Genomic DNA, 72,089 nt, shown 5'->3' with positions numbered 1-72,089 from the left:
AATTAAGATGTTTTAAAGCTAAAGCAAAAAATAACACAAAACTACATACTGTACACTACAAGATAAGTAAACTAGATCACTTTTTAAATGTGTACTTTACATTTGATTTTATTGCCTTAATAAGGGCCTGGTTTGATACAATATTTGAATAAAAGTCACTACATTTCATCTGGTAATTTATAATCATCATTAGATCAGCTTTTAACAAGTCCACACTACATGGTTTTGCACATCTGTCCATTTACTTTTCACCAAAGAAAATACTCTCTCTGCAAATGCATTTCATGTTGTTATAGATATAATGCCCTACCAATTACTGGATATAGTGCAGTCAGCTCAGGCCCTTCCCTGAAAAGCTTCAGCCACTTTTCTCCTGGGGACAAGCTTGTGGTACTTAACTGTTGGAATAAGGGCTTAATTGCTAAATTGTCCCAGAAAAGATGGTCTTCATCTATGTCCCACAGACTCAGAGCAGTGATCACATTGAGTATGTCACTGAGAACAAAGGGGATGTTAAAGATAATTTAGACAGTGTAAACAAGTAGTTGTTTTCAGTATAGTCAAACCACTGTTCTAAGTACTTTACTGCTGTCTCCAAGAACACAATGAAGTCTCTCTTCAGTTTGTTAACAGAAGTGCTATCTAATGTGCTCATAAGTGCCATAAACTTTCCTCCAAAGAAACCACCTTCAGTTCTTGCCTGCAGTTTTTCCTCAAGAGACTATTACAGAAAATGTTTCCATGGCAGTAAGTCCCGTTCTTTCTAATGTACTTATATGTTCATTGAAATTCATAAGAACAACACAGAGAAAGTGCAAATAGTACTGGGGCAGTGTAGACAATGCATTCTTACCATGCTCATTAGCTGAAAAGTACTGCCATATCTGCCAGGGGTCTTCTCTTCTCCCTGGGAGAGGAAATAGGACTGCAGCACTGTGAGATTTTCGACTATTCTTTTAATGGCTGGCAATAATGGCAGCCACTTTGTTGGCACATGTCTTAACAAACTCTCTAATTCCATGCCACAAAACTCAAAGAAGTCTTTCAAGTCTCTGGTCCTTGTGGCAGAACCTGAGAAATGGCTGAAAAGTTTAATTACAAATACTTCCACGTTGTATGGTAGTTGTGCTGCAGCTTTTTTGGCTGCATTATGCATGATGTGGGCAATACAGTTGGTATTCTGAAGTGATGGGCACTTTTTTTTAATCTGCTATACACACCAGATTTATTCCCATAGTTCACACTGGCAATATCAGCCCCATATGCTGAAATACTGTTCCAGGGCAAGGAGTGCTTTTCCAAAATGTTTGAAATCTGCTGTGATAAAGCCTGGGCAGATTAATCAGGGTCTTCATAGAAGTCCAAAAGGCCATTCACCTCCCCTTCTTCTTTAGAAAAATACTTCATAACAAGCAGAAATAATTTTATGTTCCCCTTGTTGGAAGCTTCAGATGAAATTGCAAATGAAGTGCCTGGTTTTTGAAGGTCATGCAGGAGGCATCCCAATGAGTATGGTCCCAAAACATTTTCAATAATGGCTTCAGCCTTGGTTCTTCCACAAGATAGTTTTTTTTTTTTGCAATGTCTGAGTTGCTGTACAACTGGCTGGCCAACTTTACTGCACAGTCCAAACTGTTATAGGAAATATTATACTTAACTGCATGGAACACCTCCAAGGCTTCTGCTGCAATGATCCTAAGTTCTGGTCCCTCAAGGTTTGTGTTCCTTGCCCACTTTGTCATTAGGTGACTGGATTTTGCTTGAAGAATAGCTGTCTTATGTTGCTCAGTTGCCTCATGTCATGCAACATCCTTTCTTCCATCATGGGTCACTAGAAATTCCTTCTTGCAGTACCTGCAGAATGCTTTTACATCACTGCATTTCTCGATCCAGTCGAATTCCATTTTCCAAACATCTTGCGACTTGCACATTCTCTTGTTGATGGTTGACTGTGACAAAGTTGCATATTTAATAAAACTGTGTTAGTAGGGTGCAGTAACATATTGGTTCATGAATGAACTGGCTAGAAACACTGGCATGTGAAATAATTGGTTTGGAAAAGACTGCCACCTAATGATAATAAAAACATTGGCATATGAAATGTGAATCAGTTTCTAATGTTCTTTGACATAGATTCACTGAAGACCTGAGGAAGAACTGGCCTTGGCTCTAGATGATTGTCATTGTTAAATGACTTCCCGACAACCCCATGTACAAAAAGGAAAAATTGGTTTTAGATGGATGGAAATAAACACTGGCATTTGAACGAATTGGGTACAAACACTGGCATTTGAAAGAATTGGGTACAAACACTGGCATTTGAAAGAACTGGCTACAAACATTGGCATTTGTAAGAACTGGCTACAAACACTGGCAAGCAAAAGAACTGGCTACAAAGACTGGCATGTGAAATAACTGGATTGAAAGACATTTGCACCTAAGAATTATTAAAACATTGGCATATGAAATACCTGAGGAATGGAGCAGAAAAGAATTGTCATTACAAACCATTTAAAAAGGTAAAATAGTAAATAACGTAATGTAGGGGGACATTTTGGCCATTGAAAACTTGACATTAACACAGCTTGTAGAAAATTAAATGCATTATTTTTACCACTGAACATGGCCCCCACCCCTCCAGAAAATAATGTTAAACACATTTTCATTGTAACAAAAACCCACTCTAAAATGAATTAGAATGCACAGCTGATACCATAGATCCAATTTACCTTTTGAATACAGCAGTTAAGAAAAAAGAAATAAACATTTAGCATTAATTTACACAGCACAATGATATATTAATGAACTGGTTCAACAGCAGCACCAGCCGTAATCACGTTATAATGAAAGCAGTACATTGTAAATGTATTGAAAACATCACTAAAAGCAAAATACAAACTTTGCTATTTATAAAAACAAACTATCCTGAAACAATGACATGTTTTAGCACAATTCCAAATGCACTACATTAACTTCTGAACATGCATCCACCCAACCAAAAAACAAAGTAAGCAAACATGTTACCATTTAAAAGTGCTTCTTGCAAGAGCAGCTAAAATAAACTACAATGCACAGCAGACCCCATGGACCCCCTTTTACTTCCAAACACAGAAATTAAGAGAAATAAAAATAAACTTTAACAGTAATTTACCTAGCACAGCAATGCAATAAACTAGCCCATAAAAGCAGAACACCCGTATTCACATTATAGGCAAAGCAGGATATTTTAACCTTATTAAAGACAGCATAATCAATACAATGCACATATTGCCAGCTATAAATGGAAACTATCTTAAAACAGCTATGGCAAGTTGGCAACATGTACCTACTAGAATAATAAATGCACTACATTACCTATGAACTTTACCCCTCAAAAATTATACACATATGCACATTGACTTGCAAAAACACTAGGAAAAAATACTCAAACAGTATATCTTAACTTCTTGAAAACAGCAATAAAATGTGCACATTTCCACATGTAAAAGTACAAATTATCCTCAAACATTTTCTATCTGTAAATGGAAAGTACCCTGAAAAAGCCATGACAACAGAAATATATTACACTACATTTATCTGTGAAGACTGCCCTCCACCAAAAATAAACAAAACTTCTACTCACACATTTCGGCCTTTAAAAACTAATGCTTCCAAATCATACCAAAACACACACACACACACACACACACACACACACACACACACACACACACACACACACACACACACTTTTTATACCTTTAAAAACTACTAACTACTACTTGGAAATCTCAAAATAGCCACTGCACAGATTTAAATTCTGCTTAGTACAACCAATTTACCCCTGAACACTAAAAAATTTAATTTCAATAAAACACAATATTCCCATTTTAAATAACTAGAGCCACAAAATACTATTGACTGTTGTACTTACCACTATCACATTCTTCGTTGGGCTAGCTGGCTCACTGCCTGCTGGATTGGCTGGCTGGATGACTGGGTCCTTGCCTCATGGAGTGGCTGGCTGGCCAGCAGACTCTTTACTTGCTGGAGTGGCTGGTTGGCTGGTTAGCAGGCTCCCTACCTGCTGAAGTGGCTGGGTGGCTGGCTAGCAGTCCCACTACCTGCTGGAGTGACTGGCTGGATGGCCAGCAGGCTCCCTACCTGCTGAAATGGCTGGCTGGCTGGCTAGCAGGCTCCCTGCCTGCTTCAGTGGCAGGCTGGTTGGCTGGCTAGCACTAATAAAAACCTGGTCTATAGCTTAGACCTTTGTAGGGCTCTTCCTTGTTGAATCCCTGTCCCCTTCAAGACTTGCAGCCAATTGCTGCATGATTTACACCACCCAGACCTAACAGTGAACATCTCTTCCTGCATGTCTGGGTTGGTGACGTAACTGCATTGCCGTGGAAAAAATTGATGTATTTTTGGCTTTTCAATGCCACTTCAGCACAAATCAAAAAACAGGACTTTAAAGTCCCACTGCTTCACAGTGCAGGCAACAGGACTGACATAGCTCAACTCTTGAGTGCCCTGCTGACAAAGGGATGGGTGGTAACCATATATACTTTAAATTCAACAGGTCAGTTATTTAAAGGCAGTTACAGACAATACTGGGGGCATCCATGGGAGCTGACTGGAGGAAAATCTGGGGATGGAAAAACAACAAGCCAGTACCAAAGCTTAGAGGTTAGTCCCTTATTGGAATATTCCTGAAAGACCTGTGAGGGTCTACCACCTCAGCAGCCTGAGGAACATCATTTTTAGTTAACTGGTTTTATTTTTATAGGATCATAGGATGACAGGAAATTGCAAGGCTAATGGCCCTAGTGCCATTATAAGCCTAGCCATGTTCTACCATTATTTCCTAGATCAGCGCCTATTTCCCCTGTGCAAGAGAGACACAAGTGAAACTCCCAGGGTGAATTTATGGTTACCCATCCAATCATCCAGATTGTGTTTGAAGAGGGCCAATGAGTTGGTCTGTTTGACATGATGTGGGAGTCTGTTTCAATGGTGGGGTAACCTCTGGGAGACAAATCTGTCCATCCAGCAGGTTCTATTAATGTCACATACCAGGTAAAGATTTTTAGGGCAAGTAACCCATGTACCATTTGACTCATGGTGATGCAGCATTTCCAGTAAAGCAGGGTCAGAAATTGCCTTGTATGCAAGGCAGACATCACCTCTGAGTAGTCTGCATGAAACAGAATGTAGTTACAGTGATTTCAGATGATCCCCATAGGACAGATGCTGAACACCTTGAATTTACATTGTGAGAAACATTTGTGGTCTCTCCAGTTGCTGCAGCTGCTCGGAAAGGCACATGCCAAAAAAGGGGCATTGTACTCAATTATTGGCCCAATGAGGGAAGAGTACAGGGAGGTTATAACTTCTTTTTTTCTGGAGTCAATGCCTGTGCTTATGAGATAAGCCACATAGAATGCCCTTCTTACCACTGTGGAGACATGGTTATCGAACGTAAGGTTACTGTCAACCTATGTGTCAGGGTCTCTCACCACTGAGTGTGCACTTAAGGTGTTGCTGTTGATGTGGTAATTAAAAGGGACATCACCCTTACTGAAAGGGATGGTAATACCTTTTTTGCATTGAGTTTAAGGCCATGACTTTGACACCAATCATTTGTTTGTGTAAGACCCTCTTGTAGGATATTGATATCATTTGGAGATTCTATGACCGCTCCCAGTTTGCAGTAATCATCAAACTTTGTCAGTCACAGACCTTTAGTTTTTTCTTGTACTTCAGAGAAATAAATTACAAGCATTAGAGATCCCAGGACAAATCCCTATGAACACCACTGGTTACAGGTCTGCTATTGGAGGTGGCTCCCCTATTTTGACTAGATGAGTTCTATCAGTGAGCCAGTTAGTGACCCACCTAACAGTATAAACTGGGTGAGTTTGTCAATGATGCCTAAGTGAGGACATTGTCAAATTCCTTGGCTAAGTCTAGATAGGCTGTATGCACAGATTTCCCCTCATCCAGGGCCTTTGTGACTGTCTTGAAGAAATCCACCAGGTTTAACAGACATGATTTCAATTTTGAAAAATCCAAACTGATTAGGGCCAAGTGTTTGGAGATTATCTATATCTTTGTTGATAAGGTCCATGAAGATTAGCTCCATGGCCTTGCAGGTAAGGCTAGTCAGGCTAATAGGTCTATAGTTCCCAGGGTGAGTGGAAGCACCACCTTTGTGCAAGGGAATAACACTAGCCATTTTCCATTCAGCTGGAATGAAGCTGGTGCTTAGACTATGATTGAAAAGAGTACACAACGGTGTTGCTAATTCTTGTTGGAGCCCATGTAGGATGCAGCCTGAGATGTTATCAGGTCCCAGAGATGTTGTTTTTTGGCCTTAGGGCATTTATGACCTGCTCTTTAGAGATACAAGGTAGGGGACAGGTGATAGGGATGTATGGGGTACGTGTGGTTGGGACAGGAGAGTAAAGTTTTCAAAGAAAATGTTGGCCAACAGGTCAGCTATGTCCACAGGCTCGGTATATGTGGGTATCATTAACTACCAGGCTGGCACAAATCTAGGTCTTTCCTTTTAGGTTATGGATGTAACTAAAGAATGTCTTATGGTTGTCTTCAGTTGAGAAAGCTAATTTGGATTCATAGTCTGCTTAGGAGGACTTCACAAGAAGTCTTATTTGCTTGCTTAAGCTGAGGAAGGAGTGTTTCCAATTTAGAGGTCACTTCCTCTTAATCTTAGATAGCAATTTCTTCCTCTTATTATAAAGCCTGTTAATGGCAGTTGTCCAACAGACAGGTTTGCTCTTCCTTGAGGAGACTGTTTTTGTCTTATCAGGTACGGCCAAGTCAGTGCAGTTATACAGGTTAAAAAGCAAAACACCAGGACTTGGAGATGGCTGTAGAATCCAGTATAAAAATCTTTATTCAACACAAACACTTTCATGGGTAACCCCACTTCTTTAGATGTCTAATACATTTTAAAAACAGCTCTTAGTTTAAATACCCACCCTCTTAGGGCACATGATTAAAAGCAACCAATACATTATTCTAGTGTGAACAAGCACTTTCAGTTTAAAGCAACAGTCATCAAGGTACATGCCATTTAATGGACTAGAAGTCTGAAATGTATGTATACACTTCCAAAAGCCTATTTGTAAAATATCTAAATTATAATTCAAACTTCCATAACATTTCAGTTTACAATCACAAGCACAGATCTGCACATATTTACAATCCCCACTTCTATTCTCCAAAGCACAAAGCCTGTAACAAGAATTCAGTGATTTATCATAAAAACAATACCACAGCACATCTTACCTAAAAAGTTGCCTAGACTTTAACTTAGGACACAGAGGTATATATTCATTTAATCCATGACCTCTATCAGCCCTTATCTTACTATCCACTTAGATTCAAGCTCTTCAGTGGTGTTCTGTAGATTCCCCCCTCTTATACTCTCATATGTTCTCTCTATAACTAAACATTTAGACAAAAAAATGTGGGAGATGTAATTTTTGTAAATACATAGATAGTACTTCTAATTTTGAACATTCAGACCAGTTAAAGACATATCAGTTTGACATCAATGCCACCTGTGAAACAAAGCATTTAGTCTAGCTGGCCCACTGCACAGTGTGCCATAGTTTCTATGTAGGGAAGACAGACAGGTCTTTGAAGGAAAGAATACGTGAACACATTTATGCTATTCATAAAAAGAACAACGTGAATGCTTTGGCTAGGCACACTATTAATAATGATATGAAACGTCTTTAAATTTTTGTTATAGGGAGAACATATGACAGTATAAGTGGGGGGGGGGCTACGGAACATCACTGAAGTCAGAAGTGACTAACTTCATGACATCCATGCAGACAGGAACTGAATGTTTGACTTGTGAGTCCTACACTAAGGCACTGTATGAGCTCATCCATTCATGCATGAATCGTGCCATCCCAAATAGAACCAAGATGCTCTCCTTCAAAAAAAGAAAGCCAATCTGGTGGTCCCCTGCCATAAAAACACTTTAAAACAAAAGGAAGAAACTGTTGCAGAAAAGTTGAAAATCCCAGGATGCAAAAAACTCCCTTACCAGCCTCAGTAAGAAGTGGAGATCCCTCATAAAATCCTCCAAAGATTCCAAACACAACCACAAGGCCTTCTATAACTATGTCAAGAATCTAAATGGCAATGCTCAGATCTGGTCTGAGCTACAACAGAATGGCATTAAATATACTGATCCCAAGGATATTGCCAGTATCCTGGCAGATCAATTCAGTGCCAACTTCACCCCCCTCTCACCCCCTAAATGGCCCATATCAATACCGGAAGATTGCCAAATTCCAGTAATAATGGCCACACAGGTAAAAAACACACTCTCCAAAGCTAGGAATACAGAATCCATGGGACCAGATGACATCCCGTGCTGTGTGCTACATGAACTACAAAATGCATCGGCACAGCACCTAAGTGTCATGTTTAATCATACCCTCAGCTCAGGCTTCATGCCCACGGAGTGGCTCACAGCTACAGTTATCCCACTCCACAAGGGAGGATCCAACTTGGATCCCAGGAACTACCACCCCATCAGTCTGATGAGACTGATCTGCACGGCCATGGAATGTATTATCATGGAACTTATAAACAAAGATATTGGCAACCTTCAAACACTGGACCCCACCCAGTTTGTATTTGTGAAGGGCCAATCTTGTCTTCTGAACCTGATTGATTTCTTCGAATCAGTCTCCAGAGCCGTGGACAAGGGTAAGGTGGTCCACACAGCCTATCTGGACCTTGCCAAGGCCTTTGGCACCATCCCCCACTCTGGAATCATAGATAAACTTACTAAGCTGGGCATTAATCCCTACATCACTCGATGGGTTGCCAACTGGCTTACTGACAGAACCCACAGTGTAAAAGTAGCTGACTCCAAATCCAGCTCCAGACAAGTGACAAGTGGAGTACCTCAGGGTTTAGTCCTGGGACCGCTCTTGTTTGTCATCTACTTCTCTGAAATACAGGCCCACACTAAGGGAATCTGGCAAGCAAAGTTTGCAGATGACTGCAAACTGGGAGCCATTATTGAATCCCCAAATTATGTGGATGCTCTACAAAAGGGCCTTACAGAAACAGATGCTTGGTGCCAGAGCCATGGGCTCAACCTTAATGCCAAGAAATGTATAGTATCCCCTTTGGGAAAAAACATGTATCTGTGAATTACCACATAGGTGGCAGTACACTAAACACCGAAAGTGTGATAAGAGACTTAGGGACACAGGTGGACAGCAGTCTCACCTTCAATAACCACATCACCACAACAGTCAGGAAATCCTTCTATGTGGCACATCTCATCACTAAGGGCTTTTCATCCAGAAAAAAGGAGGTCATTGTCCCACTGTACTCATCCCTCATTAGACCCATTATAGAATACAATGCCCCATTTGGTATGTACCTCTCAAGACATCTGCAACAACTGGAAAGGCCGCAGAAATACCTCACTAAAAGAATCATAGGCCTAAAGCAGATGCCCTATGCTGACCTCCTTAAAAAACTCCAGTTATACTCTGTTGCATATCATCTACTCAGAGACCATCTCTGCTTAACATACAAGGCCATATCAAACCCAGAACTATTGGACATGCTACACTTAAAGAAATCCCAATCCTTCAGAGCCACACACTCCAGGGATCTAAACCTTGTCATCACAATAAACAAAACATGCTGGCGGGATAGGTTCCTGACCCATAGACTCCCCCAGACTCTAGAATAGACTGCCCATACATGTCAAGCAGAGCGCCTCTTTGGCCCTTTTCAAAAGGAACCTTGACAATTGAATGGGAGAAAGGAAATTCACCTCAGGGATTACATCAGTTGCCCTGCTAGACAGGGGTCCAGGGAAGTAAATTGTGTGGGAAGAAATAGCCAAGGAATTGTTATGGCTAGGCTTGTATAGGCCCTTGGGCCAATAGCCTAGTACCAACCTATGAAGAGCTTGAAGCTAAGTGGATAGTAAGACTAAGGGCTGATAGAGGTCATGGATTAAATGAATATATACCCTTGTGTCCTACGTTAAAGTCTAGGCAGCTTTTTAGGTAAGATGTGCTGTGGTATTCTTTGTATCATAAATCACTGACTTCTTGTTAAAGGCTTGTATGTGCTTTGGAGGATATAAGTGCAGAATGTAAATATGTGCGGATCTGTGCTTGTGATTGTAAACTGAAATGCTATGGAAGTTTGAATTATAATTTAGATATTTTACAAATAGGCTTTTAGAAGTGTATACATACATTTCAGACCTCTAGTCCAGTAAATGGCATGCACCTTGAAGAATGTTGCTTTAAACTGAAAGTGCTTGTTCACCATAGAATAATGTATCAGTTGCTTTTAATCATGTGCCCCAAGATGGTGTGTATTTAAACTAAGAGCTGTTTTTAAAATGTATTAGACAGCTGAAGAAGTGACGTTACCCACAAAAGCACTTCTGTCAAATAAACTTTTATACTGGATTCTACAGCCGTCTCCAAGTCCTGGTGTTTTACTTTTTATTCTGGATCTGTTTTGTGCAAGACAAGTGAGTTCTAAAACTTTGGTGGCAGTTTTGTGCAGTTATACAGGTGTTTGTATAAAGCATTGGTGTAGAACTCGGTATAGTTGCCAATTCCATCTGGGTGGAAGAGGTGCAGTGAAGCTATTTATACCATCCAATAATAAGTTATTATCTGCTTTAGAGAAGTTTTTTAGTTTACTTGCTGCTGGGGGGGGGGTGATAATTACATCAAATGAGACAGATTTGTGGTCAGATCTCACAAGAGAAGACCTTACAGTGGTCCCCCATATTGGTAAGCACCATATCCAGGATGTTGGCACCTCCCATGGGGATGCCAACCAGCTGGCCCAGGGCATTGGAGTTACCAAATTTGAAGAACCTTTGGGCAAGTGAGTTTGAACATGAGTAACTTACCCATTTGATAGATGGGAAGTTAAAGTCACCCAAAGCCATGGTGTTTGGCTGTATCTTGATAGACTCAAGTAGATCAAAATAGGTAGACTGGGTATCCTGATTCATGGAATGGGGGGGGGGAGTCCTGTAGTTGGCAATGACTTGAATAAGTATCCTACCAACAGTAGTATCTCCAGGGAATCATACAGTTTAACCAATCAGGAGGTGTTTTTATCTTTAATGAATATTGATACACCACCTCCATTAGTTTTCATGCCTTCAGTTTGTGGTCTGAATGTGTGGAAGGAGGTGTAACCCTGTATGGCTGGGGTGCTCTCTACAGCCTTGAACCAGTTCTCAGTGACTGCACAAATGTCTGCGTCTTCCAAGGTGAGGACTGCTTCCAGTGAGTTGCACTTTCATGTTAAGACTCCTAGCATTTAGCAATATAATGTTGAGATTGTTTTTAGATGGAGTTGCTACATTGGGAATTTTGTCCTTGAGACATTGCCTAAAAAGGTACTAGGCGGTTGCAAGTGCCTTAGCCAGTAGTTGAAATCCCAGGTGTGAAGGACGAAGACTATCTCTGGCAAAGCCTCAAGGTCTGTTGATCATGTCATCCCAGGCTGACAGATACTATATTGCCTTAGAATGACATCAGAAACTAAGGCAATTATTCAAGTCAATTTTTTTTCTGTTTGTATTGAGGCATCATCCTAGGTGAAGGTAAAATCCTACTTAAGGCTAAGGACATGCCAGCCTGAGACACGCAGTCTGAGAGCTCAGTCATGTCTCTCTTCATGTAGTCCGGAGAGGTACATCTGAAGTTGTTTCCACCTACATGGACTATGATGGAGTCATAATGGTATTTGTTGTTGAGAGACATGATTGCATGTGTGATATGGAGTATCCTGGCACATGACAGACAGCTAACTGTGACCTTTTTTTTATCCAGCCTGATGAGAGGGACATCTGTGTGTCTCACGATGGAATCACCTATAACTAATATGTTTGGTTTTGTGGTTTGCCTTAAGGGCTTTACAAATGAGACACTGGTGAATGAGCTATTATATGTATTGTGTTCTGTAGAGGAAGTATTATGTGTAGTGTGCTTGTGTTTTTGTTTAGGAGGTCTCTGAGGTTTAGGTATGTTTCTGGTGAGAACCTCCACATATGTAGGCATGTGTGATGTGGGTTTGGGTTGAGTAGGAGGTGAAGTGTGCATGCTGACAACCTGTTCATTGTCATATGTAGAGTGGTGTGTGAGAGAGCATAGATTCAAGATTCTTGATATAGTTGCATCTCTCACATGTTGAGTTTGTATGGAATAGGAGTTAGATTGTTGTCGTTGAACATGAGGCAGTTGCAACACTGCCTCAGGATGCTCATGTCGACCAATCTGGCTGGAGAAACTGGGGAAAATTGTCTATCCATACTAATATGTAAATGTATATGGTCAGAAGAACAGGTTGCACAGGAATGGTTAGTGGGTGAAAGGTGTGCTGGTACCTCTGAGGCTAGGCTTAGTGTTCCCCTTGACATTACAACAGGGGCGTGAAAAACCTGTGGAGGACCTCAAGCAAACTGCTAAGGTAAAATTTAACAAGCAAAACATTTGTGTCTATAACCATCAATGGTAACCACTGCTATATGGCAGTGTATGACGGTGTGCTACATGCAAACAACTGCAAACGTGGGGCATAAATAAAACAACAAATAACCCTTATAATTCAAACTTGCCAATAAGGATGGTCTCTCTGAGCTTTAGTCCAGCAACCCTAGATTAGATGAGACCCAGATAAAACTCTCCTCCCACAAGGGTGCAGAAGGGCCTTCACCAATGAAGATGGCTTGAATTTGATGCTCGGAAGTTACAAAACAGTCCCAGAAACAGCAAACCTGAAAGTGGGCTATGCTACAGCTGAACTAGTACAGTATACAATAAAATGTGGCAAAAAAACAGTTCAGACAATTCAGACAGACAGTAGAATGCAAATACAAATTAAAAGTGCAATATAAGAGCAAAAACAGGCACTTGTAGTTATTTGGAAGCAAAGGATGCCTCAGACCTTTTAGTATCTCTGTGAACAGCTGCTTTTAGTACTCAAGTGATATCGAACAATATAGGTTCAGCAAGTTGGAATCTAGCATATGCTATAAAATGTGGTAGTAATAGAAATACAAGGTGCATAAAATCACAGTCACAACAGCAAAAACAGTTTAAATAATGCAACAATTCACCAGCAATTCCCATCATAAAAGGCTGTAAACTACACTCTCTCGCCTCAAGAGTCTAGACCACAGACCTTCCTAATGTAAAACAACTGGTTTTAGAGTCCACATGCTTAACCCAGAACTAAGACACTTCAGAAAGCAGACACAATAGGCCTTCAACCAGCAATTTTCAATTTAGAAGGGTGTAGGCTATCCTCTCCTGCCAAATCTTTGTAATGTAAAATAACTGGTTTGGAACCCAAGTGCTTAAACTGGAACAAAGACACTTAGAACAGCAGGTGCAACAAGTCTTAACCCAGCAATTCCCAGATTAGAAGGTCAGAGGCTACCCTCTCCACACACAACAGTGTAGACCACAAACCTTCTTAATATAAAATAATTGTCCGGAAGCCCAAGTCCTTAAACCAATACTGAGATACTTAGAGTAACAATTATAATTTAATCAGGTGACTAACAGGAAGTAATAAATGCAGCAGAATAAATGCAATTGAACACTTTAAGAACAAGCAGCAAAAGCAAAATAAGGTATTAAAGTAGGAAGAGACAAATGCAGTAAAAGCAGCTGGATAAAGAGTAATTTTATTAGGCTACTAACAAGCAGTGATAAATGCAGCAGAATAAATGCATTTCAGCACTTTTAAGAACAAGCAGCAAAAGCATAACGGTGGCAACAGTAACAATGTTACTAATTTCCGTCCCATCTCTATCCTGTCTCCCATTTCTAAACTCCTAGAAAAGTGTGTCCAACTTCAACTCCTACCACATCTCTTAGATAATCACCCTCTAACTCCCACACAACATGGATTCAGACCAAATCATAGCACTATGACAGCCCTCCTCTCCTTCCTTGAAACTGTAAATAAAGCCCGTGACTCTGGCCTAATTGTTTCTACCCTACTACTTGACCTCTCTAAGGCCTTTGACACTATCTCACACAGCCTGCTTTTAACTAAGCTCTCAAAACTTAACCTATCTCCCTCCTCTTGGAATTGGTTCTCCAGCTACTAATCCAATAAATATCAAGCAGTAAAATGGAAAAAGGCCGCCTCCTCATTTCTTAATACCCCTACCGGAGTTCCCCAAGGCTCCATACTGGGTCCCCTTCTCTTCAATATATTTATAAATGATTTCTGCAAATCTATCCCATTCTCAAACATCATCCAATATGCAGATGATTCAACTATTATCTGCTCTGCCACATCTATCCCCACACTCATAAAACTTACACAAGATGCTTTTTCAACCACAGAGCAATGGATGAAAATAAACCATCTAGCACTCAATGCTTCTAAAACCAAATTAATGGTATTTACCCCTCTCTAAAGTCACTTCTTTCGATATAAACACATTCTCAATTACTAGTCAAAATAACTCACCTCTGGAACTGATGTCAGAGACCAAGTTACTTGGGGTCCAAATTGATAGCCAGCTCAAATTCAACTCCCACGTACAACTAAATATCAAAAAAACCCATCAAAAATTAGGTATGTTCTACCAACAAAATCACTACCTTACACCTGCCACTAAAATCACTCTCTCTACTTCCTTTCTTATCCCCTCCCTTCTCTAAGGAGCTCCACTCCTAAGTAATCTACAGTCCTCTCTAAAAAAACAACTTTCCTCTTGCTACAACAAAATCACCAAATTCGCTACCAGCCATAAGTCCTCCACCCACCACTGTTCCTCTCTCCAAAAACTAAACTGGCTAGAACTACCCAACCATCTCACCTACACTCAACTAACCCTTGCCCACAAGCTCATTCTGAACCCCTCCCTCTGTCCCTCCCTTTCTTCTGCCTTTAAAATGCACCTACCTGATAGAGTATTAAGGTCAAATAATCAAAATCTATTAGAAGTGTACAAACCAACTCATTCCCCAGGCAAAAACCTTCTATCGTATGGCCTAGCTCACCTCTGGAACTTCCTACCACCGTCCATTAGCACCACCTCTAACCATTTTACTTTCAAAAGATCTCTTCATTCACATCTAGTATCCCAGTGGGAATGCTCTTGCTCCCACCCCACATAACTAACACTGGCTATTTTTATCTTCCTTCTTTCCCCTGTTTACTCCAGCAACCTTCCTTATTATTTTCCCCTGGCACACACATTATTATTCCTATGGTATTTGCAAAGAATGTACTAGACTGCACCTCTTAAGATTATGCTTCCTAATATGTATTGACTGTCAGTATTACTTTGCAATATTCCTTTTGTTAGTCTGTATCATCTGTAAGTTTCATCACAAGTCTGTATTATTTCTAATGTTTGCTGTACTATTTGAAATTATTTGCTTGAATCTTTTACATTTGTATAATTATCATTAATAACCTGCTGTACCTAGATTGTTTTGGAGCTTTTCTCCCCAGGACTCCATTGAAAAACGGGTTCATTTTGGCCCAGTGGACTATCCTGGTAAACCAACTGCAATACATAAATAAAATACAGTAAAAGTAACTGGATAAAGTGTATTTTTTTTAATTAAATAGCAAGGGAGGAAACAGAAGATAATTCAAGATTAAGAAAAATAGGGGGTGTGCCTTCCCAAATGATCTCACTGTACTCAGTAGAATGAAATGATGTGATGGGACTGGGAGGAGTGTTCAATTTCAAATTTATAATAGAGGCGGGCAACTCAAAAGCCACCAAGTTTTAAGAATACAACAACAGTTCAGCAGGTAGGTAGGAAAAATAAAATGGAGAAGGAATCAGAACAGAAAAGGATTCCTTCAGCAAGTTCCCTAACCCTGAAATATGTTCACAAAACACAGCCTTTACAGAATACTGTTAAAACAACAACCTAAAAGCAGTACAGTAACAAAGAGATGGAATTTCTTTATCAAGAGCAAGCCAATAAATAAATGCAGCACATGAAATGTTAAATATCACTGAAATAGAGTAAGTGCAAAAAAAGTATATACTTATATTAGCTTTGTATTTACAGATGGTCTTAGAAGCACTTCAGTTCTTGTAGCCAGCCACAGGTGCAGCAAGTATTGTTTTAGTTAATCAGAAGTGCAGAAAACAGGTGAAAATAAGCACTTATCTTTTGTAGTCTCTCAGCAGGTATTTGGAAGACAGTAGAGCAAGGTCAGAAGGCCTAACTCACTGCAGCCAAAAAGTTTCTAGGGATGTGACCAAGGAGACCATTATGAAGCTTTACCCTATTTCTCAATTGCACCAAGGAACTCTTTAGTTAATTGGAAGACTTTCACTTAGATTAGCACTAGGCTAACTGCTCATTTTAAGCCTAGCAATTAACCCGTGCAAGAATCAAATGCTGCACCTTGTGTATGTAAGGCAAATATCTTAACCATTATGGCGACTTCCATCACTAAACATGAAGCCCATGAAATTTGATTCATAGATTAGTACTAGTCTAACTGCCCTTGTGGGCTATTTTAAGCCAAGCAAGTTACCCCATGTGAGAATTGTCGATCGTCCCTCTCTAACATAGATGGTGAACAGGCAGGGTAGTTCATTTATTTATTTATTTTACATTTGTTTGATGGGTTAGTCTGATTGGGCCAGTGGCTCCTTTTCAGCAGAGACCTAGGGGAATAGCCCCCCCCCCCCAAAAAAAAAGGAAGAAGCTATCAGAATGAACAAATAAAACAGATATACATAAACAGAACAGAAATGAAATGAAATACACATTAGTAAAAATTCATTATGTAAAAAACTGTAGTAAAAAAAGTAAAAAACAGGTATGCCAGTATGCAGTAAGACCTTGTACAATGAATAAATATAAATAAAAAATAAATAAATAAATACGCTTTATTACATAGAAACACATCAGGATGTATAACAGTATCATAAAATATAAATGAACTGATTAACAGACAGGCCTTACAGATATATATGCTTACATCTCAACAGCTTACTACAAAATGGCAGTCAGGCTCGCACATGCTCAGTATTTATACACTTGTGCAAGCACTTAGATAGCTTATTAAAGATACATACACACAAATTGATCTACATTCTCCTTCTTTAAAACATTGTCCTTAGTTGAAAATAACATTGGAGTTAGACATGCATTACTACAGACAATAGAAACACACACAATGTTCATGTCCAAGTTGCCATTTATCTATAACATGGTCTGGAGATGTGACCGAATCTTGTAACATAACAATCTGGATTGGGTTTAGCAACAGGGACAGTCTTCAGTGAACAATTCATATCAGGAACTTTTGGATTCATCTCAAGAACAGGAGTATTCTCTGTAACTTCCTCTGGAAGTAGAACACTGGACAACTCACTCTGAGATAAACATTCTTTCTCACAGGCTATGTGCTGTGGTGTAGGCTCTGTCACTGGCATCAAATGTTTCCAATTCCACCTAAACTCTAGTCTTTGTGATTCTACAACATAAGATCTCAGCGCCTAGTAAATATTCTTCATTACTCCAATCTGATCATAACCTTTGGACGTTTGCATCCTTATCACTTCTCTTTCTGGATTGAGAGGCTTGCTGGTCTTATCATAGAAGGTCTTCTGGGTTAAACGCTTCTTCAACAGATTGATTTTCATTGACCTGTTGTTGTTGACATATGGAGCCAAGAATTGACTACTGATTGGTAATGTGGTTCTGTTTTGTGTCAACAGAAGTCTCTGGTCAGGGGAACCAAGATGTTTATCATGAGAAATATTTCTAAAATTCATGAGATTCAGGAAAAGATCACTATTGTCTCATTTTGACTTAACTAGTAACTGTTTTGCACTTTGAACTACATGTTCTGCCAAACCATTTGACTGTGGATAAACTGGGCTACTCATCACATGATTAAAGTCCCCCTCCTCAGCAAATCTTTTGAACTGTTGGCTTGAAAACTGTGTGCCATTGTCAGAAATAACTGTGCAGACTACCATGGACTGCCAAATGATGCTTCATCTTAGTAATGACAGTATTGGATGCTAGATTAGGAAGCAGGTCAATCTCAAACCGATTTGAATAAGATTCTACTAACACCAAAGTAATGTAGACCATTCCGCTTGAAAACATCAGTGACTACTGTTGACCAAGGTAGTTCAGGAATCTGGTTTAGCTGAAGTGGTTCCAGCTGTTGATGTGGCTTAGTACTGTTACACAGAAAACAAGATAATAGCACTCTTTCAATATTTTGTGACATAGAAGGGCAAAATACTAGGCCTCTTACCCTTCTTTTGAAAGAGTCTGTCCCTGCATGAACATGATGCAAAATAGTAAAGTACTCTTGTTTAAAGGACTTTGGAACAATTATTTTTCATAATGATACCATTGTCAGACAAAATCTCATCTCTGTATGGAAAATAAGATTGCACTTCTTGAGGTAAACTAGATTGCTTTGATGGCCATCCTTGTTGAACAAAATGGTTGAGCCTATGTAAAACTGGATCCATGGCTGTATGATCTCTCAGCTGATCAAGACGTGTGGAAGAAAAATGTCTCACTTCTGTGACTTCAAAATCAAGGTTCTCATTCTCATATTGTTCAGTGGTGTTTCTGGGTGATCTGGGCAATGTATCAGCAAGATAAAGACATTTACCTTTCTTGTAGACAAGAGTGAAATTATACTTTTGCAATCTAAACATCATACATTGCAATCTGGCTGGAGCTGAAATCATAAGCTTTCTCAAGATAGTGACTAGAGGTTGGTGGTCAGTTTTGATCTGGATAGGTCTACCATAAACATAATCATGGAACTATGAACATGCAAACACAATTGCCAAAAGCTCTTTCTCAATCTGATCATACTGCATTTCAGTCTGGGTAAGAGTTATCAATGCAGAGGCAACAGGTTGACCCTCTTGTAGAATGACTGCACCTAGACCAAATTTCAAAGCATCACTGGAACGAGTAACTGGTTTGTGAACATCATAGTATCTGAGAGTTGGTGGACTGGCAATTCTCTCTTTCAGGACATCAAATGCTCTTTGGTGGTGTTCTAACCAAGACCAGGATGCATCTTTACATGTCAGCTCTCTGAGTGGTGCTGATATTTGACTCAAGTCTGGAATAAACTTGCCTAGGTAGTTGACCATGCCAAAGAAAATTTTTCAGGGCTTGAACATTATCTGAAGCTGGCAACCCAAGCATGGCTGTTCGCTTAGAAGGGTCTGGTCATAGGCCTAACTTGGTAAATAAATGACTAGCACAAGTAACTTCACATAGCCTGAACTTGCATGTCTGTGGAATGAGCTTTAGATTCACTTGACGTGCTCTTTTCAAAACTTTTTTGAGGTTTCTGTCATGCTCATCTTCACCATTACCTCCTACTAGTAAGTCTACTACTATAATAGCACAAGGATACACAGAAAAACTGGCTCCATTGCACATTGAAAGACTTCACTTGCAGAATTTATCCCAAATGGCATTCTCAAAAATCTGTACCTGCGAAACGGAGTACTGAAAGTAGTTAGCAAAGAGGATTTCTTGTCAAGCAAAATTTGCCAAAATGAACTCTTTGCATCTAAGACAGAATAAATAGTGGCATTTAGCATTATGAGCAGCAACTTCTCCAACTGTATGCATTGGATGATGAGGTCTTTATAGTGCTTTGTTCAAATCTCATGAATCAGTACCTATTCTGATGTCATCTAAGCTTTTCTTATGAGCTACCACCATATAAGATATCCACTCATTTGGTTCTTCAACTGGACATATCAAACATTTTTGCACCATTTTATCGAGTTTGGCTTTGACTCTGGTTTGCATAGCTATTGGAACTTTCCAGGCTGGTCTGTCAACTGGACTGACATCTGGATCTAACTTCAGGGAGTACAAAACTGAAGGCTTGCCTAGTCTGTCTTCGAAAAGATCAGCATAGGTAGAAAAAATATGTTGGGTGAAATTAGAGTAGTGGTCTTTCAAGCTAACATGATGGACTTTCTTATTAAATGAAAGTAGTCCCATTTGCAAACTGTCTCTGAGCCTTATAATGTCTGGACATACCTTTAGGCCACATAAAATAACAAATTGTAACTTCTTCCAGCAGAGTAACATGAAAGCACTACTGAGCCTTCAGTTTGAATTTCTTCACCTCCATAAGCAACAAGTTTCACACACCTTGCCAAATCAAGCCTTTCACCAACACATAGTCTAGCAAACGTTTCTTCTGACATAACATTGCACTTGGAACCTGTGGCAACTTTGAGGTCTATGGGTTTTCCATTTATCTGAACAGTACAAAATACTTCAATTTTTGCCCTTAATTCTACTGCATTGATTGTTTCATTAAGCACTGACACACCATCCACATAAAAAAGTAGGGTTGTAGCTTTCTAACTGATCAACTTGTTTCTTTGAATGTTCCCTTTTAATAAATAATGTGTGCCCTTTGATTTACAAAACCTTTTGAAATTACTCTACTTATTGCATTTGTGACATTGCTGACTAAAAGCTAAATATATTTCCCTTTTAGATTCATGATTTCCACCACAATTGTAACAGTTGGCAATAAAACTAGGTTGGGGCCCATTCTCTGAGTTTGATGGCTGCCTGTTTCTTTTAACCATGTGCTGCATACTATCAGCATGAGCTGTAGAAGTTACTGGAAGCATGCATCTCTCATTTGTAAGCATATTTGTGTGCTTTTCTGTGAGCTTGTATATCTGACAAATCTCAATGGCCTTATTCAAAGTTAAATCACTGTCATGAAACAAAATCTTTCTCACAGCATCATCTTTAATACCACAAACAAGTCTGCATTTTATCAATTCATCCCCTAAAATCACCAAATCTGCACATTTTAGCCTTGTTTCTGAAATCATTTATATATGCTGCAAAAGTTTCACCAGCCTTTTGATCCCTTGTGTAAAATAAGTGCCTTTCCATTTGTCTGGAGGTTACACATTTCTCTAAATTTACGTTTTAAGCACTCAGGGTCCTCCCTTGACTCAGCCAGTACAACAATATAATGGTTTTCCCCCTCTTCTGAAAAGGTAGCAGGTGCATACACAAATGAATGGTCCCTTTCAATGCCTTCTGACCCAGCTAAATTAAGCAGAATAAATGCCTTTGTACTGTCATCTTTATCAGAAAATGCAGCCTGTATGAAAATGTCATACTGTTGCTCAAACACTCTCCAGTTCTCTGCAATATTATTATCAAACGCAAATGCACTGGGTTTTCAAAAATCCATCTGCCATGCCAACAAAGTATGCACAAACAGCCTGAAAAATATGGCCCTTGTAATTATGTATGAACAAGCTGTGCTGTGTGCTTGTTATAACATTCAAATGCACAATAAACTCTCTGAAGTACTGTACTTTGAGAAATATGCTCTGTAATGGCTGTATCTTGCGAAGACTTCATACACTTCTGATAACTCGGCTATCTTTAATTATTACGAAAAATAGGTGCTTAGCGAAAATGGGTCTTTTCCTTTATTTTATTAGTTTTATGCAATTCGGACCTTATTTCAAACATTTTCCATAGTAATTTGAATGTTTTTATCAATATCAGACATTGTGGTTTATTTAAATATCATTTAGAGCATTCTTTCTGATTTGTTTCATATTTTGAGGATAAGAACTTATTTGAGCATGTTTTAACATCTAACATTTGTTTCTGACCTATTTTGCAAATTATACTTGCAGTAGGGATGATCCACTCCTATATATTCCTCCAATACCAACTGGATGGCTCTTGGACTTAAATTGGAGAAACTGGAACTCTTTCTGGTAACAAATCATTTCAGCCATGTCTTTTCTGGCACCATGTCACTCGTCCCTCTCTAACATGGATGACGAACAGGAAGGGTAGTTCGTTTAGATGCTTTATTACATAGAAACACATCAAGATGGATAGCAGCATCATAAAATATAAACAAACTGATTAACAGACAGACCTTACAGAGACATACATGCTTACATCTCAACAGCTTACTGCAAAATGTCAGTCAGGCTCGCACGTGCTCAGTATTTATACACTTGTGCAAGCCCTTAGATAGCACCTTAAACATGCATACACACACATTGATCTACAACAATCATACCTTACACCTTGTCTTTTTAAGGTAAACACCTTAGCCATTATACCAAACTCCCCAAATATCCTAAGGTTAGCATCAAACCCTGCACCTTGTGTTTATGAGGTGAAGACTTTAACCATTACCCCAACAAACAAAACATAATAACACATTAATGAGCTACAGCTATAGAACTATATTTAAGAAAATGCTTTCATCTGAGCTTCATCGGGTCCATCTTATCTAGTGGTTTACACTTTGAACATTGAAAATGCCTGCTTTACAAGCCTATCACCAGACTTTGTTAGTCTTTTTTGTAACACATGTAAAACAAGATGCTGTGTCTGCATCAGTGGGGCTCATATTCATTGGATCCAAGTATGAAAAGTTTATTACAGAACTTTTTCCAGTCTATCACATGTAATATGAGCAGTTGTGCCCACTTTTATGGGGCTCATTATTTCAAGTGACTACCTCTTCTGCATATAAAAATGTCTGTCTTCATCAAGAGGAAGAACGGGGCCTGGTCACATTAATCATGTATATAAGCCTATTATAAGCATGTACTGTAAACCTTTTTTGTTATACAACCGAATATCCTTTCGTATTATATGCCAGGAGATAAAAAGCCCTATAAAAGTGGGCACAGCCTCTCATATTACATGTGGTATACTGGAAAAAGTTATATAATAAAGTTTTCATAGTTGGATCCAAGAAAACAGTGTACATTTCCTGTACATTCTAAGGTAAATTGTTTCATAATTATTAATATTCAAGACAGTAATGAGAACACAAAGCCCATTGCCCCATCCATGACATAATAAAAGGTAGCAGTAGAGAAGAACATGTAGTGACTATGGTATATGAATTTAAATCTCATAATCTGACAGGAGAGTGTTTCTCAGGAATCTGTCTCAGCCCTTCTCCATTTTATTACCTTTTTCATTGGCTTGGTGGCCCATCATAGAATCTGCTGATAGTCATGTACTGCACTACTGTACTCTGTCAAATTCACCACTCAGCTTTTGAAAAAAGAATGATTAACATGCTCATGTCTCCTCCTTCGTATAAAATAGATGGTTTTGTATGTTTATGTTTCCTCTTGCACATCAGTAATACTAATAAAATAAAACCATGCTATTTATAACAAACATCTTTGCTTCCAGCCCATATTCTGATGTTCAATTTCTGTCTGAAAATCATACTTCCTCTAAGAAGATACTAAATCTGAAAAAAACATACCTGTCCTTTTCTCAGGCCTGTTCATAGACTAATTATTTTTTCTTTTGAAGCCGTAAACTATCAGTCCCTCCAGAGTTCCACTCTGGGTTTCTTGTTAATCTCATTATACAGTAACCCCTCCATTCTGACATCTCCAGTACATACTACACCATGTATTCAAATGACATACTCCTTTGCAAATGTTTTCCTATCATTGCCAGAATTCAAAATGTCCTTTAAAAAGAATTTCAACTAGTCTGAAATTAGTTGACCAGCAGAAGCACCATCATGTTTAACTGCACAGAAATGGCAGTCATGTTTTTTGGTACACCCCCAAAATAGGTCTACGATATAATTTTCCCAATCAAGCCCCACCTCCAATGAGAGTTAATCTCCCAAAATCCATCAAAAATACCTTGGAGTTTGACAGGGCCTGCATTTAACTTTGTTTTCAAAATTAATTCCACATCCACACCACCATCACAAATTTGGAAATGGCTTACAAACTTTCAAACCTTGTCACTTTTGAACTGAAGGGAGTAATGTGTATAAATGTGCTCATCCCAGAAATTGAAATACACTCTATCCATCTTAGCACTAAATTATGCTCAAAATACAAAAACAATAAATCTAGTATTTAAATGAAAATGTGGCTAGCAAAGCTAAGCACCATTTCTTCTACCTGGTCAGGTCAAAATAGTGAGTGAAAACAGCTTGAGCCACAGTCTCTGTAAATTCATAGATATTCAAGATACTCTTCTTAAATTGTCTGCAACTGGGTGCCAAATTTCATAACAGGACTCCTTACTCTCTAAGATCATAAAAATCTGGCTTGTTGCTGCTAGCTAAGCTAATCCTGGATCATCAGTTCAGGCTGAACTGATGATAAAAAGTCATTCTCAAAAACAGCTCTAGCCCCAAAGAAATAATGTGCCTTGTGAAGCAGCAAACTGTAGTGCGTACTTCATTTTCAGAAATAAACTATTCAATTAACTCAAGGAAACATGTAATTATGTTTGTATCTAAGAGATGCACAACTACAGAAAAACTCTGTTTCTGCTTGTAACAAACATAATATTTAGTTCTGCCAGTCAGTACTGAGCTAGGAACATCCCGCTCAACTTTTACCTCCAGAGTTATGGACAAAACAAGAAATAGTTAAGGATCAGTCTCCAAATTATGGACATATTTTAAATGCTATTACTATTCACTGAGAAGTTTTGAAAAAATTTCTAGTTTTGGGAGAGTTTTAGCTAAAGATTTTGAACAAATTGAGTGTCCCTCCAAGTTTACATCTTGTCTGTGCATGTAAGTCTGACTGTACACTTCATAATTAGTGAAATGGTTATTTCAGTTTGCCTCTTTACATCAAAACCAAAAAAAATGTTCTTCAATCAAAATGCCATCAGTATGTTTCTGTTTGAATTCTGGCTTGCAACACTTTGTATTCATCTCAAGGTTATTTTGACTAAGTTGTAGTATTTTGTTTCCTAAGATCAATAAGCAATATTTTTATTTTTAAAAAAAATATAAACATTAGGAGAGAAATGCACATCAGGTGATATATGGAAAGCAAATCTAGCCAATAGAGACAATATCAAAGTTATCAAGCACTCAGTTGAATACAAAATTCAACCAGCCCAACATACTTGATGAAATGGTTTGCATATATCTAGCTACATACAGAACGGTCTACTAACTCACTAACATCAGTATGCAAAGCAGTTGAAGCAAGATTGCACATTTTGCAAGCACTCTTGTATTTGAGGGGGAGCTGAACATTTCCAGCACCTGGTTATTGCCTTCATGGCAGGCAGAAGAGATTACTTGTGGGGTATGTGACTCCACAGAATATGCATATAAAACCAAATCAATTTTATTTGTAATTCTTGATTGTAGTTGTATTTCAACCCAATTGCAAAAGTCACTCCAAAAATGACTGCAATGACAGACATTCCCATATGATATGAACTCATGTGGTAGAAACCCCTTGGTGCTGATATCTGCAACATACCGGGCTTTCAGTGGATAACATCCTAGCTAGTTTCTCAGGAGTGAGAAACAGCATATGCAGGTATTTCCAAATATACATCCTCTGCTTTGGGTAGTTAGTGGGGAGTTAATTAATCTGCTAGGAACTTGCAGCAAGGAATCTGACACATTTTGTTCTAATGAGATTCCACTTTCCTCATAACAAAGGTCTGCCAAGGAGCTACCAGGATCATAGTATGAATCAAAGAGATAAGAAATAAATAAGAGAACAGCACACAACTAGGCTGAGGGTGGGGTGAGACAACATTAATCACTAACTGGAAGAAAGAGTTTTATCTCAATTTGTCTGGGAGGGTGGGAGTTATATATCCCTTAAGTTAGGAAGCTAACTGGACGTATTGATAAAGATACGTAGTTGGCAAGTCAAACTCTGTTAATAAGTCATCATAGGACTTCAAGGTAGCACCCATATATAGCTGGTACGTGAAATGTATACCCTTGTCTAACAAGAGTCATGCTGGGAAATGAAGGAATCTGGCTGAAAAAAATAATCAAGATAGGCACAGGAAAGGAGATAAGGACCTGTCTTTGTCTAGATGTTGGAGGGAGGAGATAAGGACCTGTCTTTGTCTAGATGTTGGAGGGAGGAGATAAGGACCTGTCTTTGTCTAGATGTTGGAGGGAGGAGATAAGGACCTGTCTTTGTCTAGATGTTGGAGGGAGGAGATAAGGACCTCTCTTTGTCTAGATGTTGGAGGGAGGAGATAAGGACCTGTCTTTGTCTAGATGTTGGAGGGAGGAGATAAGGACCTGTCTTTGTCTAGATGTTGGTGGGAGGAGATAAGGACCTGTCTTTGTCTAGATGTTGGAGGGAGGAGATAAGGACCTGTCTTTGTCTAGATGTTGGAGGGAGGAGATAAGGACCTGTCTTTGTCTAGATGTTGGAGGGTAGACCAAACATTTATATAAATCATATTGAAGTATTGAGAATTAACCACAGATGATAGCTTGATGTGATGACCAAAATAATTGCAAAAACCAACATTAATGTGTGTTGCCAAGGCCTAGCATTAGGCAGTTTGGTAGAGACATTGGACAGTACAATACACTCCGGTGCTGGTATCCAAGGATGTGTTATTCTCTCATTAAAGATCTCTAACACCCAATGCAGCAGTGCCACTCTATAGGCTAATGCCGGAATTGGAACTTGTAGTCCCCACCTAATCTTAGAGACATGGTGTATACAATGTGGGCCTCGCATGGTATATGGAGACCAAAGAAAAGAAAATATTTGCCTGTCCCATCTGTGCAAGTTTTATATGATATTTTCATGGGTAGTCCCCATATAATATAGAGAGTATCTATGGCTAAAGAACCATCTTTATTAGCAGTAGCTGTATTTCCAATCCAATTAAACCATTCCTGTATGTGTGTAATGATTAAGTGTTGGACAACCTGGGAAGTGCAATCTCTAGTAGAGAACTGATATGCACTAAGTTTACCCCTGAACATTTGAATGTTGAAGGGTTAAAGGTAAATTGAAATGTAGTCTGCACCCTGGGCAGGTCGGTTGGAGTATTCAGTGTAAAAACAGATTTTGAGGCATTAATCCTGTACCCCCATAAGTCCTTGCTATTCTTGAAAAATTTCTTAGGTAGAAGGAAGAGTCTGAGCCAACTTTGGGAGATAAAGTAAGAAGTCATCTGCAAATATTCTATCGCCCCAAGTGATTGCCCCAATGAGTTTTAAACACCTAGGTCCCAAAAAGGATACCCCAAAGTAACAGCTAGAGGTTTGAGAGCTACAATGGAGAGCAAGAGAGGATCATTGTCTTTCTACTTTGAAGATTGTAAAGGAAGTGGATATATAAGGGCCTAGATGTACTGCTGCTGTAGAATCCTGTTAGAATGCTTTAATATATTTATAAAACTGGTACGGATTTAATGGCTTTTCATCTCTTTATTGAAATAAATGCTTCAGAAATGGGTAATCCTTGTGAGTCAGCTTTTGAAAGGAGGTGAAGATGGGGTGAAATATGATCCTATATAACTTAAAAAAGTACATGAAATACTAGAAAATCTTACCTTTGTGTTTGCAGCTTAATGAAGGCAAAATATGGATGCCATGAGCACTACCTTGTGAACAATGCTGAAAAAAAGAGGCACATCAGGGTTGAAGAAGTTCTGTAACCATCACACAGGGGTGCTCTTGTATCAGAAACAGAAACATTGTTGCTTTTTTGGATCTCTTCAGTCCTGGACAGACTACAGAAGATTCATTTTGTGCTCAACCTCTTTTTGCCATCTGAGATGCCCAGTCCATGTTGTTCAGTGTGTCTAAAACAGCCCTATCCTGAAAAAATGCAATAACTTCTTCCATCTGGGTAAAGGTCTTGGGGGATATCCAGCAGAGTCATCCTCAATCTTGAAGAATATAAAGTAGTAGTTCTAACATCCTTCACCCCAAGTACCTTTATTGATGGAGAACATACTTTATCAGCACCTGCTTTGAATAATTGTTATTGAAGCATATTTTTCTACCTAGGTACTAGATGTCTTTTTGCCCCTATGTTGCCCTAAGGACATTGCCCTTTGGTTGGAATGTTAAAAAAATGGATAATTATTGGCCTTAGTGGGGCAATTGGGGAGGCTGAGGGACAAGATATCTGTAAGCCTTTTCCAGCATTAGCTTGAAGGAGGAATTCAAACCAAGACTAGCTGTTATCTAGGCCTGCAAACACCCACTATGTTCTTTTGTTCTGCACTCTCCTGTAAGACCATAATACAAATATTATTTAGCCTCCCCAGATTCTCCTGGTCATTGATTGTGTGATTTAATGACTGGGTGAAATCAAGGAGAAAATAAAGTTGGTGTTCCATTTCTTCCAGATGGAGGGATAAGTTTTCTATTGTTGCCTTAAGTTTGCCAGTTCTCTCCATCACACAATTGAATACATCCTTGCTTTCCTGCACTGAACCCTAATGACTCAGGAGATACAGCTGACCCAAAAAATGTCTGCATGCACACTTTATGTAAAACAATAATAATAATCTGTCAATACTGTGAGTTTTTGGATAAAAGATAACTGGAAAATATCCAGAGGAGAAAGTATGTCAGGATTCCCTTGCTTTTCAAGGGTAAGCATGCATTCTGTCATACTGACATCTCAGAGTGCCATGGTGGTTAACATTACATTCTTAGCTTCTGCGTCCATGAATTCTTGTGGTTTGGGCCAAATGTGATCTAAATTCAGTGACTGATTAGATGTGTGCTTTTTTGGCAGTATGAAAGTGCTACACACAAGATCTCAACTGGCTACAATCACTGTTTTGCTGTACACCTGCCTAATATCTATTAAAAAGTGTGTGACTCACTGATAGCCAATTGCACTTTGCTTTCACTTGCTCAGGTGAGAAACCAGAAGCCCGTCATTTTTTTTTAACACTATGTGATAGTACTAGTTTGCATTAGTCATTTGCTTATTCCACACCTGATTGAGTCTAGTTCAATGTATTTGATAATCAAACACAACACTTCATGTAGGCCTTTTATGAGCTTGACAGCTAACACCGTTGGATTATATACAAAATTTCCTTGCCAGCTATCTTAGCTTTTCTTGAAAGGTAATATGCTGGCAGACTTTCTAATTGTAAAAGATAGTGCATTCCATAATAAACCTGCCTTACAATGAAAAGTTCTTCTTTTAGGAAATGAAAGACACCTGGGAACCACAGTACCCATTACTATTTCAAGTTTAAATTAAATTATTTCTGATCTCAATACCCAGACTTAATGCTGATCTATTATCATGTACAAATTTGTATGTAAGTATTAAATCTCTACACAATAATCTATAATTTATCTTATAGAGAGAGAGAACTTCATAAGCTGATTACTGTTGTCAAAACCTTTACCATCACTAGCTTGTTTTGTAAAATATATTTGTTTTTATAACTGTGTTCAGATTAAAAGATTACAAAAATACAAAGAACTGCACAATGATCTAAATGAGGTCTGACTGCTGACTAATAAAGCTACAATAAAGCTGTAACTGACTGTTAAAATATCCTTAATAGCCATAAACAATTGTGACAAAGGCAAAAATTATTGCTTCAAAAGTGAAATGACTGTTATCACCCCTCAATCACGTATAATGTCCAAAGATTCTAATACCACCTTTTTTTGTGCAAAAGGATAACAATGTTATTTTTAGAGCCCTAATGAGTAATCTTCAAATTTTTACATTGAATTCCATTCCATTATTTCTTGACAAAGTTTCTAAGGAATCCAGAAATCCCTACAATCTGGACTGATCAACTAGATTAATAACAATGGTAGAAGCTTTTGTATCATCAGTCAGTTTACCCCATATCCATTTTGCATGAGAAGGTCAGACATAAATATTGTAAACAAATATGGCCCAAGCCCTGGTTTTTGAGACATATTTACCTTAGTATTTTTGACAACTGAGTAAACATTTTTCATTTTAACCTTACAGCTCCTCTGCTTTAACCAATTTCCCACCCATATATAAATACAACTGTTTGTCTTACTTTTCTTCATTATGTTCAGTAATTCAGCATGTGGCATCAAATTGTAAGCCTTGTTCATGTCCATATATACCACATCAACTATAAGACCCGCATTAAGGGATGGCAAGTAGTTAGGATGAATAAATTGTATCAATTATCAGCTCACTAAGAACATGTTCAAAACATGTTCCCAAAATACACGTAAAACCAGGTGAAAATTATTAATAGAGATAGAGTTTCCCCCATTTGAAAAAGGGATAAAAACCACCACAGAAGTACCTCGCAAAGAGGATACTAGGCCTTAAACACATGTCCTACATGGACAGACTCAAGAAATGTAAGCTGTTCTCTGTCTCTTATCATCTACTTAGAGGTGATCACTGCTAGACTTACAAAGCCATGTCGGACCCAGCCCTGCTAGAAATGCTACACCTAAAGAAATACCAATCACTGTTTACCACACACTCCAGAGACTTCAAACTCATTGCCACAGTCAACAGAACATGCTGGAGGGACAGGTTCATCACCCAGAGACTGCCCATGCTCTGGAATAGGCTTCCTATACATGTCAAGCAGAGCACCTCCATGAACCTCTTAAAGAGAAATCTTGACGAGTGGATGGGTAACAGAAAATTCACCCCAGGTATCACTCCAGCAGGTCTACTGGATAGAGGCACTGGGAGCTAATGTTGGGTGGCATGATGCCAGGGCACTTTTTTGGGCTAGGCTTGTGAAGGCTCCAGGGACATTAGCCTAGTGCTCACCTATGAACATTCCAAATATGTGGAACATAACCATAGATAAAAGTTTTTGGTATAAGAGCTGTTGAAAAGAAGCCAAATATTGTATTATATTTCATAAGAAGAAAGGATTAAGGCCATCAGGATCATCAGCTGTGATAGGTTTTATAGTCTTTATAATCTGCTGTATAAGATCTTCAGTAACAATGGGTCACGTTATCTGGACAAAAGTGTAGCTCTTCTAATTGTACAGGACCTGTTTTAACAGTTAACATTGCAAACGTTTCCATAAACAAATAAGCTAGAAGATTAAAGTCTGTTGTTATAGCCCATTATGTTCCACAGCAATGTCCGATTACTCATCTCTTCTAAAACTTCTAAAATGCTTATAGAGAGTTTCTTGTGTATGTTGGTGTGTCTCAGGGATTTGCCAGGGATAATTTATAATAATAAATAATAACTTTCTAAAATTAAAATTTATAATAATATAATAACTTTCTAAAATGAATACTAACCTTTTTTTCATACAGGCACTTTCTATATATGTGCCTATATTTTCTCTTTTCATTGTCTACCATTGACAGTCACTGCAGTCAATCAAACAATTAGTAAAGCCATAAAAATGACAATAATTTATCTTTAGTCCTCATTGCTTCTTCCTGGTTCTATAACTTAATTTCATTAATAATCTGCCCTATAGTAACACTTACTCAGGATTTTATCAAGAATAGCTCCTTTAGCAATAATATAACCTAACTCCAATAAAAGGCAATAAAAGTTCAGATCTGTAAAGTCCAGATAACATTTCATATACTCCAAATAACAGAGTTATCCATTTTTAAAACTGCATCCAGTATATTATGTTTCCTTTTTGGTTTATTAACAATTTGCTGAAATCCTAGCTTCTTACTACATTTCACCAGTGGTCCCATTATACTGTTACTCCTTATCTGAGAAATCCCATCAATATCTAGGACTTTCAGATGAAAAGAGCAACAGTCCAGTCTTTTTAAAATAGTCCATGCTTTTATTTCATTATTACTCTTATTTCCTCTTGTTAATTAGTTTTCTTTTCTTATTAGTTCTGTGCTAATGGTAACCAGTGTAACCTAGCAGAGTAATACATGTACTCATATTAGAAAACCAGGTTTCTATTATTAATACTACATCATAATGCATGATGGGTATATCAAATATGAAAACTTACTATTAAATTTCAAGCATTTGACAAACCATTTTACCCTCTTAAAAGTTTTGCATGAAATGACTCTTCAGACAGCTCACTGCTAGGAAGGTAGTTTGGATGCATACATCTTAACTATCCAGAGTTTTGCAAAACTTCCAGAATTTTGCCTCATATTTTTGCTCTGTTCCTCATAAAATTTATGATTTTCTGGATTTCTGTGGTGAATTGTTGAGGACTGAATTCACTGAATAATGACAGGCATTTGAGTTTCAGACTTCATATCCTTCAGAAAATGTATGGCAACAAAAGAAGTTGTCATTCTAGAAACTTTCTAAGTTTGTAAAGAACAATATTTAAAATGTGTCACTGTTTTTGTCCCCTATTACTTTTGGCTTTGTCCAGATTTTTTTGTGATAAGAGGCTGAGAGCTATGTTTGTATGTCAAACCAAATGTGGTTTATTATTGTTTCTTAGCTTTGTACACTTTGACAAGCCATTTTGTTAGTTTTTTTTTTTTTTTACATAGAAATTGTAACAAGCTGTACACAAAGGCCGACTAGCAAGAAAGTCAGTCTCAGTGAGGCACCATCGGGACATTAAAATGCTAAGACCAGTCTTGAAAAAAGCATAGAAAAGAGATGCAGCAAACAAACTGAAGCTTCATTTCTTTTTTTTTTTTTTTTGTTCCTCAAAATTTTTTTTATTTTTCAAATACAGTTTAATAAATTTCATAGTATTTCTATATAACATCTTAAATAACTATGTACACTGTTTATATCAGCCTGACAGTATAACAGAGCTTAATATATAGAATTACTTTATAGGTATAACAATCCAGTTATCAGAGTGTATCTGTTCAGTTATTATAAAGTGTTAATCAATGATAAGGATTTTTATCATGGATTGTTAATATATGGCTTAGGATGAATCCTTAATTCTTTAGTTTTAATTTCCAACAATGCTGTGGTCTTCAGTAGGCTGTAAAAGTCTTGTCTTCCAAAGTCGGTATTGTGTTTGTATTCCATCTTGTTGTTATACACTTCCTTGAGATTCAAGTATTGTCGAAACTAGATACATATTTGTCTCATTCAAATGAGGATCGTTGTATACATTTAATAATACTATAGTTTTAGATAAGTTAAATGATTTATTAAATAAAGCTTGCAAAAAGTTTTTAATATCATTCCAAAATGGCTTAATTTTAACACAGTCAAAAAATGTGATTCCAATTTGCATTGTGTATTTGCTCACACCAAAATACAAGGACAAAAAGCTTAAACCAAGAACAAACAACTCCACGACAAAAACGGCTGCCAAATAATCCTCCACTTTAATAGAACAAGAAACACCATAAAAATCTTCTTTAAACACCGTAAAATCAAGCGCTTTCGCCTGATCGAATATCAGGCTTTATCAAGACAAGTTCATTTTGGATGTGCCAACCTTTAAATACTATTGTCCATTAAGACTTAATTACATGATTACAATAATTACAATTGTTACAATTAATCAATCCGAAATCGGATTTTAAAGTGCTAGTGCTCTTCCTTACAGTTTAAACTACAACTTTCGTTACTGTAACTTCATTCTTACAAAGCGTTTAAGATCGCTTAAGTAGACATTGTCTACGTAATCCAAATCATTAAAATTGCTAACTAAAAGTTAGTTAAATAGAAAATACACAAGTCATGCTTTTGCAAGGCTTGAATGCACATCAAAAACATGCACATCAAAAGAATGTAACACATAGTTAAACAAATGTGTTAAAAATGGTTCGTTACAATTGTGTTCAAAAGGGCACCACGAACACCTCAAAGTTGTTTAAACTGCCCTTGTTGTTGCAAAAATACATAGTGTGTTTATTTATTCTGGGAGCTCAAATGCACTTCATAAAATTCAAACCTTAAAAACTTGAATACCAATGTGCTAAAAGGTGCGGTGTCACTTTTTTTACTGTAGTATGCAACAATGCCCAACACTCTTATGCTATTTAAAATCCATGAATCTTGTTTAACCAATAACTTAACAATATAGTGTGATTAAACATCCATAAATATGTTAAAATGTTAAAAACTTTAAGTTAGAATAAATAAACACTACCCTAATGAATCGGGTATATACGTGTGCATCTATAAAAATTGATTGATCCATAATTAATCAAACCCATGAACCTTAGGTTGTAAAAAATAGTAATAGATACATATATGTCTCACTTGTAGCACCCGTAAATTTAAAAGCCTAAGCGTATAAATTATAAGTTGTATTGTACTATCTCACAAAATTGCTAGAAATCAATCTACACACTTATTAAATCATTTATGAATAGCAAATTAAAACTACAACTTGAATTAATTAATTAACTAGACAAAATAGATCAATTTAAACCATTAAAAATATTTCTGTGAAAATCATGTCTATCTGAGCTGCAAAAAACATGACAAATTATTTGTGTACCTCTAAGATAAAAAGCTGTTATAACCTAGCTCGTCTAATCTTTAATACGCTTTTAATGCTAATTGCGTCATTCATTCCTGGGGGTTTTGTTGCATTTAATCTAATCTGCCATAGTAGCTCCTTATATTCTAAAGAAGCCTCCCATTCACCACCTCTGGGGTTTTGTGGTACATGTTCTAGAATAAGAAATTTTAGAGCCATGTTTAGGACACATTACAGAATGCTTGTAAAATGCATTGCTCTCCTTCTTAACACTGACTTCATATAAATGTTCATATTTGTATTTGCTCACACCCCCAACATATTCCCTTTGTGGAAGAATTAATTTTAGTAATTCTGTTTGGAGTTATGAATGTTCTGTGCATGCATTTCCAAATAAAAACGTTACAGTATTGTGTAAAGGATATATGTTTTATTGATAATAAAATATTTGATTTAATTTCTTCAGTTAGCTGTAATGAGTGTCCTTTTGTTATGTAATTCTGATATGAGGATTTGGGTGTTGTTTTATAATTTATCAATATCTTGTAAATTTTTTAAATACTATTTCCCATGTCATAATCATTATATATGATTTCATATAGGTATTTAGTACGTTTAGGTATTTCTTTAAATGAAGAATTACTAATTATTCTGTATAAATCTTGTGAATATGTCAGAATGCTTTGGATCATTAGCCAATCTTGTTGTGGAATTTTGTATGTTGTTTCTATTAATTGCATATCCAGAACTTTTAGTTCTTTGATACATTGAAACCAACAAGAAAATCCTTTCTATTCCCAGGAATTAATTATTTCTCTGTATATTTTATGTAGATAGCTCTTTGTACCTATGAATGGTGTTAAAAGATCAAACCAGATTTTTAAATCTATATTTGTATTAATAATTTTCCTAAATGAGTCAATGTAATAATTAATCATATGAATTTAGTGGGCTTAGTTATGTTATATTGCATACTAATACATAATATGTGCATAGCAAATTGTTGTTATCTGTTATTTGAAAATTTTTTGTAAATCAAATTCATTTATTAATATTACAGTTAGTAATTCTTTCTAATTTGCAGAATAATTAAGACTTATACAATCTGAGATTGTTTTAGATATTGAAGCTTTTATATATGTTTCTATATCAGGAAAGTTTAATCCTCCCTTTTTCCATGGGCTGATATGATGTATTAAAGCTATTCTGTTTCTTTTGTGAAACCATAAAAATGTTATTAGGCATGAGTTTATTTCTTTGAGTATATTCCTTTCTGGTAACAGTTGTATTGCCAAAGCTATATATATAGAATCTTGGGTAGAAAAACATTTTTATTAACTGTAGTCTATCTTCAAATGTTAATATTATTTAGTTCCACTTTTCCACAGATATTTTAATTGTATTGATGATATTATTGTAGTTTTTTTATACTAATTCATTATTATCCTTGCATAACTCAATTCCTAGATATTTTAAGGTAGATTCTTGTTTCCCTATAATGTGATTCCCCTTCGTCTGCAATTCTTTTTTTTTTTATTTAAAAATAAAAAATTTGATTTTGATTTATTTAAATGGAGTCCTGTAAAATATGTCAGTTAAAATATCTAATTCTTTTAATGTCTTTTTTTGTATTGGATAATGTTAATAATATGTCATCAGCAAAGAGCATTACTTTAGAATCGTATTGTTCATAAACATCTACTCATTTGATTTTTGATATTGCTGCTTATTGAGTCTTCCAATATTTCAATAGCCAAAGCAAATAGAATCAGTGATATGGGACATCCTTGTTTAGTGCCCTTTGTTATATGTATAGATTCAGAGGTGAAAAGACCTAGCTTTACATACGCTAAATTATTTGTATATATATTCTTTAGTCGATGAAGAAAGGAAGGAGGAAATTCAAATAACACCAGAAGTTTAAATAAATAGTCCCAGTTTAGGAAATCAAAGGCTTTCTCTATATCTAAGCCAATTATGAGTGTTTTTTTTATTTTCTTTATTAATATAATCTATAACAGAAATTATCCTTTTAATATTGTCATGTGTGTGTGTCTATGATATATAAATCCAGTTTGATCATTATTTATTGTTTTGGATAGTGGCATTTTCATTCTGTTAGTTGATATTGTCATAAATATCTTATAGTCATTATTTAATAATGATATAGGTCTATATGAGGTACAGAGGTTTGGGGATTTGTTTTCCTTTAGGATTGGTGTGATTAAGGAATATCTCCAAGAGGGTGGTTTTAAAGCTTGTGACTGAATTTCTAATAGAGTTTTATGGAAGAGGGATAGTATCTTTGAAGGAAAAAGTTTATATATTTCCTTAATTATGCCATCTATACCTGGAGCTTTATGATTTTTACTCTCTTTTATTGTATCTGTAATTTCTTCATAATATATGGGTGCTTGCAGATCTAGTTTTAATTTTTCTGTTTTTTTTTTATATTAGAACATTTTTCATCTAGATTTAATTGATCAATATTTATATTTTCTTTTTGGAAATGTTCCATATAGTGATTTCTATAGGCATCAAGAATATCACCTATATCCAAGACATTTTTCCCTTTCTTTCATGGAAGATACTTTTAATGTTATTAGCTTTTGATTGTATTTTGATTCATGTGGATAAATTATGCAGATATTTGGAAGAAGTGGCCAAGGTACTAATTTTTAATTTTTCTAAAGCTAAGCTATTTTTATGTTAGAATTTTGTTGTATTTATTTTTTAATACTTCTACTTTTTCATCTCCAAATTATTTTGATTTTTTTCAGCTTTTACTGACTAAAGGATGGATTGTAGATCTAATAAATCAGAATCCCATTCTTTGATTTTTTTATACCAAGTTAGGGTTTTACCATATATGTAAGCTTTTAAAGAGTCCTATATCATTATTTTATTTATTTCTGTGGTGTAATTAATATCTAAGAAGTGTAATTCTGATAATAACCAGGGTTTGAACTCTTTAATTTTAGTTATATATGCTGGAATTCTGGAGTTAAGGGTGGCTGCGGTGCTGCAGCGGTTAGAATTGCTGCCTTACAACAATAGGTTCTCTGGTTCGATTCTCGGCTGGGGTGCCTTCTGCATGGAGTCTGCATGTCATCCCTGTGGTGGCATGGGTTTTCTCTGGGTGCTCCGTTTTTTTCCCACATCCCAAAGACATGCAGTAGGTGGACTGGACACACTAAATTGGCCCTAGGTGTGAGTGTGTGCATATGTGTGCCTTCTGTGGAAGGTTGAGCACCGGGCTGGCAACTCAACACTGTAAAACTCCACTGCCAATCATGAGCAGACAGATGATCTACTGTGGTGACCCCTAACTGGGAAAAAGCCAAAAGAATAAGAAGAATGCTGGAATTCTGGAGTTAAAGATTAATGGTTTGTACCTCTTTTGAAGTTTTAGTATCAATGAATTATGGTCTGAAAAGGTGCAGGAATGAATGATTTTAGATGTAAGTCATGGGCAGCAAATATTTTATCTATTCTAGTTTGGGTACCAAATCTGTGATCTTAATGGGAAAACAACAATGATTTATCTTCTTTAAATTTGAAAGTATCTACAAGATTAAATGATTTTACCCCCTTGTTTAAAGCTTTTGATACAGCAGATGTATGCAGTTGTCTTTTATTTGTAGTTTCAGAAATGCCAAATATACAGTTTAAATCTCCTCCTAATATTAAGTTGCCTTTATAATTATTGGAAATGAAATCCAAGTGTTTTTGATGGTTTCTGATCCAATGCTTGGGAACCAGTATAGATTGGCTAGAGTCCATATTCTGTTATTATATTTAACTATTACTAATGCCATAAGGCCTTCTTTATCTTCATACTTATAAATGATTTCTGGGTTAATCACATTTGTTTTCCATAAAATTGTTACCCCTTTTGTCTTTGTCTTATAAGTGGATTGTACCAATATCATATATCCCTTGGGATTCCATTTGTAATTGTCATTTATTTTGAAATGAGGTTCTTGAAGGAAAACATTTTGTGCTTTGTTCAGTTTTAAATGTTTCAGTAGATTTGCTCTCTTGCTAGGATTGTTTAAGCATTTGGTATTTAAAGATAATAAAGTTAAACCTATCTTAGGTTATTTAGACTATATATTTTTGTTTTATTGTGACTATTAAACATTTTCCTCTGATAACTATAAAGTATATGTTTAAGCTTTTAAAGAAAATTATCAGTTTTATACTTTGAATGTTTACCAATAAAGTAATGTTTTGGTCAGGCATACTAAAAATGTTTTTGTGAAATAAATTTAAATTAATAAATGTTAACAAAACTAAGATCCACACTAGCTATGGAATGAGAATCATTCCTAATCTGATGAATAAACCTAAATCCATCAGATTATCACTCATACCTTGACGATCCAGAACATCTGAGCTTCATAAATTGAATTATCATATGGAGAATACTTGTAATAGGAATAAGCAATATTTATAATATTTTGAACAGATATAGTACTATTGTAGATTAGACAGAATTCTAATACAATATAAATGTCTACTTATTGTATAAGCAATTAATATTTACATGAAAGATAGATGGCAAGCAATTCAATCATAGTAAAGTAGGATGTATCATACATAAAACCTCAGTAAAAGATTATAGCACACAGTTATTTAACATATTCACCCTTATAGATTGATGAAGTCTTTCAAAACATATTACTTCATTTAAATAGATGGTGATAAAATTTATACATAATGTTTATAATACAGTGTGTTTTACTGGATATATCAGAAGTTATAGTTCATTGTTTACCAGCACTTAAGTAATCGCTTTGTTTGTTGCTAACTTACTTAAAGCATCAAGTTTGTTTTACGTAAATATTGATGAAAGTTAGTATATTTTAATTATCAGTGCATCCCTTTCCCCCCATTTCCTACATATAAGCATTTCCATATCTGTTTTTTCTGTAACTAAGGTACAGGTTTTGAGCTTGAGTAAATTACTAACCACCTGCTACCACTAACTAGGATGTTTCATTCACACACACACCCCTACCTACCTCTTAGTGCAAGAAATATGGACAAAGCCTAAAATAAACAGGGACAGATATTAAATAATGTTCTCATAAACTTAGAAAGTTGCTAGAATAACAGGATTTGTGCTAGTATGAATTTTTCTAAAGGACATGAAGTCTGAAGCTCAAATGTCTGTCATTATTTAGCAACTTCAGCCTTCAATGATTTTCTAGAAAATCACAAAATTTATGAGGAACAGACAAAAAATATGGGGCAAAAATCTGGACCTTCTGCAAAATTTGGACAGTTAAGAGGTATGCTACCTACCCCCCCCCCCCACACACACACACACACAAACACACAACCTCTCAACCTCTTACAGCAACAAACTCATAAATAAAACTGAGGCAAAGGCCCAAAAATAAGGACATTTTTTTAAAATATTGCTCTTATAAACTTAGAAAGATAATAGAATAGTAGTAGGTCTTGTATCAGTACGAATTTTCTGAAAGGTATGAAACCTGAAACTGAAATGTCTGCATTATTTTCTAACTTCAGTCTTTAACAATTTGCCACTAATTTGCCAGAAAACTGCAATTTTATGAAAAACGGACCAAAAATGTGATGCAAAAATATAAAATTGCCAGACAATACAGCTGGGAACCTGTCAAAGGAGGGACACCATTTTAATATGAGCACAGTTAACTTAGAGCAGCTGACAAAATTAGAGAATCTACATGCATTTCTGAAACAAAAGTAATGTATAACTCTGATCATTACAGTTATTTATAAAAGTAAAGTAAACCCTCTATGTTTTCTTCCAAAATTGCTATTTTGTGGAGGGATCATTAGGGGAAGAGCAACATTTTGAGCCAAAATGAGGGACAGTTGAGGTTTGGCTATGTCTAATTCTATAAAGCAATTTGCATGTACCTCTCAACCTGTTAATGCAATAAATCTGGACAAGGCCAAATATATTGAGGGAACATATAAACAGTACTAAAAATTGCTCTTGTATAAACTGGGACAGTTGATAGAACAGGTCTTATTTTAGCATGCATTTTTCTGAAGGTTATAAAGTCTGAAACTAGTGTGTCATTATTTAGTGACTTAATTCCTAAATCATTTGCCAGAAAACCACAAATTGAGGAACAAACCAAAAATAAGAAGCAAAAAAATCTATTCATTCTTTGAAAATCTGGACAGTTGGGAAGTATAGTTCAGCTGGGGCTGTCTAAGTTTGCCGCCCTTCCCCCTCACAAAACCATGGTCGAATGGAGCCTCCCCCTGCAGCCATTCCAATGATCCATTACTTTGCTATTTCACTCCATTTACCATAAACACTAATGTGCATACTGATTTACTTCTATGATGATTTGAACTTCATTTGAAAGTTTTATTTTGCATTTTACAGCACAAACACTAAGACATCTGCTAAACAAACTTGGCATTGAAACGTCTCTGCCCTTGAAACTCACATTCATTGAAACAACATTAAAACCCACATTCAAAGAAAAATACATTTTACCCGTGGCAGATAAAAATTAATTCTGGGCTACTTTTAAATCATAGGCCCCTTGCATATGAAATATACATGTGCTCTTTGATACACCTTCCTATTGCTTTGAACATTTTTCCAGTAAACAATGAAACAAAACTGCCCAATTCAGAACATTTCCATCATAAAAGTCTAGTCAAACTTCTACAGTCCACCATTATCAGTAAATAATATGCACAATCTCTGAAGTAGTAAAAAAAGTCATCTAAATAATTCCACGTTAAATAAATCTAACTAAAGAAGAGGTTGCTGCTAGCAATCACCTTTATATTTCATGACTTCACCGAAAAATAGTGTCTGATGCCCTTGAGGAATAAATTGCCTAAATTACATTAATAATAAGCTAGTAATATTGCAATAGGAAATGGATGGCAAACTGATAACAGGCTCATAGTTAGTGTCTTAACTTTCAGTACAGCAGCATTCACCCCTTATGGGAGTAGAACCAACAACCTTCTGCATTAAAAGCAAGTACACAACATTTTGTGCTACTAGCAATGTGAGCTGACTTAGCATAATCAGCACTAAACTTCTCTTCACCTGCAGCACACAGTTCCTTGTAAAATCTACGCAATACCCAACTACATCTCAACTTCGCAGCACAAGAAGTCTGGCAAAAGCCAAATTTATTGGGGTGGGTCAAAGGGCAAAAAACAGGAACACATTAAACATTGCTTGTATAATCTTGGAAAGCTGCTAGAATAAAATGCTGTGTTACCATCATACATTTTACTGCCAAGGTCACTGTGCAAAATAGTCAGAACAACATACCACTATGCCAAATCACCTGCTTTGTGAAAGAGAGGAAGACTGAAACTTAAATGGCTATCATTTAATGAATTCAGTTCTCACCATAGCTGTCAACCTCTTAGCACAAAACACCTGGACAAACCTAGTAATAAGGGAATACAGCCCTCAAACATATTCAGTGAATTCAGTTCTTGCCATAGCTGTTAACCTTAGCACAAAAAACCTGGACAAAGCCAACAACAGGGTATTACAGTCCCAAAAATAAGGACAAATTTCAAATAGTCATAAACTTAAAAAAATGCTATAAAAAAGGTTGTGTTAGTATATATTTATTGCTAGAATAAAAAGTTGTTTTACTATGTCACAAACACAGGGATAAGATGCATACTCCACACAGAAGGCACCCCAGCCAAGAATAAAACCAGAAAACCTACAGCTGTGAGGCAACAATACTGCCACTGCACCATCAAATATGTAAGGAAGTAAACATTCAGAAACCTGAAGTCTGAAATTTAAATGCCTGTCAATTTGTTAATCAGGACAGTCTGACTTGGAACAAAAACAAAACACAATTCTCAGCAGAGGCCCAGGAAAAAATAATGCAGACATGTCTTTGTAACATGGGAGGACACAAAAGCAAACCCACACAAACACAGGGAGAAGATACAGACCCCCCCTCCCACAAAGAAGGCACCCCAGCCAACAAAAGAAAACCTACACAAACACAGGGAGAAGATACAGACCCCCCCACAAAGAAGGCACCCCAGCCAAGAACCAAACCCAAGAACCTACAGCTGTGAGGCATCAATGCTACGTTGCTACCACTGCACCATCAAATTTCAAGCATTGCAATATTTAAAAAACACAGATACGATACAGATATTGATCAGATCAAATATGAGGCAAAAATCTGCATTTTTTTTTTTTACAAATGGTGGTGGGTAGGGAATTCAGGTCTTTAACACCTGCATACAAGGTACAGGGTTCAAGCTTGAGGTATTCCCTACCACACCACCATGAGTAATCACCAGTACATCCCACCTGGGGCATTTTCACACACATACTGTTTGCAAGTAATAAACAGTATACACTTGTCCAACTTGCGGGAAACTCTTACAACCCAAAGTGGATGGATGGGTCATCTAAGCCCAAAAGAACTGTGAGATGGTATATAGGACCCATTAAGGAGGATCCTCTTGTAGATCACCTGACAGAATAAGGCTGTGCCAATTATTTGTTAGTTTTAGAGTCCCTTTGATGGTTATACAATTAGAGTGAATGCCAACCAGTAGATCCACAATGATGGAAGGAACCGATAAAGAGCAGAAAGACCAAAGTATCAAAAGGCTGAGCAATGAGGTACAGCGGTATCAAAGGAGGCCCTATTTCCTTGATACAAGGCCAAGACAATCAAGTTTGCTAAAGGTGTGAAGAAGAGGCCTCATGTTGACTCCCCAAATGTAATTACAGTGAGTACCAATAGCGCAAACACCATCACTCACACTGATCACTTCCAGTGATATGCAAAGATAGAATGTTTTTGAAAGGAGGTACATCCCCTGCACCTAGCATAAGGATAGATACTTATACATACTAACCTCCATGTTCGTACTGCACTGAGGACAAGAGCAACATCAATCCGAGCTGAAGGTGGTTTTCAGTGAGATTCACTCCCACAACTGGCAGTCATACCCGTCAGGTTCCTGAATATGGACCAAGCGTCTACAGTAATAACACCCCTGCACACACACACACACACACACACACACACACACACACACACACACACACACACACACACACACTCACTCTCTATTACTCACCAACCCTCAGTTGCAAGACCCTTGAGACCAACACAACGCTTGAATCGAATCCTCCTGCTTTGAATAACGCTTCCCTCGTCGTACATCCTCCCGCTTCAACATAATGCTTGAATCCTCCTGCTTCCCTCGAAAATCCTCCTGCATTCAACATAATGCTTGCATGAATCCTCCTGCTTTGAATAACGCTTCCCGCTCGAAAAGCACTGGCCAGAAATACATGTGCGTGCGGTGAGCTCCAGGCTGCCCTGCTGACGTCATCGTGCAGTAAAGCGTGAAAAACAAGAAAATTTAAAATGCTAACACTAGCCCCCTTCTTAATAAGTTGTACTGAAATCAGTACAGTGCGTATGCCTCCCGACGTCCCTGGGTTGTTCTAGCTGTTCTGGCATACACTTTTCTGTTGATGGTTACCATAACTTTACAGACTGTAGACAGTGAAATCATGAGATGGCACTAAATATTATATTTGTTTAACTTTTGTTAAATATTTATTGTAGGTAACCTTCGGCCACAGATGGAAAAAGTGCTTGGCTTGATGCAGTCATCCATTTCTGATGGAACTGCTTGGATGTGGGCTGCATCTGAACTTCTTTGCTCAAGAATTCTGGATAATGTCAAGGGTAATGAGGAGGTGGGATTGCTTTACTTCAATTGACTTAAAAATTTAAAAGTACAATAGGCTTATATCAACATGCATTTCTGAACAATGTCAAACTGTAAAGTCTATAATTGCTAACTGCAATCCTCAGTGATTTACCAGAAAACAAAACAGTTTATGAGGGGGCAGGACAAAAATTTGAGGAAAAGCAGGGACATTGTGTAAACTTCTCAAAGGATGAGAAGCATGTTTGCCACTCATTTTCCTAACATTTAAAAGCTACTGTGAAGGGCGCATGAATTGCAGGTTGCAGCATCAGAATCATCATTTTACAAGTCTTTGTAGTTTGATTTATTTATTATCGCATTGGCTATAAAAAAAAACAGTTGCCTTCAGCATAGTATAAGTGTTGAAATAACTTATGGCAGCAAGCTGATAACACTGTGTTTGGAAATAACACACAGCAGTCTAACCACATAGATGTTGTTCTGTCTTTCGGCTTTTCCCGGTTAGGGGTCACCACAGTGGAACTCCGGTCCACTAATGATTGGTAGTTGATTTTTACATACTGAGTTACCAGCCCTGACGCACAACCTTCAACGAAGGTATGCCCATTCACGCATGTCTCCACGCAGAAGACGCTCTAGCTGAGAATCGAACCGGACAGCGTCTTACTGTGAGGCGACAACGCTACTGCAGCACCACCACCATGGGTCTAGTCTAACCACTTAGATGATATGTGAAATATAAATGCAAGATTAGCATTAGCATTTTCACCATATAAAGAATTTGAGCTTTAATCTCTTCTCTTTCCAAATTGGTAGTTTAAGTGTACTCTCTTAGAGTTTCGTCAGTGTAGTTCAAATTTGTATTGCATCCTGTGGCCATAAAATACTAAACACAACCAATACAATTGCTAAAAAGCCACACTAGTCATAGCCAGGTATGCCCCATTTAATATAACAAATGCAAACTCATGCATAGTTTGCTTCCTGGACAAAAGAATGTTCAACTAAGTGTTAGTCACAAAAGCTCAGTAAACTGATGACCAAGGCAATATGCTGATGGCAAGACAATACAAGCTTGTGGAAAATAAATGCTAATGGTTTAAAGGTAAGTATGTTTTCCCATTCAGTATTCCCAGCAGGGGAGGATTATGACTATAGATAACATAAATTTCAATGACAATCATAATTGTTTGATTTTGATGAGGGAAAACTCTCAGCACTATCATACAGTAATATAAACTTTTTTTTATTTCTAACATTAGTCATGTAGTACCATGTATAGCAGCTTTGGAAAATGTTCAGAAAGTTTAATACAATTCAAACACAGTGAAAGAGATTGCATAAACCATAGTCATCTATTTTTAGTAAAACATGAGAAATTAAAGTATGTTAAGAAGATACCACATATCCCTGAGAATCAAAACAAAACTATAAGGTATAAAAAGAGGAAGATGAAAATACAGACCACAAACTAGTCTTATTACCTAAGATAATCATACTAAAATATCAGCAACATGTGAAAGAATTGTTAACTAGCAGAGGCGTTCTAGAACTGAAGTTACATGCATTCAGGTACAGTGTGAATGGAGTCTTAGAAGCATTAATGTGTCAGTGTAATCCTGGATTAAAGCTAGTTATAGCTGGTAAAACAAGCACAGAAGCTGAGATTAAAATAGAAGAAAATTGTTACATTAAACAAGATATACTGCAGCTTTCCTCTACAACTGTGAAAGTAGATGAACGCGTACACTGACAGCTGCTATCTCACATTTATCTTACAGGACATCTGGGCTTCTGTAGAAGTGTTATAAAAGGTGTGAATGTATTTATTTTTCAATCAACTGGCAATTCGGAGAATATAACACAGACAACTATTAAGAAGTACATGCAATGAGAACCAGTACATAGCAAATAATGAAAGTGGACAGTAAAAGCAAATTCCTGCTGTATAGGTGCTGCTTTTGCATTTATTTTTTTTTTCATCAGACATCAGCAGAGTAATGTTAAAGTAGGGGTTTAAATAACCGGATACTGTAGTGATGTATCAGATACGCATTATTTTTAAACATTTGTTGGTAATATTATGATTAAAGGACAAAAGAACAATAGGAAATTTGAAAGCAGTATCTCCCCTAATTCTGTAATAGCAAAGTGATGAGTAGAAACTAGAATAACATGCAGCTGTAATTCTGCATCGCTACACATGTAATTTATTCAGCACATGGTTGCTAAAGGTAACGCATTAACACAGTGTAGTTGCTGTGAAAGAAGGTCATGTAGAGTCTGTAAATCCAGATTTAGTAAAAAAAAAAAAAAAACAAGATTTATTTGTGTATTAGTCTATCTCCTTTGCATATGATCCAGATTAATTTCAAAATGTTCATGAAACTGTCAGGAAACATTACATTTTGTATACCACGGCACATATTCAACTGGAAGATATCTGACTGCGAGATAAATTGATTCTACAAAGAAACAGGGGATCAAAAATAATATTAACTAAATGATATGCCTTCACACGTCATAGATGCACATAGACATAAACGCGTAAGAAACAACCATTGATGTAAGAAAGGAAGGTTCTTGCAAGGAAAGGCAGTATGGCAGAAGTCTAATAGCAAGATGAAACTGACTTCTCACGTAAAAACAATAGCTAGACCAACAGCCAACACAAAGATACAACTACCGGTACCCAATCAGACATGAAGAACATGACATAAGAAGAAAAAGAAGAAAAAAAGATAAGCCTCAATTGCCACACCAGTTGTACAGTTGGGATTGCTTAGATTTACTCAGTTATTTGAAATCTCCTGGATGAAACATTTCAAGAGACATTTGAAAGGCAAGAAGCATAAAAGAAATGCAGCATCCTACAACAGCTAGTAATGGAGAAGATGCCTAAAGAGCAAAGAATATTCAACACCATAGAAGTTTGATAATTGGAATTTAATAAACTAAACACTGATGCCTGTTTGTGTTATGTGTTTATGCAGTGTAAAGCCTAGAGCCAGGCATGAACTTAATGAGAACTGTTTGTCCAGAAAGTATTACCTGGCAATCAATCTGCTATTCATATTCGGAGATGTGGATGTTTGACATATTAGAGTGTGTGTGCACAACAGATTCAGAAACAACTGCTTAGTGTGCTAAAGGGGAAAATGCCAAACTGCCTGACTTGCATGGAGGACTCAAAAGTATTAAACACGTATAAAAGTCCGAGGAACCCAACCCACAGCCTGTCACAAAGAACTGTTTCAAAGCATTGTGAAGTGACCAATGAACAGTGCTGTATGGCAACAAAGTTTCCAATACACAACTACGCCAAAAAGTAAAAATTTTATAATTCAAAGCTTTCGGGCTAACCACCCTTCATCAGTTGTTGTTGTATCTTTCTGCTTTTCCCGGTTAGGGGTCGCCACAGCGGAACTCCGATCCGCTAATGATTGGCAGTAGGTTTTTACGTGCCGAGTTGCCAGCCCTGACACACAACCTTCAACGAAGGTACGCCCATTCACGCATGTCTCCAGACTGATTCTCAGCTAGAGCGTCTTCTAACAGGACAACGTCTTACTGTGAGGCGACAGCGCTACCGCAGCACCACCACCGCAGTTCTAACCACCCTTCATCAGTACATGAAATAATACATTTTCATCTCCACTTTTAAATAGGGATGAATTGAAAACATGTGATACAGTCAGCCTATCATCATCAATTAACTGTTCACAAGAATAGTATGGAACCCCCATTAAGACCTATTGTATCTGCAGTGGGTTCAAAAACCCTCCCACTAGCAAAATATGTAGATATTAAGTTAAAAAGGTTGTGGTTAAAAAGAAAAAAAATATTCTTATGGATTCCTGGGATTTTCTGAGTGGGTTAAAGCAGACCATGTACAATGAGGTCAGTTCTTTTTTAACCATTGATGTTGTTGACTTATTTTCCAGTATTCCACATGCAGAAGGCATGAAATTACTGGAAGAAATCATTTTTGAAGAGATTGAGTTAACACACAATGAGAGTCTAGTATGCTTACAGTTAATGGAATTAATTCTAAAGTATAATTTTATATACTTTAAAGGTTAATTTTATCACCAAATGAAGGGAGTAGCAATGGGGGCAGCATGTGCCCCTACATATGCAAATCTTGTCTTAGCTATGTGGGAAGAAAATATGGCCCTGGATTCCATATATAAGAATTGCTGGACCATGTACAAAAGGTTTTTGGATGACATCTGTATCTTATGGGTTGCCCCCAGAGAGAAAATATCTGATTTTATTATTTACTTGAATAGTACTACCTCATTTTTAGAATTCACCTACAAGGTGCCTTATGACAACCTGCAGTATTTGGATGTGGAAATCCAGAAGGAAAAAATGAGTTTAAGTCTAAAATATCTAGGAAAAGCATGTTTTCAAACTCATATTTACACTTTAACAGTGCCCATCACATGCACTATAAGAAAAATGTAATGAAAAGTCAATTTATAAGATCATGGAGGATGACTTCAAGTAATGTGGAGTTTGATAAAGACATGTGTTTAACAACAGATCATACCCAGAAGAGATGAATGAACAAGCTAAAAAAGAAATGTGTGAAGGTAGGCTAGGCAGATTCAAACCGATTTTGGGTTTAGATGAAGAAACAGCATGTCTTGTTGTATCTTTCCGCTTTTCCCGGTTAGGGGACACCAGGAGCGGAACTCCGGTCCACTAATGATTGGCAGTAGATTTTTTTACATACCGAGTTGCCAGCCCTGACGCACAGCCTTCAACGAAGGTACGCCCATTCACACATGTCTCCACACAGAAGACACTTTAGCTGAGAATCAAACAGGACAACGTCTTACTGTGAGGCGACAACGCTACCGCAGCAGCGCACAGCATGTCTTGCACATACTATAAATGTGGAGCCATTTGAAAAAGCACTGGTTTTAGAATACAATAGGAGTGCTCATATGATTAGGAAAGGTATTGAACAAGAATGGGATAGATGTATTGGATTTACAGACCTGGACAAAATTCCTAAGAATAAGTTAAAGATTGTTTACAAAAATTCATATAATTTAAAGAATTTATTGGAAAAAGAATGTGAGCCAGAACAATTAAACAGAAAGAAGGTAAGTGCATATAGATGTGGGCATTGTACACAGTGCAGTTATATAGTAAACCAAGAAAAATTGTTTCTAGAGAAGGAATATTTAGTTATATGGAAAAGAATACCACAATTGTGACACTAGTGGTTTAATATATCTAGCAGTGTGCCAGGAATGACAGTCATTCTATGTTGGAAAGATGGAAAGAAAGTTAAAGAGGCATATCTATGAACACTGCTATGATGTACAAACAGGAAAGGAAACTAATGCTCTGTTTAAACACAAATAGGTTTGTGAAAAAGCCCACTACTTATTTTTTGTACTAGAATGGGTAAAGAAAGATATACAGGGTGGTCCATGGGAAGAAAGGATAGAATAAAGGGAATTATGGTGGCAGGTCATGTTATAGGCCAATATGCCTCCAGGACTGAATGAAAATATCTACATAGTTCCCTTATTAAAAATTCGATCCACTAAGTTATAATTAATTTTTGTTAACATTTTGTTAAAAGTTCATGGTTGAACCTGTTCTTTAAATATCTTTATAATTCTCTTGCACCTTTTTATATAAATACTTTTTATGCAGACTTATTCATATGTTTTAAACATGATGGTGTTATATATATTTTTACGTTTCAAGGATCTGGGTTCTAACACAGAATGCTGTTACTGAGGTCTTACACATAAACTTTTTTAGAGAAAGTACACATGTAGTACTTAAAAAAATCTCTAAAGGATAAGGGCTGGCATACTGGTTAAGGGGTTTAACTCCTGTATAAGAGGTACAGGGTTTGATTCTCAGTGAGGGAAATTGGATAGGTTTAAATAGCCCACAAGGGCAGCTAGCCTATTACTTAGGTGGAATTCAAAAGATTTAATATAAAAAACACATAGCTAGGTAGAGGGTAGTAAGCCCAACTACCTGTCTCAAACCGGTTTCGGCTGTGATAGCCTTCTTCAGTGAGTTAACAAAAACAAATAATCACCATTCATAAAAGTATTAGTAGAAAAACCAAAAGGGAACAGCTTGGGCGATGCAGAGTCACGAAAATGAATAGAAACCAAAATCCTCAAGTTAAAAGCCAAACTTTTATTCCACTGCAGGTCAGATAAGCGCTTTCACTCATTCAACTGAGCTTCATCAGATCATATAACAAAGACCTTCAATCATATAGGCTGTATTTATACAGGCATTGAATTTCCTGATAGCCTATCAAAAGCTGCTGCTTGTTTATATATTCATGAGAAAATTTAAAAAAGTATGTGAAATGTAAAAAATAATAATAAAAACAGTAGAATATGTATACATCTTAAAAAGTTACTAAAACAAATATAAGCATGTTTTCAAACTCATATTTACACTTTAATAGTGCCCATCACATGCACTATAAGAAAAATGTAATGAAATGTCAATTTATAAGATCATGGAGGATGACTTCAAGTAATGTGGAGTTTGATAAAGACATGTGTTTAACAACAGATCATACCCAGAAGAGATGAATGAACAAGCTAAAAAAGAAATGTGTGAAGGTAGGCTAGGCAGATTCAAACCGATTTTGGGTTTAGATGAAGAAACAGCATGTCTTGTTGTATCTTTCCGCTTTTCCCAGTTAGGGGTCGCCAGGAGCGGAATTCCGGTCCACTAATGATTGGCAGTAGATTTTTTTACATACCGAGTTGCCAGCCCTGATGCACAGCCTACAAATATACACAGATGTGCATACATCTTAATACATCTTAAACCATATTTTCTTGAATATATATGTTTTTTGAGTATTATTGAGTGTTTATGTGTATATTTGTTTTGGTAACTTTTTAAGATTTATACATATTCTACTGTTTTTATTATTATTTTTTACATTTCACATATTTTTTTAAATTTTCTCATGAATATATAAACAAGCAGCAGCTTTTGATAGGCTATCAGGAAATTCAATGCCTGTATAAATACAGCCTATATGATTGAAGGTCTTTGTTATATGATCTGATGAAGCTCAGTTGAATGAGTGAAAGCACTTATCTGACCTGTAGTGGAATAAAAGTTTGGCTTTTAACTTGAGGATTTTGGTTTCTATTCATTTTCGTGACTCTGCATCGCCCAAGCTGTTCCCTTTTGGTTTTCCTACTATTACTCAAGTTTATTTGGAGCATTGGGTGTTCATCCTGTTTATCAGCGAGTGGTTTACTTTTTATTCATAAAAGTATGTTTATATATATATAGTACCATAAAGACAGTTCATTGGTGCATTAGAATTGGTCATTAAGCCCAGGTGGGAACAAAGCCCCTAATTTAATGATCCATTTACGTTCCTTGAAATTAAGTAAATCATGTCATCCAGATTTATCCCAAAATTTACCTACAATGCAATCAATAACAGTGAAATAAAAAGAAGCAGAGTTATGTTTACAGAGCATTGTGAGGACATTTATTTCTAATATCACTAAGATGCTCCCCAATCCTGAGGTGAAAAGGCCTGGAAGTTTGTCCCACATAGAATGAGGAGCATGAACATGTGACTAGATAGATGACCCACTCTGTACTACAGTTAGCCCAGAAGTTGATGTTGAAAACGTCTGACGTATTGCGACTACTGAATTCCCTCATATGTTGGACTTTGTTGCAATAAGTACAGTGGCCACATAGCATACAACCCAACACTGGGCCACCTCTCAGTGTATGTTGAGTGGGGACAATGGAACTAGGACCCACCCTGTTATAGTGGCTAAACAGGAAACCCAATGTCCGACCTCTTCTGAAAGAAAAAGAGCATCTGTCCCTCAAAAAAGAGTGTAATCTCTCCTCAGCCATCAAAATGTTCCAGTGTCTATTAATGATATTCATAAACCCACATATATTGCATCCATATGTGGTCACCAGACGAACCAGAGAATTAGATGAATCTTTTTGTTTGTCCTTGTATTGTAACAAGTCAGTTCTATTTTGATTGGAAGCCCAATGACAAGCAGTCCTGACAGAACCAGAGGGGTAACCCCTCTCACGAAACCTATGTATTAAATTATCTCTGGTGTTCTCAAATCTTTGTTGGCTAGAGCAGATCCTTTTGACTCTGAGGAATTGTGATTTGGGGATATTCTGGATGATATGTCAGGGGTGAAAGCTTGTAGCATGTAAAAGTGAGTTATATTCACAAAATTTCCTGAAAATCCGAGTGGCTAGGGTGTCATCAGGATTCCTGCTAACCTCAACATCAAGAAAAACAATCTTTGATTTATGGAAATTTAATTTGAACTCAATTCCCCATACATTGTCATTGAGATAGCCAATAAATTCCTGTAGATAGGTTTCATCCAATTTTCACAGCACCCAACAATCGTCCAGATATCGCCTCCAAATGTCTAGTTCATCAATATATAAATTATGACTGGAGTCATAAATAACAACCTCCTCAATATAAGCCATGAAAAGGTCCGCATAAATGGGTGCAAAAGAGGCACCCATTGCTGTGCCTTTGTCCTGCCAAAAACATTGGTCTTGGAAGTAGAATATGTTACTGGTAAGAACATATTCAGCCAGGCATACTAAAAAAGTATTAAAGCCTGGTTGGTATAAACCAGATCTTCCCAACCAAAAATCCAAAGCCTGCAAACCTGCCCAGTGTGGAATATTTGTGTAGATAGAGGTTACATCCATGGTACATAACAGCCAGTGGGGCTCCAATTGCATGTCACAAATAATATCCAAGAATTGGGTAGTGTCCTGAATTCTGGCCCATATCAAGGGTAGTTGTGGTTTTAGATAATGTGTCAAATATTCAGATAGAGGTTCAGTAATAGACCCCCCCCCCCAGACACAATTGGTCTTCCAGGGGGACATCTAGCATCCTTATGTATTTTGGGTAAAAGGTAAAAGTATTGTTTACATGGAGATGAAACCAGCAACTGATGTCTAACTGACTCAGTGATGATGCTCTCTTCCTGAGCCTGTATCAGAAATGAATCAATTTTGGTCTTGAAATGACTAGTTGGGTTCAATGGCATAACCATATAATATTTGTTATCCCCCAATTGTCTCGCTGCTTCTTCATTATAGTTGACACAGTCCTGAATCACTACCGCCCCACCTTTATCTGCTTGTGCAATAACAATTTCTTTGTTGTTCTTGAGTTCCTCTATACATTGTACCTCCTCTCTAGAAAGGTTATTGTAGGATACCTGAAAATCACTGAGGTTACAATGTAGATCTTTCAGGACATTAGCTTGAAAAGTGGATACCAAGTGTGACATAGGTGGAGTAAAAGAAGATTTTTTTAATCTAAACTCTGGAACTTCCTGAATAGTATTATTTTCAAAAAACAATTTCAAATTGAGTAAACAACAGAAATTGACCACATCCTGTGCTAAAGTATATTCTGGAACAAAAAAGCTGGGGACAAAATTAAGCCCTTTGTTAAGAACTTTAATTTACAAATCAGTAAGGTGTACAGATGAAATATTATGTACATTCATACTATTTGTTAATGTTCTATCATCAGTTTTAACAGACCTTCCAAACCCTCCACAGATTTGGCATTTTTTATGCATCCTCCCCCCTCATCTGTACCTGAACCCAAAGGGTGTGACAAACTCCTTCTTTTGGGATCAGGTGAGGTATCTGTGTGGTTACCCTCTCCTTCAGTGTTGGAGGACGTCTCATCCCCAGATGTGTAGCTCAATGACTCCGAGCTACATTTCAAAATGGATTTGGGTCTTTTTCTCTTGGGGGCCAAAGGTTTGTTGCTTGGAAGCCTAAAGGTGACATTCCTAGGCATATCAAATGGTTTGCCTCTTTCATAGTCCCCTACATCCCTTTGGAACTTTTTCAATTTTTTTGTCCTTTAAAACCTGGTCTAGCTTAAGTAGTTCTGTTGTTAACTGATTCACCCTGGAGGTGAAAGACCCACTAGATTCAAATTTGTTAACCTCCATACAAAGTGTTTCTACCTCCTGAACCCCTTGTTTAACAGCTCATTCATAAAAGCTAGCCAAAGCATCCACAAAGCCCAAGGATGCTGATTGTTGAATCTGTGTGCACTCATCAGTTAATTGTTCATCAGTATTATGTACCAAAGGTTGTACTTTCACCCTCAAACCCCATAGTGTAATCTTTTTGAGTTGGTAAGCCTTGAACAGGCATAAATGCCAAACATTGGTCCGAAGACCTTTCATACTTTTACCCAACTTAAAGAACATTGATTCACATTGTTTATCCAGGTCTTGAGTCACCCCCGAAAAATGATTACCCACATCTGGTAAACTAAATCAAAAATGGCCAATCATTCATATCAGATGCTAGACCTTTCACAAGTGGAGTCAAAGCCATGTTGCAAGAAACATATACAAATCACCAAAAAGCATTAGTGAATTAATCAGTTTTGCAGACAGTAAGAATAAGACTAAAATATATCTACTCTATCCAAAACCAACCTTTTGGACAGAAAAGTATACATATAAAAAGAGTATAAGACACGAAAATGGGTGCAATATATTTCCATTGATTTGAACCTTAGATTAAATAAAGAATAGTAAATTGTCTGTATTGGTGGATATTAAATACAACAGTAGACCCAAAATAAAGAGCTTGATCAATATTAGCCAACAAAGATACAATAGCCAGACCTTGTGATCTAGCCTGAGTAAAACAAAGAAATCACAATGCTGCGTGTCCAACCAAAAACCACCATATAGGTGAATCTTGAAATAACATAAAATGTCAACCCCTGCTTATATAATGTCCAAGGGAACAAAAAGTAGGGGTTTGTTAATACACAAATATCAATGATAAAATAGCTAGCCCCTGTGGTCACATAGGGATAATCCTCTTTATCAAAGAACCACAATGCTGCGTATCATCATAGACAAAATAAAATCACACCAGTTAGCCCAACGCAGATGGCTCAGAATATCCACTCAATACCACAACCAACCATAAATACCAAAAACATATTCATATCATAGACCCAATGATCATGTCAATGTTAAATTGGCCCATAAACATATATGTGACCCCAATTATATAGTCTATAAAAGTTGCTGTAGGTAAAATTGGCAATCCTCATAAACATTTGCCAAAAAGGGAAATGTAATTATTATACTGTGTATTGCAACAAAGCCGACCCCAAAAGACCATGTATCATACCCTTAAAGCCACCAAGTGGCTGCATATTATGATACTGAAAAGGTAAAGGAGACCTAGCCCCCAAGAGAAAAATGACCCAAATCAGTCCCCAATATAAGATCATTCAAAAATGTAGCCTAATATAAAAGGAAATAGTATTAAAAAATGACAGTAAGTAGCATCACATTGAATAATGGAAGGCAAAATATCTATAATTCAACCAACTAGATGCAATTTGTAAATATAACAAAATTAAATGTCCACACAATGCCCCTAAAGTCACCAATAGGCTAACATAATGCATGAACATTAAGCTCTAAACTAAAGTTTCAGCGAGTGGTAGAATGCATATGAATTGTTAAACAAACAACAATATTAATATATTGCATAATGTATGAGACCATAATATATATCTATATATGTAATGAGAACTCCAGGCTGCCATATAAATATTTAAACTGAACAGTAAGTGCCGAAGCATACAGGACTATTCCCTTTGTCACAATAGAACTGAGCCCTCAAATGCCCATTTAAACAGTAAAACAAAATATATACTTAATAAAATCACTTAGTATATAAATGACCTGCATGTTGTATAATGATACAGAAATATATAACAAAAAGATGTTGGTAATGCCATCTATAGGTTAATTACTAATATGACATATAATACCCACAGAACTGAGTTACAACATAAAAGTAGGCCCATAAATCCCAGCAAAAAAGTAATTATAAGTCCCACATAAAGAGGGAATCATAACCGAAAACCTAGTGGACCTTGCAAAAATTTCCTGCGTGACCAAAAGGAAATATTAAATGTCAAAGCACATAGACTTCAAACACTTCCTACAGCCCTACTGTATACAGACAATAACCAAAAAAATGTGTCCAAAAAGTCAAATCAAACATCCAAAACATGATAGAAAATGTCCATAGCTTGGAATTTGACCATTAGCACCCTATTCAAGAGGTAGAAAAGAGAATCAGTCAAAAGATGGAATCGCAAAGTCACCTGTAGTTGTTAATCCGTAAATTATGAAACACATAGACTTACGACCCCTTGCACAGTCCCACCGCTTTCAAAAATGAAAAAAACTGATTGTAATCCCAAAACACCAAATCGCCAAGCCAAGGTTAAATGAAAAATAGTTAGATATCCAGAATTTAACCATTCAGAACCTTATCTGGATAGAAATGAAAAAACCCGTTAGTGAATTCAACGATCTAGTCCATGTCTTGCTTGTAGATCAGCTGACTTCTGGAGGCCACGAAAACAAAATCCAAGGAATTTATGCAAAAGCCGATGTATAATCTGAGATAGATCCACCAGGCAAAGGAAATCAAGTCGAGCGACCAAAAAACACCCAGACAACTGCCAAAATCTATAGAGATATAAAAATCTTCCTCTTGCAAGGAGGGTAACCACCAGACGCCATGTTGTGGACATCTCTGATACACTACAACTTTCAGAGATGCATGGCAGGAGTAATCCTCATGTGACATATGCCACACTTGGCATGCAGAGACAAAAACTGTATTCCTTGTATATGTGAAAACATGCATGATGATTGCATGGGACATACCTTTGTGAAGAGACAGCAATAGCAACACCAGCTGCCACTATACTAAATCAAGTAAATCAAGTATACTAAATGAAGATTGTTTGTACTAACTAACCAAATATCTAGCAAGACATGCTATATATACCCACAGAATAATGTAACCCTTTTCCTCGTTGTAAACAAAACATATGCAGAGACTCCATATTTATTGTGTATGTCAGCCATTATCAAGAAAGGCTAGTGTTGCCAATAAGAATAGTGCTGCTGGGAATTAGCAAGCATAGCCCATTTGGCTACAAGATGCAGATATTCCAGTTATCTATTGCATAGGAGCTGCTCATGCTTCTTAGCAATGTTGCCAAGAACAATTGGATTGGTGTCCAAGGTTTATTATGTTCCAACAATTCAGAACAAATGCCACAGTGCTTACAGAATTGCAGGAAGGTAATGCAGTTTTAATCCCAGCAAAGAGATTACAGTAAAAGAAGTGAAGGAAGCTAGTGTTGCATTCAGAAAAAGAACAAAATCCATTTTTATAACTATTCTTGTGAACAAATACAAATACATATATGCAGTATCAAGACTGAAGAAACACTATGCCAAAGCATAAACTCTACACAGACAAATGTATTCTGCCATTCAGTTTTATATAACAGGTGACCCACAACTGGAAATAAACATTTATAACATCCACATATAATACAGGCATATCATGCAGAGAAGTATAAAATGCCATAGTGTCACCGCTAAGTATTGGCGAAGCTCCACATATCTGAATGTCTGTACATCCAGTGTACAGATGGCATTGGCTTATTCAAAATGTCATTCACTATCAGTTATATGAAAGCCAGGTACTGCTGCTCTCATTCTTTGAAAGAGCTTGAGGCAACTTGGGACAAATTATATTTGGCCCGGGGGGTGTAGTAGAGAAGCATGGGGGTGTGGGGTCCTACAAAAAACATGCTGGTTCAAAAGCAGGGTTTGAAATGCCCATCAGGTGCTATACCAAGTAATTTATACCAGTAAAGTTCAAGGAAACTGATTTTCCTCATTTTTCAATGCAAATACCAGAATATTCCAAACTTTGGACTTTTTTTACTACTGGAAAAATCATACAATTTCACTGGATTTGTTTATTCAACATTTGTTAACTGGGAAAGTCTGACGTAGAACAAAGCCAGTTTTCAGTGGAGGTCTGGGAAGAAATGATCCAAATGCATGCCTTTATAACGTAGGAGGAAAGCCACACAAATGCAGGGAGGACATGCAGACTCTGCACAGAAAGCAGTCCAGCCAAGAATCGAAACAGAGAACCTCTTGCTGTGAGCTGACAATGCTACCAATGCGCCACAGTAGTCTGAAGAAGAGGATACACATCTTGCATCTCCATTTTTTGATGCAAAGACAAATTACTTTGTGTGATAGAATTTTTAATACAGTTCATTAAAGTATATGGATTCTACAGTGCTTCTTTGAGAATGTGCATATGTTTTTCCATCGTTTTTGATACCCTCTGTTTTTTTAAACATGTTTCCGAGTTGTATCTGACATTTCTATTGGAAGCAGAAAGTTATGTGCTATTTGGTACTCAAATTTTCTGCTAATCAGATGTCCAGATGTTTAGCTGGATGCGCTTACTTTTCAGGGGCCTTTGTATTTTCAGTTTCTGCAGATTAACTAATAAGATTTGGATGATGTGTTTCAGAATACAACAGTAATCTTACAAAATTATGTATGTGGCCATGAATGTTTCTGAAAGCAAGAGGCAGAATGTAAAATCTGTGTCACTGCACACCTAATGGACTATGGTCATTCTTTTCTAACTAATCTGCATCAAATCCTTCCATTGTGATTCAAAGATATTCATCGCAGGTAAGTATCCTTAGTTCCCCATGGTGGACTACACTGTATGGCTGCACGGGTAAGGGCACTCACTAATTGTATTGGGTTGCAGATCACTTAATGTAACAATGATTTTTGTATACACATATTTGGAAAAGATGTTACTATAAATCTGCCAAATTAGGTACCTTTAACTAAGCTACATGTCACAGAGGTGAAATGTAAGCTGCTCTGTATTCTTTTAGAGCTGTTGTTATAAAATACATTGTTGTTTCAATGATGAAGTCATCAGTATGTATACAGGTCAAACAATTTTAAATGTTTGCTATTTTACCACATCAATGGCATTTACAACAGCTCATACATTTCTTTAATCATGAAGATTTAGATGTGTCAGTGCAAGGCATGTGAACTTATCAGCATAACTTTGCCACAACAGCAAATTCAGAATCACTCCAGGTATTAAAAGAGCATGGACATGCACTTCTTATTTAAGCACGGGGGGGGGGGGGGTTACTAAGCATAACTTGACCACCTATGGGTGTCCATCATCTTGAATGCCGCTGCTGTAGGTAGGCACAGATAATGCCAGCCTGTCATTGGTAGGTGGTAAATAGGATGGAGAAGACCAACAAAAAGTTTCTTAACATTGCTGCTGTCTGTAGAGCTATGGATCAAGATGCCCTCCCCCCAAACCACTCCCCAGATGGAAACTAAAGTATCTTTGGAATGCCTGAGAGTGCATAGTGCAAACAGGATGATATCCAGTGGTAGCATTTATTTGTAGGATTCTTTATCAAGCTCAAGTACTGCTGGATCTTGAGTAGTATGGTACCCTGGATCACATGCAATCTAGCGTGGGATACTCTTGATCACATGCTGGAGCATTCAGGTGTCAAGATAGCCATTCCATTCCTTCATGAAAGGGAGAATTGATGTTCTAAGTTTAGTTGTGAGGGTGCAGTCTTCCATGGATATGGCGGATGGAAGTTTTTGAGATATAAAGTTGTCAAATGTTGCAGTATGTTTGATATTAATTTTTATTCAGGATGAGTGCTCTCTTATGTTCATATCATGGACGTATTTCAAGGAAAGGATTTCAAACAGTAATAGGTCATTAATGCTTTATTTTGTCACGCACAAATCTCCAATAAGAAGATGATGTGATAAGGAGAAGACAGTGTTTGACTAATGTCATCAAACAGGCATGGGTGTTTTGCTGGTGTCACATGGAATGAGTACCTATCCTACTCTCACATATGCCTGGAACCAATGTTAATGGTGGGATGGGTGTATGTTCCCCTATTTTCTAGTGTGCACCTACCATAAAACCAGCAGCTCTAGGTCAATAAGCTATTGGCTGCCCAGTGTCCAGTTGCCCAGCTTGGGGTGAAAGCTGGACATAAAAAACAATCAACCTCAAAATAAGAACTAAGAAGTGCTGCACTCATTGTAGATTCCCTGACAGGATGCAGCCTGGTAGTGGGTGACATGATGGGAAGGAGGCGAATTGGAATCCTTTGTAAACAGAAGACAAGATGGAAGAGCAGTGCAGCAAAGCTATTTGGCTTGGGATCCAGAGTGTACTGCTCGAGTGGACAGACGATGGAAGGGCAGTGCAGCAAAGCTATTTGGCTTGGGATCCAGAGTTTGCTGCTCGAGTGGACAGACTAGAAATGGTGTGCAAATAGTGGTGAGGAAGATGCTTAGACAACAGTGAAGGATGTCATCAGAATGAGTAACAGCACTATTCATAATCTCAGCTTATGCCCCACATTAGGGTTGTGATAGTGAGGAAAACAGTGTATTCAGACAACAGTTCTAGGACCTTCTTGATAAAGCAGGGCAATATCATTTGGTGTTGATAATAGGTGACCTGAATGCAAAGATCAGGTCAGACAAAACAAGATATGAGGACTGCCTGGGTCCACATGGGTGGTGCATTAGGAATAAAAGAGGACAGGCCATTCTAGACTTCTGTTTGGCAAATGGCTTGATGGTGGCCAACACATGGTTCAGCAAGAAAGGCAGTCACAGGATCACATACAAGACAGTCCAACATGCAACTCAAGTAGACTTCCTCCTAGTAAGGATACAGCACTGGGGTAGAATCAGTAATTGCAAAGTCATCACCAGTGAAACAGTTAGCCCACAGCATAAACTATTGATTGCCAGAATCAGGTGCAAGTAATGGTCAGAGAAAGCTTTAAGGTCAACAGAGTAAGCTGAAGCTCTGGAAGTTGACTGGAGAGAAAGCACAGGAGTTCAAGGAATTACTCAGGTCTCTAGTGCCCCAAGAAGAAGAGGCAGTAGGTTGAAGCATCCTTGAACAAAGTATGAGCCCAGTAAGTCATTAATTCCTGCTTGCGGTGCCTTATTTGTTTCTCCCCACAGTGTGTGTCATGTGATAGAGAGGAGATCTGCATAGTTGTCCAGTGGGGCGAGCAACTGTCCCCCACTGGAGCATACCTCCTACTTTGAGGTGGCTCAGTAAGGTCCTCTTTTGTGCCACAGGCCACATGGACAGTACCTCTGTTCCCTATCTTAGCTACATACATGTAAGCGGTGTGTGCTCACAGGCATATGTTTGACAGGTGCAACACCTAGTGTTCCCTCTAGATGTTACCAAAGTGGATGTCAGAAACTTAACTCTTCATGGATGCGCAGGTTGACAGAGGTCACTTACTCCCAACTACTTTCTACACATTCTCTCTACTCTTTCTTTTAGCTTCATCCTGGCACTCTTTGTATACAACAGAATGGAGGCATTTTCATTATAGGGAGAACACCCAGGAAGCATAATAATCTCAATAAAGCTGGTGATGAAAAATATTAATCTAAATAATTGTTAATTTTCTCTTTCAACCATTGTTATGTATGCAGCTACTTATTAATATTGCACCTTCTTAACTAGTAATTTGTACTGTCTAGAACTCTTGCTTATGCATTTGTATTTTCTTTAATTCCATTCCTTCCAGGTAGTGTCTGAAATAGGTCCCAGGCCAAGTGCATTCACCCAGTTAACAAATCTGTCTGTCAGTCCTTCAATAAATAAATAAATAAAACATAATTAAGCCATACTTTGTATAGTTTGTATGAAAATGGTACCACAGTTTTATGTGCCATGTCTGAGTTTGGCTGTGCATAGACAGTGCCAGATACTGATATTCTTTTTTGTGAATTTCGTGAAATATTGTTTGTGTGCTTCATTTACTGCTGCCTTGTTTTGAGGCATCACTGATACACCTTCTGTGATAGCTGTCACCAGTCATTAACCCAGGGCTTCACAGCCTTGTACCAAAGTCTGACTATTGCACCATTTGAAGGTGCCACAAAAGTGTCTGATGGCAGATCACATATATAATCATTGTGGCATAAATTAAATTGATAAGAGCCCCTTCTACAACTGTCTGACAAAGTGGAGGATAACAGGATCAGGAAAGAGATTGTTGTCTCACAGATGGCTCGTGTATCAACCAGTGATCAGGAGGAGAGGGACAGGTGGAGATGTATAGCTGCACACTTAACACCTTCTAAAACCATTATAGTCTGGCTGTGGTATAGTGGCCAGTAGAGAAGTGCTTCATGATGCTGTTATTACTATAGCCTATAAGCAGCTGGGATGGAATGACTAACCTGTACATCTTGGCTGCTTATGAGTTCCACAAATGCTGAGAGGCAGATCACGGATTCCATCGTAGATAGCTTTGGGTCAATACAAGACTAAATACATGCAGAGGGCATCTAACATGATAGTACTGGGACACACCGGCATCGACTGTTGCAGGCAGTGCTAGAACAGAAAAAATGACTTTTGTGGCATGTGCAGTCTAATGTTTCATCACACTGGTGTGGCACAGGTGGTCAAAATTGAGTGTCAATGTCTTCTGCTGCTACTACTGCACAGTCCTTGACTGACATGTGGAGAGCACTGTTGCCTTTGTGATTGTTCTTTTTGCCAGGCCTGTAACACAGCAACTAGTATGGCTACCCTCCTCATCATTATTCACCTGTGCAGTCACAATGCTATCTAGGGTGGGGCTTAACACAGTGGCACTCCTGAGTTCCAAACAGTTGCCTTCAGTGGTATGGTAGATACAAATGGTGGACTTGCACATGGTGGTAAAACTTGTCTGTCAATCATCTCCTGCAATATGTAAATATTATTGACAGACTGCTATACATGTCACACAATACTACTCTATCCACCAGCTAGTGAGCATCCACTGTCATGTCCAGAAAGTGTGTACATGGTAATGGTTGTTTCTTAATTAAATTCTAATGATATGCACTTAGAAATGTCAGATGTGCACAGTACATCGGTCATGTATGAGATGGCAGTGCCTATGAGGAGGTCTTTATAACAGCTCCATTTATTTGTGAACCTTTTTCCTTGTTTGTACTGTGCACATGTCATGTTGTTTTTGTCAACTCATAGTCTGGTATCATGTTCCCTTTGTGGTTTCTTCTATGTTTTTTCCTGATACACTTTCCAAGGGAGCCACTTGAAGAATTGCCTATCTGCATGAATACAGGGTTTGTGATTCAGCTAATATGGCTGAGTTCCATACTTTGTTTATTGTTGGGAGATCATGATTCAGAAAATCATTTGTGTGCAGTTCATAACAGGCTAATGGACAGTACCTCCTGAAGGATCCAGATGGTGACATTTGATTTTCAGTAGCCCAATTTCCCACTACACAGCTGTTCTACTTTGGCTCTTGGCATGAAGGAAATTCTGCTCTTTTTCTGTTAGTAAGTGGCAGACTAGCATCATTTGTCAAGGTTGTAGCAGGTACACAAACTGGTGGGAATGTATGAAGGGGGGCTAGCAGTGTACTCCATTTACAAGTATAAGTAGTGTATCTGATCTGTTAATGTTGTCTGAAAGCTCTACTTTCCTAGCAGATGGCCATATGTGGTCTTTAAAAAGGTGGATGTTAGACATATGCCACATGTTTGCAAGTCCCATGAATGTTTATTGAAATCCGCATGTACATCTTTTATAACACTATTCTGTTAACTGTCAGGTGTTGCACAGTACCACTGGAAACCATATTGAATTATACCCACACCAGAACATATAGGTGGGTTAACTGGTGCATGCATACAACTTTTTTCTTATAACAGTAAGAAAGTGGTTAGTGCTATAGGAATGGCCCCATTATAGTTTGCCATTCCACTAATATTTGCAGGAATAATAAAAGTTTACTACTGTGTCACACACATTGCATCCATAATCTGGCTAGGAAATATGAACTGTGTTATCCATATACCTCTTGATTACTAATGTGTTTAGGATACTGAGGAACTCAAATGATGTTTGCACATAAATGGGATTTCCCCACGGGGTTTGCTCAGTTATATGTAGACAACACATGGCTATACTGATCATTACATAAATACCAGAGTTAGACATTTACAAAGTTTAAATTCTTGTCCATCATTGCTGCAAAATCATTAGTGTTAGTATAATTTTTAAGTGTTTAGTATTTATTTTGTAATGAGAATTTGTCGCTTTTGCCACATTTCATGGTGCTACACTTGAAATTACCAGCTCTAAAGGTAAGCTCATTGTTACTGGAACATGTATGTTTTTATTGTGGAACACTTTTATATCTCTTATTTGAATCCATTATGTTAACCAGTTTGCAATTATTACTGTGTTCAGTTATATTGGGATTCAGAAGAATTAGAATATCTAGGCATATTTATTAAAGGGTTTAGAAGACCGAAGACGCATTCTTTTGAATGCATCTTGATCGAACATAAAAGACTGAAATGGCAAAATATTGTAGTGGCATGTAAGCAAATTTTTTACCTGGGAAAAAATTTGCTTAGCTGCTTTGGTACTTTGCCGTTTTTGGCACTGTAGTGCTGTCTCAGTGTTGGTATATTTAAGTAGGGGGGTGGGGGGGGTGAAGCCCCCCACTTAATGTCATGTTATAAAGTGTTTTCTTTTTTTTTAAACAGCGATTTTTTTTTCCCTTGGAAAAAAATTGCTGTTCTGACAGTTCGATATTGTAAGCTTTTGCTTACATAGGTCGATTAATCACCGTTCACTTTTTTAAGCTTTCGGTAATGTAATATAGACTCTTATTAAAACCTGAAAGTTAGGACACTAGAGATAAAAGCTATGACTGTTGTAGTCAAGAAGTGAATGTCTTAATAAGAACCTGGAATAAGATATTTTTAAACTTTGAGCTGAGACTGCAACTGAAAAAAATGACCTTACTCCCCAAATGTTTATACATAATTCAGTAGCACTTTAAAATAATTAATAACAGCATTTTCAGATTTTTATGCAGCTGCAAACACTAGGATTGCATAATGGCCATTATATTAGAACATGGACAAACATAGAATTAGCTTAACAGATATTTAAACGCAGTCATTAGCAGCTATCTTTAAAGTGCTCATTCATTGGTCTTATACACTATTCTTCCAACTGCAAAAGCCTCTACACATTACCCTTCAATACTAAGAAAATAAATTCCCCAGACTTTAATAAATCTTCTGCATAAGAAGATGTGGATAGTAATATGCAATTATTTCCAATAAAATAATTGGGTCTTATCAGAAAATTGAAAGGAACAAATCTCGAAGTGCTTAAATATCAAAATTGCCATTCATAGAAATTACTTTTGTAGGGGGCTGCATCCTCCACCCCCCCCCCCGCTAATTATACATACCAATTCCAAAATCACACTACAATGAGGAAAGGGCAAAATTCCCGATCTTCACTGTACCGCAGTCTCACAAAAAACAAATTGCTGAATGGCAATTTCGGTATTTAAGCCGTTCGAGATTTGTTCCTTTCGATGTTATGATATAGACCGTAATACTTATAATCACAATAAATATATTAACAGTATTTTGAAAACCTTAAAAAAGTCATAAACAATAATAGCCACAAAAGGTCAAGAAAAGGTCAACACACTAACATGCATACTCTCAGACAGCCTTGAACACTGCAAAGCAAAACTACAGTGGTTTTTTTTTTTTTTTTTTTATTTATTTTTTTTTTTAGGGGGTAAGTACCCTTTATATATATATATATATATATATATATATATATATATATAGATATATATATATATACACACACAAACACACACACACACACAAAGTCCAAGATTCACCAACTACAGGGATTGCTGAAGGAGAAAGACAGTCCATATACAAGTAAGCCCAATGATTATAATAAGGCATTCTTTCTTTCCTGTTCAGCAGTTAGCAAATTGTGAAATAAGCCAAGTTTTTTTTCCCCAAAAATAAAATTGGAAATGAGCCACTGTTCATTTATAGGACTAAGACCAAAATAACAAAAAAAAAAACATTTCAGAGTCTTTCGTTTCTAACATTGTTAAGACAGTTAGTAAAGGGATGTCAAAGTATGATAGTTGTTCCCAGCATAGATACATTTGTAAGAGACCATATATGGCTATATACTACTTTATCAGAACAATCCTGAGCCCAGGCATCACCAAATGTAATACAAGGAGGTTAGTTGTGTTGCCCCATGCTCTACCTGCAATGCTCTCCATTTACTTAAGACAGATAATTGATAACTATTGTTACAGTATTGAAATGCAGGATTCTAATAGTGCACTTTGCAGGCATTCTGTTATTTACAATGATGTTTTATAGTTTTTATTTATTTATTTATTTTATAAAAAGTTAATAAACTACAAAGGACTGGTTTTGTCAGAAAACACTGTAACTTTTAAGGAACTGTTATGGCAAATCAAACTTAATTCATTCACTATCCCATATGTCAATGACAGGTTAAATGAAGGCTGCAAAGTTATATTTTAAAGTTATCAGTATGATTGATTCTTAGATTAGAAGCATTTGTTTAATTAAAAAACTGAGTAAATTAATATTGATTACCTGATTTTTTGTTTGTCGTGTAAATTTTTTAAATATAAATAACATGGATTGTGTCCCTGTTTTAAGTCTGAGGAAGTCTTGATAGAAGAATATTGAATGAAAATTATCAATAAGACATATTGGGTTATTAATTCTAGTGGACTTGTGTCAGTTTTGAGTTATTATACTTGGTTATCTATAGCCCATTTTCTATGTTTATAGTTAGAAAACAGTGAAAACAAAATACCCCCACTATAGAGTTCTGTGGGACACCACTGGTAATTCCCATTGGAAAGATACATAACACCCCAACCTGACTTCGTTCCATATTGCTTAACCCATGTTTTACCCTTTAGATTCCATACACATTGATATTTGTGGCCAAATTCTAAAACAGCCTAAGTTTCGGGTATGTCCAAATGTATGCTCATATGCTAAAATAACATAGACTGACTGCCTAAAGCTGAACTTTTATATCCTTTGTTAACTATTTATTTATTTTGGACTCTGATTTGGATTTGGCTTAAATATCTTAAATCTTTTTATTGAACTTGATGCTCTGTGATGGGCATTTAGATTGCCGTATACAGTTCAAGTGGAATGTTTACTGATGCATTGCTTATGGTCTTGAATGCTAAGCAAATCATGTGCTAATAAGACAATGGGACAATAAACTGTGCACATTAGTGACTGGAGATCATCTGGTATTTTCCCAGCACTGGTCTTCATCTTCAGATTTCTGTGTATTTTACTACATCAGGCAGGAAGTTGTTCTTGGTGCTCATCTTGAGCGATACAGAAATACGTTTGTAATCCTGCACTGCTGAGGAGTTGTGCAAGTGATGTGACAAGCTGTGGGCTTTGCTAGTTTGGAGATCTGGTGTTTCCCAAATGCTCATTTTTGTCTACAAACAGCAGTATTGTTTCTTCATTTGTTATACTTTTGCAACCTGTTGCACTCTGATATCAACTGTTTTGCAAGCAATATATCGTTTTCTGCAGTTTATAGCACTGAAAAAAGAGTACTTTCTGTCCTCATTTTGGGAATCACTGACCATTGTTTCTCACGGTTTGTGAACTGTCTCACATAGGTTCATTGATTCATAGGATGATACTAGGCTATTGGCCATCAGGCCTTTATAATCCTAGCCAAGAATTTTGCCTATGTTCTCCAAAGTTAGCACCTGTTTTCCCTGTCCTGCAGGGACACAGTTGAGATCCCAGCGGTGTATTTTCTCTTTCCTATCCAGTCATCCAGGTTCCTCTTAAAGAGGGCTAATGAGGTACTCTCCTTGACATGGAGAGGGAGTCTTTTCCACAGATGTCTTTGGGACACAAATCTATCCTGCCAATAAGTTCTATTAATACTATTAATATCACTGACCAGGTTGAGGCCTTGCAGGTTGTGCAAGTGGAGTTTGACTTATAGAGATGCAGCAACTCCATCAAGACTGGGTATGAGATGGCCTTTCATGCCAGAGACAGGTCACCTCTGTGCAGTCTGTATGAGACTCAGTATAGAGACAGGACTTTTAGACTATCTTTATAGGATAGGTGTTTAAGACCATGGATTTTCGTGGTCAGGACCCTCTGTGATCCCTCCAGCAGATGCCTGTGCTTGGCAAGGTACATGCTGAAGGGGGCATTGTACTTGATAATGGGTCTGATAAGGGAGGAGAACAAGGATGTTATGACCTCCTTGTTCCTGGATGAAATATCCTTACTTATGAGGTGGGCCATGTAGAAAGCCTTCTATACAATGGAGACAACGTGGTGGTCAAAAGTCAGATTGCTATCAACGTGGCTGCCCAAGTCCCTCATGACTGACTGCATGCTTAGTACATTGTTATTAATGTGATAATCAGTAGTGACACCATTTTCCCCAAAGGGGATAATGATACTTTGCTTGGCATTCAGTTTCAGGCCATGCTTCTGGCACCAGTCATTAGTTTGGTAAGGCCCACTTGGAGGATATTCACATCACTAGAGAAATTTAAGACAGTGCCCAGCTTGCAGTCATCTACAAATTTGACCAAACACAGACCACTGGTTTTGACTTGCACTTCAGAAAAGTATATCCCAAACAGTGGTGGCCCCAAGACTGATCCTCGGGGTACACTACTCATTAGGGGTCTAATACTAGAGGTGGCTTCCCCTATTTTGACTGAGTAAGTTCTGTCAGTGAGCCAGTTAGCTACCCATCTGGTAACATATGGGTTGATGTCTAGCTGGGAGAGCTTATCTATTATGCCCAACTGGGGAATAGTGCTGAAGGCTTTGGCTAGGTTAAGGTAGATGGTGTGCACCATCTTCCCCTCATCCATGGCTTTAGTTACTATTTCAAAGAAGTCAGTTAAATTTAACAGGCATGACCTCCCTTTAACAAAACCAAACTATGTGGGGTCAAGTATTTGGAGGTTGCCAATGTCCTTTTTTATAAGGTCTATGATGATGGTCTTGCAGATCAGGCTAGTTAGGCTGATGGGCCTATAATTTCCTGGGTTAGTGGACACTTCACCTTTGTGTTGAGGCATGACAGGGGCTGTCCTCCATTCAGCTGGGACAAAGCCAGTCCTCAGGCTTTGGTTGAATAGGGTGCCTAATGGAGCTGAGAGCTCATGCCTAACACACATCCAGGAATGTTGTCAGGCCCCATGGAAACTGTACTTTTTGCCTTTGAGAGGGTATTTAAGACCTGCTCCTTGGTGATGAGGGGAGGGGGAGCAGGTGCTGGGGATGTCCTGATTTATTGATGGGGGACAGGGGGTGAAGTTTTCACTGAACCTGTCTGCCAGCAGGTTGGCTATATCTACAGTTTTTGTGTATGTGGTGTTTTTGACCACCAGTTCAAAGCAGATTTGGGTGTTACCTTTGAGATTGTGGACATATGTGAAGAAGGCCTTGTGATTGTCCTTAGTGGATGTGGCCAGTTTGGACTCGAAGTTAGCCTTAGAGGATTTCGCCAGTGACCTTATTTGCTTGTTCAGACAAAGAAGAGGCAAAGGTGAAATTGCATCCAACTTGGCATCTGCTCCTTCTTGGTCCTGGACAGCAATTTTTTTCATTTTATTATACAGTTTGTTTGTTGCTGCTGTCCACCAGACAGGTTTACTCTTCCTTGAAGGAGATTATTTCATCCTGTCAGGTATTGCTGAATCCATACAGTCATGCAGGTGTTCAGATAGGTTTTTGGTGTACGCTTGGACATTAGTGCTAGTTCTGACTGAAGGGATGGTGGCTGTGAAGCTGCTTATACCTGCTCTCAGGAGATTGTAGTCAGTTTTGGAAAAGTTTTTTTGTTTGACTCTGACAAGGTGGGATGGGTCAGGAGAGATGGTGACTTTGAAGGTGATCGCTTTATGGTCAGATCTTACCAAGGAGGTTGATACACTGTAGGGGTGCTACAGTGGCTGCTCATGTTGTGTAGTACCAGGTCCATGATATTTTCATCTGTTCTGGGGGTGTCAACCAGCTTATCTAATGCACTGGCATTGAAGAAGTCAAGGAATCTATGAGCATTCATGTTTGGGTTAGAATATATCTTCCACTTTATGGATGGGTAGTTAAAGTCACCCAGGATCAGGGTAGAGGGTTGAATCTTGATGGATTCAAGTAAGTCCAGATAGGTGGAGTGGGCATTCTGAGTCATGTTTGGGGGGTCTTTAGGTAGCTATGATTTGAATAGGTGTTTTGTCAACAGCTAACTGTACTTAGAGTGTCTCCTGTGTGTCATACCATTTGTCCAGCCTGGAGGTGTGTATGTCTTTGATAAATATTCAAACTCCACCTCCTTTGACTTTGTAGCCCTCAATTTTGGGTCTGAAAGTATGATAGGATGAGTAACCTGATAAGGCTGGGGTTCTCTCTGCAGCTTTGAACCAGGTTTCAGTGACTGCACAAATGTCAGCATCCTCCAGGGCAAGGAATGCTTGCAATGAGTCCAGTTTCATGCTAAGACTCCTAGCATTTATCAGCTTGACCTTTAAATTTAATTTAGAAACATTTTTCACTTTAGTAATTTTGTGCCCATGACTTTTCCTAAAAAAATCACTATGGGGGAGGCAAGAGCCTTTGCCAGAAGCCTGAAGCCCAAAGCCCATGGGAGACAGATGAAGGCCATCTCTGGCAAAGCATCATGGTCTAAAACAACACTACACATATCACAACATAGAAGCTTTAATGATAAAGCTTTTGAACATAATCCTTCATCAGTATGACATCTTTTTAAACAAACTCATTTAAATATACAATAAAACAACCACATGATACCATACAGCCAGTGATAAATAAAAACGAATTGTATAAAATTACTTATGACACATCTGTTTGAATTTTAAAATAGGCTTGATAGAAACCATTTTATTTATACTAGGGGGTGATCAGCATTAAGATGCAAGATCCACTGATATTCCCTCAGTTCTAATTTTTATTCAAGTCACCACCCCTGGGATCTTTAGAAACTACATCAAGAACCTTAAACATAAAACAGTGATTTTCCCCATACTCCTTTAAAGGCTGAGCCAAAACATTAGCTGCAATACTTCAGCAGATTTCTGATTTATGTTCCACCACCCTTTCTCTTAGATTTCTAGTAGATTTGCCTATATAAAAAGCAGAGCATGATCTGCAAGTGGCCAGATATATAATATTATTTGGATTACAGTTAGCATAACATTTCAAAACATATTTCTTATTAGTAACAAGGTGTATAAAACAATTCTCTTTGCTAATAATTTCACAAACCAAACAGTTGTAACAGGGAACAGTTCCCTGTCTGGTAGATACAACTTTTCTACACTGTTGAAAATCCTTATAACAGAGGCATTGCTTAAGATTAGAACAATTCTTTTAAGAAAAACTTGTAAAATTGGTAAGAACTTTAGTCAGTTCAGAAAGAGATCACAGACTACACCAATTTTTTCATATAATATTTTCTATTTATCTACTACAGCTATTAAATCTAGTAGCATAAAAAATGTTACTAAAATCATTATTCCTACAGTGTGAACAATAAGACTCAGAAGAGGTAAAATATGGTTTTGCTATGGTATTCCGTTCATTGCTAACTTCATTAAAAAGTTTTGCAAAAGGGCCTGATCATACCCTCTATCAAGAAAATGTTGCATCACATCATGCATTTGAATAAGACGAACATCATAGTCAGTATGTAATTGGCTAACATGACTATACTGTGCCTTCACAATGCTTTTAAAAACAGGATATCAATGCACACTTCTTCTGTCAAGATAATTATTTTTATAATTGGGTTTTCTATATACAATGGTGTTTAAACCTGCACCATTGATATATAATTCAGTAGTCAAGACATTTATTTTTAGGTTAGAATAAATAAGTTTAAATTTCAAAAATTCAGTAGTTGTACTAATATAATTGACAAATTGTAATAATTCAGATTTAGTACCAGCCCATATAAGAAAAACATCTTTGACAAATGTACAAAAAAAAAATATTTTGGATGAGTAAATAGAATTGTTGAAAATGTATGCATTTTCCTATTTTCTTAAAATTAAGTTTGCATGTGTTATCAACAGGTGTCCCCATGGCTACACCTGTTAGTTGGTGATAATACGTATTATCAAAAAGAAAGATATTATTATCTAGAACAATTCGCAGTCGTTCACATATCGTTTCGATTTGCCTACCATTTTTTTCACCTATT

This window comes from Protopterus annectens, chromosome 3.part1, assembly GCF_019279795.1.
Source record: "Protopterus annectens isolate FY-2018-M chromosome 3.part1, PAN1.0, whole genome shotgun sequence".
NCBI lineage: Eukaryota > Metazoa > Chordata > Ceratodontiformes > Protopteridae > Protopterus > Protopterus annectens.
This window is presented reverse-complemented; position numbering follows the sequence as displayed.